At 43.3% G+C, this 71,375-nt stretch overlaps 4 protein-coding genes and 1 pseudogene across 9 annotated transcripts in view; 2 read left to right on the top strand and 3 right to left on the bottom strand.

The window, feature by feature from the left end:
- Positions 1-8,395: 8,395 nt before the first annotated feature.
- LOC110490769 lies at positions 8,396-12,515 on the bottom strand (annotated as a pseudogene).
- A 6,372-nt stretch (positions 12,516-18,887) lies between these two features.
- On the top strand, positions 18,888-40,226 carry LOC110490768 (protein mono-ADP-ribosyltransferase PARP12). 3 transcript variants are annotated; one of them, XM_036944823.1, is made up of 12 exons: positions 18,888-19,333; positions 19,800-19,935; positions 29,479-29,782; positions 33,837-33,887; positions 34,174-34,300; positions 34,603-34,768; positions 34,868-34,988; positions 36,789-36,885; positions 37,001-37,088; positions 37,196-37,326; positions 38,066-38,217; positions 38,328-40,226. In XM_036944823.1, exons 1-12 carry the CDS (start codon positions 19,059-19,061, stop codon positions 39,896-39,898), a joined length of 3,219 nt encoding a protein of 1,072 aa, XP_036800718.1. In that variant the 5' UTR covers positions 18,888-19,058; the 3' UTR covers positions 39,899-40,226. The 3 variants fall into 3 exon arrangements, with proteins under 3 accessions (XP_036800718.1, XP_036800719.1, XP_036800720.1); XM_036944824.1 differs by lacking the exons at positions 18,888-19,333; positions 19,800-19,935 and adding exons at positions 21,401-21,839; positions 22,306-22,441; XM_036944825.1 differs by lacking the exons at positions 18,888-19,333; positions 19,800-19,935 and having other exon boundaries at positions 25,147-29,782.
- Positions 40,227-40,529: 303 nt separating this feature from the next.
- LOC110490445 (protein mono-ADP-ribosyltransferase PARP12) lies at positions 40,530-44,211 on the top strand. Its single transcript, XM_021563839.2, has 7 exons — positions 40,530-40,947; positions 41,208-41,343; positions 41,953-42,221; positions 42,380-42,467; positions 42,580-42,710; positions 42,928-43,076; positions 43,278-44,211. Exons 1-7 carry the CDS (start codon positions 40,676-40,678, stop codon positions 43,916-43,918), a joined length of 1,686 nt encoding a protein of 561 aa, XP_021419514.2. The 5' UTR covers positions 40,530-40,675; the 3' UTR covers positions 43,919-44,211.
- LOC110490444 (protein mono-ADP-ribosyltransferase PARP12) lies at positions 44,169-53,280 on the bottom strand. Of its 3 annotated transcripts, none has more exons than XM_021563837.2 (9): positions 52,447-53,278; positions 48,320-48,445; positions 48,023-48,190; positions 47,792-47,912; positions 47,630-47,711; positions 47,360-47,447; positions 47,127-47,257; positions 46,509-46,660; positions 44,169-46,398 (listed from the first exon to the last, which is right to left on the bottom strand). In XM_021563837.2, the coding sequence occupies exons 3-9, from the start codon at positions 48,155-48,157 to the stop codon at positions 44,708-44,710; spliced, it is 2,400 nt and encodes a 799-aa protein (XP_021419512.2). In that variant the 5' UTR covers positions 48,158-48,190; positions 48,320-48,445; positions 52,447-53,278; the 3' UTR covers positions 44,169-44,707. The 3 variants fall into 3 exon arrangements, with proteins under 3 accessions (XP_021419512.2, XP_036800721.1, XP_036800722.1); XM_036944827.1 differs by having other exon boundaries at positions 46,283-46,398; positions 46,520-46,660; XM_036944826.1 differs by lacking the exons at positions 48,023-48,190; positions 48,320-48,445 and having other exon boundaries at positions 52,447-53,280.
- A 5,964-nt stretch (positions 53,281-59,244) lies between these two features.
- Positions 59,245-71,375, bottom strand: part of LOC110490442 (transmembrane and coiled-coil domain protein 3) — a 36,021-nt gene continuing 23,890 nt past the window's right edge. For both annotated transcript variants that reach the window (XM_021563835.2, XM_021563834.2), the window contains exons 2-6: positions 62,068-62,217; positions 61,863-61,970; positions 61,022-61,704; positions 60,409-60,544; positions 59,245-60,283 (exon numbers count right to left, since the gene is read on the bottom strand). In XM_021563835.2, coding sequence (XP_021419510.1) covers positions 59,981-60,283; positions 60,409-60,544; positions 61,022-61,704; positions 61,863-61,970; positions 62,068-62,217 — 1,380 coding nt within the window. In that variant the 3' untranslated portion in view covers positions 59,245-59,980. The remainder of the gene's footprint in view (positions 60,284-60,408; positions 60,545-61,021; positions 61,705-61,862; positions 61,971-62,067; positions 62,218-71,375) is intronic.

Raw genomic sequence — 71,375 nt, 5'->3', positions numbered from 1 at the left:
TTTGTCTATCTTTTGTATGTCTTTGTCTACATGTTTGTCTATGTTTACAACAAGCAAGGGGAAGATATCAGAACAGGGACGTTGTGGAATAATAACATAAAATCAAATCAAATTTTATTTGTCACATACACATGGTTAGCAGATGTTAATGCGAGTGTAGCGAAATGCTTGTGTTTCTAGTTCCAACAATGCAGTAATAACCAAAAAGTAATCTAACAATTCCAAAACTACTGTCTTACACACAGTGTAAGGGGATAAAGAATATGTACATAAGGATATATGAATGAGTGATGGTACAGAGCGGCATAGGCAAGTAGATGGTAGATGGTATCGAGTACAGTTTATACATATGAGATGAGTATGTAAACAAAGTGGCATAGTTAAAGTGGCTAGTGATACATGTATTACATAAAGATGCAGTAGATGATATAGAGTACAGTATATACGTATACATATGAGATGAATAATGTAGGGTATGTAAACATTATATTAGGTAGCATTGTTTAAAGTGGCTAGTGATATATTTTACATAATTTCCCATCAATTCCCATTATTAAAGTGGCTGGAGTCGAGTCAGTGTGTTGGCAGCAGCCACTCAATGTTAGTGGTGGCTGTTTAACAGTCTGATGGCCTTGAGATAGAAGCTGTTTTTCAGTCTCTCGGTCCCAGCTTTGATGCACCTGTACTGACCTCGCCTTCTGGATGATAGCGGGGTGAACAGGCAGTGGCTCGGGTGGTTGATGTCCTTGATGATCTTTATGGCCTTCCTGTAACATCGGGTGGTGTAGGTGTCCTGGAGGGCAGGTAGTTTGCCCCCGCTGATGCGTTGTGCAGACCTCACTACCCTCTGGAGAGCCTTACGGTTGTGGGCGGAGCAGTTGCCGTACCAGGCGGTGATACAGCCTGCCAGGATGCTCTCGATTGTGCATCTGTAGAAGTTTGTGAGTGCTTTTGGTGACAAGCCGAATTTCTTCAGCCTCCTGAGGTTGAAGAGGCGCTGCTGCGCCTTCTTCACGATGCTGTCCGTGTGGGTGGACCAATTCAGTTTGTCTGTGATGTGTATGCCGAGGAACATAAAACTTGCTACCCTCTCCACTACTGTTCCATCGATGTGGATAGGGGGGTGTTCCCTCTGCTGTTTCCTGAAGTCCACAATCATCTCCTTAGTTTTGTTGATGTTGAGTGTGAGGTTATTTTCCTGACACCACACTCCGAGGGCCCTGACCTCCTCCCTCTAGGCCGTCTCGTCGTTGTTGGTAATCAAGCCTACCACTGTTGTGTCGTCCGCAAACTTGATGATTGAGTTGGAGGCGTGCGTGGCCACGCAGTCGTGGGTGAACAGGGAGTACAGGAGAGTGCTCAGAACGCACCCTTGTGGGGCCCCAGTGTTGAGGATCAGCGGGGTGGAGATGTTGTTGCCTACCCTCACCACCTGGGGGTGGCCCGTCAGGAAGTCCAGTACCCAGTTGCACAGGGCGGGGTCGAGACCCCGAGCTTACTATGGTGTTAAATGCCGAGCTGTAGTCGATGAACAGCATTCTCACATAGGTATTCCTCTTGTCCAGGTGGGTTAGGGCAGTGTGCAGTGTGGTTGAGATTGCATCGTCTGTGGACCTATTTGGGCGGTAAGCAAATTGGAGTGGGTCTAGGGTGTCGGGTAGGGTGGAGGTGATGTGGTCCTTGACTAGTCTCTCAAAGCACTTCATGATGACGGAAGTGAGTGCTACGGGGCGGTAGTCGTTTAGCTCAGTTACCTACTTTTGGTTGTAGGCCGTGTCAGTGGCACTGTATTGTCCTCAAAGCGGGCAAAAAAGTTATTTAGTCTGCCTGGGAGCAGGACATCCTGGTCCGTGATGGGGCTGGTTTTCTTTTTGTAATCCGTGATTGACTGTAGACCCTGCCACATACCTCTTGTGTCTGAGCCGTTAAATTGAGATTCTACTTTGTCTCTATACTGAAGCTTAGCTTGTTTGATTGCCTTGCGGAGGGAATAGCTACACTGTTTGTATTCGGTCATATTTCCGGTCACCTTGCCCTGATTAAAAGCAGTGGTTCGCGCTTTCAGTTTCACGCGAATGCTGCCATCAATCCACGGTTTCTGGTTTGGGAATGTTTTAATCGTTGCTATGGGAACGACATCTTCAACGCACGTTCTAATGAACTCGCACACCGAATCAGCGTATTCGTCAATGTTGTTGTCTGACGCAATACGAAACATATCCCAGTCCACGTGATGGAAGCAGTCTTGGAGCGTGGAATCAGATTGGTCGGACCAGCGTTGAACAGACCTCAGCATGGGAGCTTCTTGTTTTGTACGGGATGAATTTGTACTGTAGTAAAACCGTCTCTATAGTAATGCAAAGTCTCTTTCGTGATCATATGAAACGTCAATTGCTATGGAAATGCTGGGATGTGGGATGTGTTTTTCTATTAAAATTATGTTACATTTAGTTATGATGCAGCTATGATGTTGATACGATATGGATTACAATTATCATCCTGAATATTAAGGCTATACTCATTTCACTGAGGGGCAGTGTTGTTACAGCTAATGCCTGTTTGCCTAAGGCTGATGTCACACAGGTGTTTGTATGCGTGCATACATGCATATACACACACTCTCACACACTCTCATTACACACACGTGCACATACACGGACACATACACACACATACACACATGTAAATAGTGCTGTACAGTTGAAGTCGGAAGTTTACTTACACCTTAGCCAAATACATTTAAACTCAGTTTTTCACAATTACTGACATTTAACCCTAGAAAAATTCCCTGTCTTAGGTCTGTTGGGATCACAACTTTGTTTTAATTAAGAATGTGAAATGTCAGAATAATATTAGAGAGAATGATTTATTTCAGCTTTTATTTCTTTCATCACATTCCCAGTGGGTCAGAAGTTTACATACACTCAATTAGTACTTGGTAGCATTGCCTTTAAGTTGTTTAACTTAGGTCAAACGTTTCGGGTAGCCTTCCACAAGCTTCCCACAATAAGTTGGGTGAGTCTTGACCCATTCCTCCTGACAGAGCTGGTGTTACTGAGTCAGGTTTGTAGGCCTTCTTGCTCGCACAAGCTTTTTCAGTTCTGCCCACACATTTTCTATGGGATTGAGGTCAGGGCTTTGTGATGGCCACTCTAATACCTTGACTTTGCTGTCCTTAAGCCATTTTGCTACAACTTTGGAAGTAAGCTTGGGGTCATTGTCCATTTGGAAGACCCATTTGCAACCAAGCTTTAACTTCCTGACAGATGTCTTGAGATGTTGCTTCAATATATCCACAGAATTTTCATACCTCATGATGCCATCTATTTTATGAAGTACACCAGTCTCTCCTGCAACAAGGCACCCCCACAACATGATGCTGCCACCCCTGTGCTTCACGGTTGGGATGGTGTTCTTTGGCTTGCAAGCTTCCCCCTTTTTCCTCCAAACATAACGATGGTCATTATGGCCAAACAGTTATATTTTTGTTTCTCCAAAAAGTAAGATCTTTGTCCCCATGTGCAGTTGCAAACCGTAGTCTGGCTTTTTATGGCGGTTTTGGCCGCCGAGCGGCCTTTCAGGTTATGTCGATATAGGACTTGTTTTACTGTGGATATAGATACTTTTATACCTATTTCCTCCAGCATGTTCACAAGGTCCTTTGCTGTTGTTCTGGGATTGATTTGCACTCTTCGCACCAAAGTACGTTCATCTTTTGTTACATCTTTTGTTTGTTATATCTGGAGTACTTCTCCTGTCCTATTCGGTGTCCTGTGTGAATCTAAGTGTGCGTTCTCTAATTCTCTCCTTCTCTCTTTCTCTCTCTCGGAGGACCTGAGCCCTAGGACCATGCCCCAGGACTACCTGACATGATGACTCCTTGCTGTCCCCAGTCCACCTGGCTGTGCTGCTGCTCCAGTTTCAACTGTTCTGCCTTATTATTATTCGACCATGCTGATCATTTATGAACATTTGAACATCTTGGCCATGTTCTGTTATAATCTCCACCCGGCACAGCCAGAAGAGGACTGGCCATCCCACATATGCTCTCTCTAATTCTCTCTTTCTTTCTCTCTCTCGGAGGACCTGAGCCCTAGGACCATGCCCCAGGAATACCTGACATGATGACTCCTTGCTGTCCCCAGTCCACCTGACTGTGCTGCTGCTCCAGTTTCAACTATTCTGCCTTATTATTATTCGACCATGCTGGTCATTTATGAACATTTGAACATCTTGACCATGTTTTGTTATAATCTCCACCCGGCACAGCCAGAAGAGGACTGGCCACCCCACATAGCCTGGTTCCTCTCTAGGTTTCTTCCTAGGTTTTGGCCTTTCTAGGGAGTTTTTCCTAGCCACCGTGCTTCTTCACCTGCATTGCTTGCTGTTTGGGGTTTTAGGCTGGGTTTCTGTACAGCACTTTGAGATATCAGCTGATGTACGAAGGGCTATATAAAATAAATTTGATTGATTGATTTGATCTCTAGGAGACAGAACGCATCTCCTTCCTGAGCGGTATAATGGCTGCGTGGACCCATGGTGTTTATACTTGCATTTTTTTTTTTGAGGTCTTGGCTGATTTCTTTTCATTTTCTCATGATGTCAAACAAAGAGGCACTGAGTTTGAAGGTAGGCCTTGAAATATATCCACAGGTACACCTCCAATTGACTCAAATTATGTCAATTAGCCTATCAGAATCTTCTAAAGCCATGACATTATTTTCTGGTATTAACCAAGCTGTTTAAAGGCACAGTCAACTTTGTGTATGTAAACTGCTGACCCACTGGAATTGTGATACAGTGAATTATATATGAAATAATCTGTCTGTTATCAATTGTTGGAAAAATGACTTGTGTCATGTACAAAGTAGATGTCCTAACCGACTTGCCAAAACTATAGTTTGTTAACAAGAAATTTGTGGAGTGGTTGAAAAACAAGTTTTATTGACTCCAACCTAAGTGTATGTAAACTTCCCACTTCAACTGTAGGTTCATACATTGTGAAATAGCACAGTTCCAAATAGAATCAAACTGGATGGACATCAGAAATAGAGGAAGGACTAAAAACAAACAAAATATAACTATTGTAAAATAGATTGTGTCTGTAAAGCGTGTTTAATATGTATAAACTGAAGGTAGAAGCCTAAGTGTTATTGTTTATTAGTTTACTCCAATTGGGGGAAGGATGGTAGTGTTTGCTGGGAATTATAAAGGTATATTCTAAAATGTATGTATGTATATATGTATGTGTATGTATGTATGTGTATATGGACGAATGTTTATGTATATATTGTATATATATATATATATATATATATAGATATATATGGATATATATATATATATATATTTACCCCAAAAGTATATGGGAGATTGGAAATAATGCAGACAATTACATTGATGGAAGCAACAATCTATCCGCAATATTAAAGCTGATCCACCCCTTAAAACAATATGATCTTGTTATACTGTAGCAACAACACCAGTGAGAATAATTAGTGATATTTGATAATTAACCTTTAAGATCTGCTCTCAGAACTCACACTGCTCAACGGTTACTTTCCATAACAAATTCTGTGTATTTCAAACGTTTAATTCCTAATATGATTTTATTCAATTCTAAGTTTAGCAATGGTTTTCAACAGTGTGGGGTCTACACTTCTCCATTATATGTCCACATGTCTTCTTAACCTCCAACCCCCAGGGAACAGAGCAAACATCTGGTGACAGTGCTGCTCTATTATGGGACAAGCAGAACCACCCAGTCATGTCTATGTACATCTGTTTCACTCCCAGTTTCACTGCCTGGACTGGTGAGTGGGTGGACTATATTTACTGTGACCTCTATGGTGTATTCAAGGAGGGGGACTTTCTTACAATGACGAACACATCATGTAATAGATGACATATAAGATGGGTATTACTAAAGACAGACATTGACAGTTACTGACGTGTATAATGTCTGAGCCCCACATCTTTTTATTTTTATACGGGGGGGGGGGGGGGGGGGGGCTTCTGTAAATCAGTGGGGTAACTTTGTATAGGTGCACTTATGTGTTAGGACAAATAGTGATGATGATGATGTCAGATAACATTTGATCTGAATTATCACTTTCTGATATTGTCACATGCCAGAGTTAATGTATTCTGCTGACTAGTGTTCCATGTCACTGTTTCTTCCCTCTCAGCACCTGCAGTAGGTCCCAACTGTAGCAATGCAGTCACTGTGAAGTCTGACTGAGAGAGGTTTTTGTACAGCTCTGTATCACTGTGTTAACGCTCTACCACTGTGGTAACTCTGACAGTAGTAATCTCCTGCATCTTCAGCCTGGACTCCACTGATGGTCAGAGTGAAGTCACTCCCAGATCCACTGCCACTGAATCTAGATGGAATCCCAGACTGAAGGGTTCTAGCCCAGTATATCAGGAGTTTAGGAGCTCCTCCAGGTTTATGTTGGTACCAGGCTAGATGGTTATTGTTATACACATTACTGCTGGTTTTACAGTTCAGAGAGACTGACTGTCCTGGGAGAACAGCTTCCACTGCAGGAGTCTGAGTTACAATGTACTGTCCTCTGGATTCTGAAAAATGTATTAAAAACACAATTAAATATTAAATACATATTGTAATAAGTAGTTCTGAATATACATATTAAAGCCATATATATTACTCCTTTGTGTTTCTTTAATGATTTTTTCGACAATATGAAAAACAAATCTTAACACTGTAACCTTGAAAGCAGAGGGCCAGTGTCTAGATGAAGATGGTGATAAAAGTCATGGTTGTTGTGGGTTCTGTTGTCATGAAGGACAGCTCTCAGTCAGGAAGTGTTACACTCACAGGGCTATAAACACTCCCAGACCACTGAAGTATGCACTGCCAATGCAAAGTGTCCTCTCTATGCAAATGGTAATCCGAGGAACAACCAAAACCATCAATGCTGAGAACAGGATTTGTTTCAACGGCTATCTCACCGTGGTATCTAAAAAATGACATATGATTAAGCAAAAAGTAGGTGCTTGTGCTTCCAGAATTCTAGTGGCTACTTACTATGGGGCTCCGGACAATCTGTTGAGGATAAAATAGGATTTTGTTTGTCTCCCCCCAGTGGTTAGAGCTGGTAACAACGGAAACCTCAGCGTTTCGGTGAACGTAGATAGAGATAAAAACTCAGAGAAAGATATCCCACAGTGACAGAGATTATACAGTAGCATAACAGTCAGGCAATCAAACCCCACTCAAAGGAATTTAAATCTAAATGAGTTCACTTGAAACTAGGCCTAAAAGCACAAAGATTGCTTAAACACCAATGTGCATAAAATACACAAATATATGCATAATAGCAAGCCTATTGTTTTGCAAATCTTAATGCAAAATCAAGATGTCCAGACTGTCATGTGGTTTTGACCAATTCTCGTTAAAGGATTCACTCAAGCCAATCCCATTGAACGGTTTTGTTAAGTTCTATACATGACAGAAATGAATTCAGATAGTCCATTACACTTAGATTTAAGCACCTTTACAAAAGGTTAAATAAGTGTCTGATTTCAGACAAAAAAAAGTGGGATGGATGTTGAGTTTCTTAACAAAGCAACACTGCCTCTTTGATAGATTACAGAACCTCTCCGAAAACAACGCAGGTGACAAGAGAGACACAGGTCATTGTTTAAACACCTCTTTTCCAGAAGTCATTGTTGAGTTATTGCAGCTTTTCTGTGGTGCTACAAAACTGTCTTGAGATGATCCCTAATGCTTCCTCTGTCAGATTGAAATAATACTCAGGTTCAGTCGCGTCGCCCTCGTCTGGCACTGCTCTGCTGTTTTCATGAAGCCCTGGTCAGTCATTTGAGAGATCTCTGTATAAATGTGTTGAAGTTCAGTGTTTCCCCTCAGGTCCTATTGGATTCTGTCACTGCCCCACATGTCGAGGAGGGCTTCAGTCTCCTCAATGCTCCAGGGGAGATCTAGTTCCCATGGTGATGGACAGCTGCCTGATTCTGGAGAGCCTAAAAAGAGATTAGGAGATTGTTTGCTTACCTGTTCCTTGGACTTGTCCACCTGGGACCTCTCGCATGTCTGTGGCGCCGTTCGATTCCTCAGCCAGAGAATCACAGGATAGACACTTGTTCCCAAATATTTGCACAAACTGATCATAGAATTTGCACTCCACTTCTTCCCCTCCAACCCTGGGAAAATAGAACGTAACATTTGGTTGTTGACTCAATGCTTATTCCTCATATCTGGTTAGTTAATGAGCTTTGCTTATCTAACATGAGCTTGGCAAACCTCTGACCATGAATACACAACTGTTCCATCAGTATGGCGTCTTCATAATCAATTCACAATTATATATAGTGGTTATCAATTTCATATCCATATCTTTTCCCCCATGGCTTACTGATTGCTCTCACAGAACTGGCGGAAGTTGGCCTTTAGCAGCTTCACTCTAGACTGGCACTGTTGGGCTGTACTCAGATAGCCCTCGTTGGCCATGGCCTGAGAGATCTCGGTGACAATGTGTCTGTTTTTGGTGCAGTCCTTCAGATCCTCCTGGACCTCGTCACTCCCCCAGATACTGAGGAGGACCTGGGTCTCACTGGCGCTCCAGGGGAACTTGGAGCCGTCAGTTAAAGTAGGGCTAGCTGAAGAGAGACACCCAATGAACACATTGTTTACAATGGGAAGGGAATTGTGATGAAATTAAGTAAAGCATTGATTTGATGAATTAAATATATTCCATCTCAATTTATATCCGATGTTGAGGTGTAATTTATAAAGCAAAGAACTAGACATAAAACAGTAGTTATAAATATTTTGCATTCACTTGTCACGGTGGAAGCTGGCCTTGAGTCATTTGATGAGGGTGTGGCACTGCTCAGCCGTCCTTATGAATCCTTGGGCCGTCATTCTCTGTGAGATGTACTCAAACACATGTCTGTTCTTCAAGCACCCGCGGAGGGAGAGCTGCACGTGGTCCTCACCCCAGACCTCCAGCAGAGCCTAGGTCTCCCGATCGGACCAGGGCATCTTTCTGCTGGACTCTGTCACAGCGTAACTGACTGAGCCCTGGCCTTCAAAAAACAAAAATGAGACATGCATATGGAAGGTATGAGCGGCAGGGATTAATCTGCGCAGGATGTTTTTGGGAGGTTTTAGGTGGCTACTAAAATATATTTTTAAAGATTGATTATGACTAGGGTCCTGATTTGACCTGACCGGGACAACTGCTGGCACGGACACAGGAAAAACACAGGACCCTAATTACATTAGACTTAAAGGTTTAGGATGATGAAGGGGCACCATACATGTTTCCTGATCTGGTTCCTCAGTGGGATGTGGACTGAAGTCATCACACAAATCAACAATCTCTGCATCGAGTGAGAGAGTGTCGTTGCCTAACACCGGCTCCAGGAACCTGTAGTATCTGAAGAGTAAGGGCTCCCCTCTGTTTCTGTAGGTATGACCAGAGGTAGAGGGAGGTGGAGAACAGTGGGAGGTGAAGGGTTAATTTGTAACAGGTCCCAATTTAGGCACCATGACTCGCCTTACCCACAAATAATCTGTGCTTTGCACTTACGTCCTGCTGTGGAGACACCGTCGGTAAGTTTTCCTCAGCCGCTTAACCCTCGAGTGGCACTGCTCAGCCGTTTTGAAGTGCCCAATGGTGGCCAGCTTCTCCGCGATGTCGGCGAAAATGTGCCCTTTGCCAACGCAACCTCGGAGGCTCTTCTGGACCTCCTCGTTCCCCCACAGCTCAATGAGGCCCAGCGTCTCTGACTCTGACCACAGGGTATATCTCATCCCTTCAGCACCTGCTCCGGGAGACATATACATTGGCAACCTCCAGATCATAGGTACGGCTCTGCTGATTTGATTGACTGAGTCTTCAATGTAAACAGATAAACCGTCTGTACTGCCAATGTACCTGTGTCCTGGTCTACTGTTTGATCATCTCTTTCATCATACTCATCAATGGAGACCACTTCATGACCAAGTATTCGCTCCAACTGATTGTAGAACTTGTGTTCTGCTCCCTTTCTTCCACATCTGAGAATAGCAGACAGAAAAGGAAGCCATTTAAAAAACTTGAGATGGAGTATTCTGGCTATGGGTTAGACTAGAGTAAACTTATTTGTATGTTTCTGCAAAATCATATCAACATAAAAACATCAGAAAGTGTCCAATTTAAATCTGTGGGGTACAAACATACTTTTTCCTGTCGTAGCACTGACGGAAGTTGTTCCTCATAGACTTGACTTTCCAGCGACACTGCTCTGGAGTCTTGGAGTACCCCTGGTCATGAATCTTTTCTGATATGTCCATGTAGATGGGGCCGTTGTGGACCAAGTCTCTCAGCACCCTCTGAACCTCGTCCTCCCCCCAGATGTCAATGAAGGCCAGGGTCTCAGGATCTGACCATGAGCCTGGTGTGGTCCTCTCAGAACTGGTGTAGTTGTCCTCTTCTGGACACTCTAAACACAAAACAGCCCAATAACATGAACGTTTCCCTGTTTAGACTTGGAAAAGGTACTTGTGTTGAGGGGACGGCACCTACAGTAGAGCCAGTAGCTAAATATGATGTAACAAACAGGGTTCAATCTGACATACCCATGCAAGGTGTCATCATAAAGATGGCATAGTTTGATGTGAGCTGAACTTTTACCTTGAAGTAAGTCACTGTTTGATTCCTCTAATTGGTCAAGTCTGTCACCACTGTGCTGGAGGAGGGAGGCTGCATCTCAAGTATTAGCTTCAAAATATCATAGAACTTCAAATCAACCTGCTCAGATCCAGATGAACTAGAAAGTGCACAGTTAGAGAGATTGCAAAATTAGAATCAATCTTTAATTCAATTTACATTAGCAAAATGACAAATGTATCAATAATAGAAGCTGAAATTCAATGATTACCAGATGGTTTCCTGGCACTGCCGATAGCCGGCTTTCAATCGCTTTATCCTGGTGTGGCACTGATCTGCAGTTCTGTAATAACCACGGAAGTTGAGCTTTCCCGAAATCTCTGAGTATATGTGACTGTTGTGCGGGCAGCGCTTCAGGTTCTGCTGCACAGTATTGCCTCCCCAGAGCTCCAGCAGGATCACCGTCTCGCCGTCCGCCCAGGGGATCTTCTTCCTGTCCTCTGGCATGCCCACCATAGCCCCTGGATGGATCAGTCAATGGGAAAAAGTGTGTGAGAAAGATTGGCACAATCCATCCACTCATCCACTCATCCATCCAATCCCTAAACTCTTCTTGACTCCTCCTCACAGATATCAAAGAATGAGTCAGATATGCTAGGTTGAGTTTCTTCCCAGTCCTTCCATACCCATACAGAGGTCTTCATGTTGATCTTATTATAGTTTACTAGTGAAAGAGGAACTGGTTAACCAGTAGAGAGAATGTGACCTTACCCCTCTCCTGGGAAGAGTAAACAGAGCGCTCGTTGTCTGCTGATGATGATTCTCTAGACTCCATGTCAAGACAGTTTTCTGACATCTCCACATGTGAGGGAAGCTCATTCCCCAGTATTATCTCCAGCAGGTCATATAATTTGCATTCTACTTGCTCTCTGCCTTTCATGCTGCATTTGGGGAAAGAAAACAAAGCACATTTTCAAAGCAAAGCATTTTTCTGTCTCAAATAGACAAAATGTAAGCCATGGCAGGATATCAAACAAGAATGCAAAGGCCCGAGCATAGATCTCTGTGGGACTCCCAATGCACAAAGAAAATGATTGTTAAACTATAACTGACATACTTGTTCTCGTAGCACTGTCGGAAACTCCGTTTCAGTCTTTTAACCCTTGTCTGGCACTGCTCTGCAGTCCGGATAAAGCCCTGGGCAGACATCCTTTGGGATATCACAGCAAAAAGGTGCCCATTTCTATGCATACCCCTCAATTCCCTCTACATTTTGTCATCTCCCCAATATGTTGACTAGGGTGAAGGTTTCCAAGTCTGTCCAGGGAACACTTCTGGTTCCTTCAGTGGAAATAGAGACAAACATAACAGCAGTGATCACTGATTATTAATAATTTGATTGATTTAGATCAGGGCTGCCCAACCCTCTTCCTGGAGATCTACCTTCCTGTGGGTTTTCAGTCCGACCCTAATTTAACACACCTGATTCTACTTATTAGCTGTTCAACAAGACCTTAACTATCTGAATCAGATACGCAAAATTAGGGTTGGACTGAATACAGGACAGTAGATCTCCAGGAAGAGGGTTGGGCAGCCCTGATTTAGATTAATCACATTGCACATTCCAAATGTAAAATCAGCTGTATTAACATTCAAGCAGTTTGACCTCTTTGTAAGGTTGTGGGCAACATGCTGCATGCTAACACACATTAGTCACTTTCCCAAGAGCCAATGTTATGTGATTTACCAAGAAAGGCACAATCGGACCATACCCATCTCTTGTAGACCAGAGTGGCCAGGGAACTCCCAATCATCAGTGTCTTTTATCTGGTCATCTCTCACCTCTTTAACATCATAGGTGACCTCAGGAACCATTAAGGGGAACATGTTCCCAAGTATTCACTCGAGCAGGTCAAAATATTTACACTCCACTCTGTACATAGGGAATGGTTTCAGTGTGAGAATATAGACAAGCCCATTTCAGGGATATTTCAGGGATACTGTGCATATGTACAGTCGTGGCCAAAAGTTCTGAGAATGACACAAATATTAATTTCCACAAAGTTTGCTGCTTCAGTGACTTTAGATATTTTTGTCAGATGTTACTATAGAATAATGAAGTATAATTACAAGCATTTCATGTGTCAAAGACTTTTATTGACAATTACATGAAGTTGATGCAAAGAGTCAATATTTGCAGTGTTGACCCTTCTTTTTCAAGACCTCTGCAATTCGCCCTGGCATGCTGTCAATTAACTTCTGGGCCACATCCTGACTGATGGCAGCCCATTCTTGCATAATCAATGCTTGGAGTTTGTCAGAATTTGTGGGTTTTTGTTTGTCCACCCGCCTTGAGGTTTGACAACAAATTCTCAATGGGATTAAGGTCTGGGGAGTTTCCTGGCCATGGACCCAAAATATTGATGTTTTGTTCCCCGAGCCACTTAGTTATCACTTTTTCCTTATGGCAAGGTGCTCCATCATGCTGGAAAAGGCATTGTTCGTCACCAAACTGTTCCTGGATGGTTGGGAGAAGTTGCTCTCAGAGGATGTGTTGGTACCATTCTTTATTCATGGCTGTGTTCTAAGGCAAAATTGTGAGTGAGCCCACTCCCTTGGCTGAGAAGCAACCCCACACATGAATGGTATCAGGATGCTTTACTGTTGGCATGACACAGGACTGATGTTTTATTATTTTTAGTTTTTTAATCCATTATTTTACCAGGTACATTGACTGAGAACACGTTCTCATTTGCAGCAACGACCTGGGGAATAGTTACAGGGGAGAGGAGGGGGATGAATGAGCCAATTGTAAACTGGGGATTATTAGGTGACCGTGATGGTTTGAGGGCCAGATTGGGAATTTAGCCAGGACACCGGGGTTAACACCCCTACTCTTACGATAAGTGCCATGGGATCTTTAACCCACAGGTGGCTGTTGGCACCTTAATTGGGGAGAACAGGCTCATAGTAATGTCAGCAACGGCATAAACTGAATGGCATCAAACACATGATTTCCATTGATACCGTTCCATTCACTCCATTCCAGCCATTATTATGAGCTGTTCTCCCCTGAGCGTCTCCTGTGCAAAAAAATACATTTAATCAATAGGGAGAAATACACATATAGTTTGGGTAATTCATCTTCCGGGGTGTGTGTGCATGTTACAGGTGACTGATACACAAGTAGAAGATTCCGGGGCCAATTTCTTGGAGCTGGTCCAAACCCTGCTACAAGACCCAGGTGTGAAAGAGAACTTCTTCCTGGTGAGATGACACTCTCCCTAATTTTCTCTCCCTCTCTCTCTCCCTCCCCCCTCTCACTCACGGTTAAACATTTTCTATATATTCTAACCCCTCAGGAGGTGTTCCCAGTACAGTACGGGCAGAAGTATGACACAGCACTGGAGATTCTCCTGTGGGAGTTCCTCTCCAGACTGGAGGAGCTGCTGCCTGTACCAGACTTTGCACAGGTGCTACCACTCAACATTGTATTTCACAACACATACACACCTTGACTATTGCCTTCAGTTAGCCTTCAGAATACAGCATGTATTGTATTAAACTTGAACCTACCACTGCTAATGCACACCCGTGATGACTAAGGGCACTTTCTCAGGTGGTGTCATGGCTTGATGGGGCCTCCTCAGTTCTGGATGAGTGTTTGCAATCTGCGACTCCGCCAGAGGAGATGAAGGCTTTAATTGAACATCACAGAAATCTTGGACACATTGATGTAAAAGGTAAGGCTGGCTCAGTGGATAATTATGACTGATGTGTCATGATCTTTGCTTTGATTGTTAGAATTATACATGTATTATTTGACTAGCAAACGGGTGAGAAGTCGCAGTGATTTACTAAGCCTCTCATTCTCTATTTCTCTCAGACACTTGGTCTTTACCTATGGACGACTGCATCCTCCCCTCTGTCCCTCCTTCCATTCATGAAACTGAGGACTACTGCTGACAAACATACTCAAATACACTCTGATCGCCTGCAAGAGGCCACACCAATCTCAAACCATCCAAATAAAGAAGAGATTATTGAGATTCCCATTGACCAGCCAAATCTGGGGACTGGTAAGAGGAGGATATCTGAGAGAACAAGACAGAAGTGAAATGAACAGAGGGACAGAATTGAAACGGATGAAATTGTGGAGGAGGGAACGTCATTTTCAGCCAATGAGAGTAGGAGAGGGCAGACTCTGCCCTCGAAGAGGAAAATGAGCGACAGTTCGGAGGTTCGCCAGAAACAGCAAGTAGATTCACCTCTGTTTCAGTAAGAACCGATATTGAAGTAGCTCATTTTGGCGTGTCTCCCAGCATGCCTTTGATGACATTGTGTTTTTTTTGTGGGGGATTTTAAATCTGCTTTATGTGAATTTCTGTGTTCCTCTTTTACAGGGATTCTCCAGTGAACATCGAATCTTCTAGTGAATCTCCTCTCATCTCGATATGGGGAGAATACACAGATGTGAAATCTCTGTATATTATGAATAAATTTGAAATACAGTACATGGTAAAAGAAAATGCATGACAGTTTTACTTACCCTTTTGTGTCAAGAACCCCAAGATGCTGCCTATCCCATGACGACTGACACCAAAGTCTTGGTCGGATGATGAGACTCTAAACCTTATAGACATTTGGGGAAAAGACTCTGTGCAGCGAGTTCTGAAAGGCTGAGTCAAAAATCGCCGCGTATTCACTCTCATTTCCAAAAATATGTCTGAGAGAGGCTACATGAGAACTGTAGAGCAGTGTCAGACCAGGATCAAACGATTGAAGAACAGCTTTCGTCAGTCTCTCCAGCAGAAGTGAGTACACTACAGAAGAACATTTGCTATATATATATACAGTGCCTTGCGAAAGTATTCGGCCCCCTTGAACTTTGCGACCTTTTGCCACATTTCAGGCTTCAAACATAAAGATATAAAACTGTATTTTTTTGTGAAGAATCAACAACAAGTGGGACACAATCATGAAGTGGAACGACATTTATTGGATATTTCAAACTTTTTTAACAAATCAAAAACTGAAAAATTGGGCGTGCAAAATTATTCAGCCCCCTTAAGTTAATACTTTGTAGCGCCACCTTTTGCTGCGATTACAGCTGTAAGTCGCTTGGGGTATGTCTCTATCAGTTTTGCACATCGAGAGACTGACATTTTTTCCCATTCCTCCTTGCAAAACAGCTCGAGCTCAGTGAGGTTGGATGGAGAGCATTTGTGAACAGCAGTTTTCAGTTCTTTCCACAGATTCTCGATTGGATTCAGGTCTGGACTTTGACTTGGCCATTCTAACACCTGGATATGTTTATTTTTGAACCATTCCATTGTAGATTTTGCTTTATGTTTTGGATCATTGTCTTGTTGGAAGACAAATCTCCGTCCCAGTCTCAGGTCTTTTGCAGACTCCATCAGGTTTTCTTCCAGAATGGTCCTGTATTTGGCTCCATCCATCTTCCCATCAATTTTAACCATCTTCCCTGTCCCTGCTGAAGAAAAGCAGGCCCAAACCATGATGCTGCCACCACCATGTTTGACAGTGGGGATGGTGTGTTCAGCTGTGTTGCTTTTACGCCAAACATAACGTTTTGCATTGTTGCCAAAAAGTTCAATTTTGGTTTCATCTGACCAGAGCACCTTCTTCCACATGTTTGGTGTGTCTCCCAGGTGGCCCGTGGCAAACTTTAAACAACACTTTTTATGGATATCTTTAAGAAATGGCTTTCTTCTTGCCACTCTTCCATAAAGGCCAGATTTGTGCAATATACGACTGATTGTTGTCCTATGGACAGAGTCTCCCACCTCAGCTGTAGATCTCTGCAGTTCATCCTGAGTGATCATGGGCCTCTTGGCTGCATCTCTGATCAGTCTTCTCCTTGTATGAGCTGAAAGTTTAGAGGGACGGCCAGGTCTTGGTAGATTTGCAGTGGTCTGATACTCCTTCCATTTCAATATTATCGCTTGCACAGTGCTCCTTGGGATGTTTAAAGCTTGGGAAATCTTTTTGTATCCAAATCCGGCTTTAAACTTCTTCACAGCAGTATCTCGGACCTGCCTGGTGTGTTCCTTGTTCTTCATGATGCTCTCTGCGCTTTTAACGGACCTCTGAGACTATCACAGTGCAGGTGCATTTATACGGAGACTTGATTACACACAGGTGGATTGTATTTATCATCATTAGTCATTTAGGTCAACATTGGATCATTCAGAGATCCTCACTGAACTTCTGGAGAGAGTTTGCTGCACTGAAAGTAAAGGGGCTGAATAATTTTGCACGCCCAATTTTTCAGTTTTTGATTTGTTAAAAAAGTTTGACATATCCAATAAATGTCGTTCCACTTCATGATTGTGTCCCACTTGTTGTTGATTCTTCACAAAAAAATACAGTTTTATATCTTTATGTTTGAAGCCTGAAATGTGGCAAAAGGTCGCAAAGTTCAAGGGGGCCGAATACTTTCGCAAGGCACTGTATATATATATATATATATGAAATATTCTTATTAAATACTTCTTTCTCTACATAGTTGAATGTGCTGACAACAAAATCACACAAAAATGATCAATGGAAATCAAATTTATCAACCCATGGAGGTCTGAATTTGGAGTCACACTCCAGTGGAAAACCACACTACAGGCTGATCCAACTTTGATGTAATGTCCTTAAAACAAGTCAAAATAAGGCTCAGTAGTGTGTGTGGCCTCCACGTGCCTGTATGACCTCCCTACAACGCCTGGGCATGCTCCTGATGAGGTAGCGGATGGTCTCCTGAGGGATCTCCTCCCAGACCTGGACTAAAGCATCCGCCAACTCCTGAACAGTCTGTGGTGCAACGTGGCGTTGGTGGATGGAGAGAGACATGATGTCTCAGATGTGCTCAATTGGATTCAGGTCTGGGGAACGGGCAGGCCAGTCCATAGCATCAATGCCTTCCTCTTGCAGGAACTGCTGACACACTCCAGCCACATGAGGTCTAGCATTGTCTTGCATTAGGAGGAACCCAGGGCCAACCACACCAGCATATGGTCTCACAAGGGGTCTGAGGATCTCAGCTCGGTACCTAATGGCAGTCAGGCTACCAGTTAGACCCACCCCCAAACCTGTCATGCTGGAGGATGTTGCAGGCAGCAGAACGTTCTCCACGGCGTCTCCAGACTGTCACGTCTGTCACATGTGCTCAGTGTGAACCTGCTTTCATCTGTGAAGAGCACAGGGCGCCAGTGGCGAATTTGCCAATCTTGGTGTTCTCTGGCAAATGCCAAACGTCCTGCACGGTGTTGGGCTGTAAGCACAACCCCCACCTGTGGACGTTGGGCCCTCATACCACCCTCATGGAGTCTGTTTCTGACCGTTTGAGCAGACACATGCACATTTGTGGCCTGCTGGAGGTCATTTTGCAGGGCTCTGGCAGTGCTCCTCCTCCTCCTCCTTGCACAAAGGCGGAGGTAGCGGTCCTGCTGCTGGGTTGTTGCCCTCCTACGGCCTCCTCCACGTCTCCTCATGTACTGGCCTGTCTCCTGGTAGCGCCTCCATGCTCTGGACACTACGCTGACAGACACAGCAAACCTTCTTGTCACATCTCGCATTGATGTGCCATCCTGGATGAGCTGCACTACCTGAGCCACTTGTGTGGGTTGTAGACTCCGTCTCATGCTACCACTAGAGTGAAAGCACCGCCAGCATTCAAAAGTGAACAAAACATCAGCCAGGAAGCATAGGAACTGAGAAGTGGTCTGTGGTCCCCACCTGCAGAACCACTCCTTTATTGGGGGTGTCTTGCTAATTGCCTATAATTTCCACCTGTTGTCTATTCCATTTGCACAACAGCATGTGTGGGGGGTTCTCCATTTATAAACTGTGATACTGTATTTACTGTCGTTGCTTTGGTCTTTTTCACTAAATTTCGTTTTTCTTTCATCACAACTGATGAGGAAGAGTGTAGCCACATCAACATTGCCAGACTTCCAGGAACGCTTGCGAAACAGACCACGCGTGGTTTGGGATTTGAGAATTTAATGAGAGAAAGGTTGGACTAAATTCCTGAGTTGTTCATTTTCTCGAAATCTAAAGACACAACCTAGATTCCATACAATGTCTCAAGTATTTTAACATGTTTTTACTCCGACCTCCTGAAATCGACAAATTGACACCTTTTCATTTTCGTCAAAACTACTTTATTTGGAAGGAATGCCTTTGATTTGCCCGCACATGCGCAGTTTGTCGTGAGACGCAACGACGTACTTCTACGTATGCGCTTTGCTAGACAAAGTCGTCATGACATCGCCCAGTGTGATCCGGGATTTCTATTGGAGGGGCAGTTTTAGCCTATCTTCATACTGTACTGTCTTTGATGTAGTGGTATCCTGTGGTTCGCTGTCCTAAACCAGGAAAAACAGTCGCGTAAGTCATTGTGAGATGGCTCAACAATTGTTATTAAAAGTAATTTGCAATCATCAGGGAACATTGAACTATGCAGATCTGGCAGATATTGGGTGTGGGGCAGATATGATCTGCGCTCTTGATAAACTTGTTGAAAACGATTTATGTTCTATAGCAGTGTGTAATGGAAATGAACGCATTTTTGCGAAAACGAAAGTTAGACGCTGCAAGGCTCAGCAATGTGATGGCTGCAATGATTTACATCTATGTAAATTGTATCTATTTGGGGACTGCAAGAATAGTATCGGAAGGTAAGCATAAAATGTGTTTTATACGATATGGGCTAAATAAACTGCGTTTAGACAGGCAATCCAATTCTGAACTTGTTTCCATAATCTGATCTTTTTTAGAGCTGATGTGATTGGACAGAGGACCAATTATTGAAAAAATATCAGAATTGGGCTGCCTGTCTAAACGCAACGATAAGACCAGAGAAGTCTTAAAGTAGGACAGTTTGTTTTGCATGGCCTGGTTAAACTCATCCGGGGCACCAGGCCATGCAAAACGAACTCGCCCAATGTTAGAATGCGTGCATACACATTAAATGTATCATTGCAACTGGTTATTACTATTATTACATTTGAGGTATTTCAGACCAAAACTTGAAAAGTCAACAGTGTTGAAAGATTCAATGGGGTTTAGATGTTGAATTAATTCAGCAAACTGAATTGTGCCTTGCATGTTTATTGACCTGTTTATTAACACTTTGACTCCCAGACGGACATGCCGCTTTGGCCATGACCTGCACTCTGAACACAACTCCATAGTTTTGAGAGAGCATAAACTTGAGACGCTGAGTAGACAGGAACTCCGGCAGCTATTATTACAGAATGACAACTCCCTCCTTCCACCGGTAAGAGCCAACCGTTTACCTCTAAGTGCTGATGTGGATCAGTGGAATATGTGTGTGTGTGTGTGTGTGCGTGTGCGTGCGTGCAGGGCCAGCTCCAGGCATAAGCGACATAAGCAAGGGGGTGGGGGAATCTATTGGATCTCAATTTATTGTTGGGAGTTAGAATAGTGTAATACACAAGGTGCAATTTCAAAATGTGTTTGTGTATCAGCAATTTTTCTCTTATTAGGTCAGTCATTGACAGTCACTCAATTAGTCATGTCAGCTAACCATTCTGAGATTGGTACGTTAGTTTATCCAGCTATCTAAACTTGTAGTAGTCATTGCTTAAAACCAACTTGGTATGCAGTACACATGCCCAGGGCCGCTGACCTCCGGAGGGCCCCCATTGATTTTGTTAGTTACTCTCACTCAGATATCATTAACAAGGCATAAATTATGGCAAAATGTGTGAGGGGGCAACCAAATCTCTCTTAGAGGCCCCAAAAGGATATAACCTGCCGTGTGTGTGTGTGTGTGACTGATGAAGAGGTGCTGTCTGCGCATATTAAAATCCATTTGAATTCAATCACTCTTTGACAGAATCCCATTTTATGTAAATCAAACTTTCCATATGTTTGCCCATGGAAGAAGTGGTCAGAAAGTGATCTTCTGGACTTGAACAGTAGGCTGTGCATGTTCGTCCACTCCGAAATAATTCCGGCATCCAAACTTCATGTACACTCGTGCCATTTGATGAATGGAAATAGACATCTGTTACAAAACACCAAAAAGTGCACCTAATTACCATTCATTAGCCTACGTTAACTGACAAATGTACCTTTTTTGTAGCCTGAAAAGTTAGAACACCTGAAATGGGGCTGAAACTGTCCTGGGAAAACTGGGATGGTCAGCCTAACACACACGGTCAACTTTACTAGACTAGGCTACAATGTGTTTTACCATGAACTTCAAATATGCCTACCGGTAGCCAATGGTGAAGTGGTAAAATCAATAGGTGGGTGAACTCTGATTGCCGGTCAATGCATTTTTCTGAAAAAGGTGGGTAAATGGCGTTTACTTGCGTTTACCCTCCAGTAGGCCCACAGCACTGCCGGTAGCCTACCCTGTCAACCGAGACAATTTTACACACGTGAACACACGCAGAACAGGTAGCCTACATTCAATATAATAGGCCTATGATTTGAATCAAAACATATTTACACCCAACAGTGCATACGGAAAGTATCCAGACCCCTTGACTTTTTTCACATTTTGCTACATTACAGCCTTATTCCAAAATTGATTTTTTTAAATAGCCCATTGTGACAAAGTAAAAACAGGTTTTTAGAAAATGTTGCAAATAAAAAAATATAAAAAACGGAAATAGCACATTTACATAAGTGTTCAGACCCTTTACTCAATACTTTGTTGAAGCACCTTTGGCAGTGATTACAGCCTTGAGTCTTCTTGGGTATGACGCTACAAGCTTTGCTAGACAAAGTCGTCATGACATCGCCCAGTGTGATCCGGGATTTCTATTGGAGGGGCAGTTTTAGCCTATCTTCATACTGTACTGTCTTTGATGTAGTGGTATCCTGTGGTTCGCTGTCCTAAACCAGGAAAAACAGTCGCGTAAGTCATTGTGAGATGGCTCAACAATTGTTATTAAAAGTAATTTGCAATCATCAGGGAACATTGAACTATGCAGATCTGGCAGATATTGGGTGTGGGGCAGATATGATCTGCGCTCTTGATAAACTTGTTGAAAACGATTTATGTTCTATAGCAGTGTGTAATGGAAATGAACGCATTTTTGCGAAAACGAAAGTTAGACGCTGCAAGGCTCAGCAATGTGATGGCTGCAATGATTTACATCTATGTAAATTGTATCTATTTGGGGACTGCAAGAATAGTATCGGAAGGTAAGCATAAAATGTGTTTTATACGATATGGGCTAAATAAACTGCGTTTAGACAGGCAATCCAATTCTGAACTTGTTTCCATAATCTGATTTTTTTTAGAGCTGATGTGATTGGACAGAGGACCAATTATTGAAAAAATATCAGAATTGGGCTGCCTGTCTAAACGCAACGATAAGACCAGAGAAGTCTTAAAGTAGGACAGTTTGTTTTGCATGGCCTGGTTAAACTCATCCGGGGCACCAGGCCATGCAAAACGAACTCGCCCAATGTTAGAATGCGTGCATACACATTAAATGTATCATTGCAACTGGTTATTACTATTATTACATTTGAGGTATTTCAGACCAAAACTTGAAAAGTCAACAGTGTTGAAAGATTCAATGGGGTTTAGATGTTGAATTAATTCAGCAAACTGAATTGTGCCTTGCATGTTTATTGACCTGTTTATTAACACTTTGACTCCCAGACGGACATGCCGCTTTGGCCATGACCTGCACTCTGAACACAACTCCATAGTTTTGAGAGAACATAAACTTGAGACGCTGAGTAGACAGGAACTCCGGCAGCTATTATTACAGAATGACAACTCCCTCCTTCCACCGGTAAGAGCCAACCGTTTACCTCTAAGTGCTGATGTGGATCAGTGGAATATGTGTGTGTGTGTGTGCGTGCGTGCAGGGCCAGCTCCAGGCATAAGCGACATAAGCAAGGGGGTGGGGGAATCTATCGGATCTCAATTTATTGTTGGGAATTAGAATAGTGTAATACACAAGGTGCAATTTCAAAATTTGTTTGTGTATCAGCAATTTTTCTCTTATTAGGTCAGTCATTGACAGTCACTCAATTAGTCATGTCAGCTAACCATTCTGAGATTGGTACGCTACGCTACAAGCTTGGCCCACCTGTACTTCTTCCATTGGCGCCTTATCTCAGCTCACTGGTCACGATGGCAACACCCATCCGTAGCACGCGCTCCAGCAGGTGTATCTCACTGATCATCCCTAAAGCCAACACCTCATTTGGCCGCCTCTCGTTCCAGTACTCTGCTGCCTGTGACTGGAACGAATTGCAAAAATCGCTGAAGTTGGAGACTTTTATCTCCCTCACCAACTTCAAACATCAGCTATCTGAGCAGCTAACCGATCGCTGCAGCTGTACATAGTCTATTGGTAAATAGCCCACCCATTTTCACCTACCACATCCCCATACTGTTTTTATTTATTTACTTTTCTGCTCTTTTGCACACCAATATCTCTACCTGTACATGACCATCTGATCATTTATCACTCCAGTGTTAATCTGCAAAATTGTAATTATTCGCCTACCTCATGCCTTTTGCACACATTGTATATAGACTCCCCCTTTGTTTTCTACTGTGTTATTGACTTGTTAATTGTTTACTCCATGTGTAACTCTGTGTTGTCTGCTCATACTGCTATGCTTTATCTTGGCCAGGTCGCAGTTGCAAATGAGAACTTGTTCTCAACTAGCCTACCTGGTTAAATAAAGGTGAAATAAAAAAATAAAATAAAAAATGTTTTTGGGGTGTTTCTCCCATTCTTCTCTGCAGATCCTCTCAAGCTCTGTCAGGTTGGATGGGGAGCGTCGCTGCACAGCTATTTTCAGGTCTCCAGAGATGTTCGATTGGGTTCAAGTCCGGGCTTTTGCTGGGCCACTCAAGGACATTCAGAGACTTATCCTGAAGCCACTCCAGCGTTGTCTTGGCTGTGTGCTTAGAGTTGTTTTCCTGTTGGAAGGTGAACCTTTGCTCCAGTCCGAGGTCATGAGCAGGCTATCATCAAGGATCTCTCTGTACTTTGCTCCATTCATATTTTCCTTGATCCCGACTAGTCTCCCAGTCCCTGCCGCTGAAAAACATCCCCACAGCATGGTGCTGCCACCACCGTGCTTCACCATAGGGATAGTGCCAGGTTTCCTCCAGGCGTGTCGCTTGTCATTCAAGAAAAACCTCAATGTAGCTTATAGATTTAAATTGCACAGGAATTATACATTTACAGTACATTCCGAAAGTATTCAGACCCATTCCCTCTTTCCACATTTTGTTACATTACAGCCTTATTCTAAGGATCCGCCCCTTTTTTTCAATTTTCGCCTAAAATGACATACCCAAATCTAACTGCCTGTAGCTCAGGCCCTGAAGCAAGGATATGCATATTGTTGATACCATTTGAATGGAAACACTTTGAAGTTTGTGGAAATGTGAAAGGAATGTATGAGAATATAACACATTAGATCTGGTAAAAGATAATACAAAGGGAAAAAAAAACGTTTGTTTTGTATTTTTTTATACCATCATCTTTGAAATGCAAGAGAAAGGGCATAATGAATTATTCTAGCCCAGGTGCAATTTAGACTTTGGCCACTAGATGGCAGCACTGTATGTGCAAAGTTTTAGAGCGATCCAATGGACTTTTGCATATCTATTCAAAATGTTGTATCAAGACTGCCCAAATGTGCCTAATTGGTTTATTGATACATTTTCAAGTTCAGAATTGTGCACTCTCCTCAAACAATTGCATGCTATTCTTTCACTCTAATAGCTACTGTAAATTGGACAGTGCAGTTAGATTAACAAGAATTGAAGCTTTCTGCCCATATCAGATATGTCTTTGTCCTGGGATTTTTTGTTTGTTTCTTACAACCTCATGCTAATCGCATTAGCCTACGTTAGCTCAACCGTCCCTCGGACGGGACACCGATCCTGAAGAAGTTTTAAATGGATCAAATAGTTTTCCCTCCCTCATCAATCCACACACAATACCCCATAATGACAAAGCGAAAACAGTATTTTTTAGTTTTTTGCAAATCTATTTAAAAAAAACAACAGATACCTCATTTACATAAGTGTTCAGACCCTTTGCTTTGAGACTCGAAATTGAGCTCAGGTGCATCCTGTTTCCATTGATCATCCCTGAGATGTTTCTACAACTTCATTGGAGTCCGCCTGTGGTAAATTCAATTGATTGGACATTATTTGGAAAGGCACACACCTGACTATATAAGGTCCCATAGTTGAGAGTGCATGTCAGAGCAAAAACCAAGCCATGAGGTCGAAGGAATTGTCCATAGAGCTCCGAGACAGGATTTTGTGAATGCACAGATCTGGGGAAGGATACCAAAAAATGTCTGAAACATTGAAGGTCTCCAAGAACACAGTGGCTTCCATTATTCTTCAATGGAAGATGTAAAGGGTCTGAATACTTATGTAAATGTGATAGCTCAGGTTTTTCTTTTCATAAATTAGGAAAAATTTCTCAATCTGTTTTTGCTTTGGCGTTATGGGGGGGGAGAGAATAAGGCTGTAATGTAACAAAATGTGGAAAAAGTCAAGCGGTCTGAATACTTTGAATGCACTGTATGGATTTTTAATGGTATTGTTTTCTCTTTATTCAACCCACCCGCCACACACCCGCCATTCAGCCACACCATATTTAATGACCTTATACCTGCCCTCCCCGCGGATATAACCACGGGGACTGCAAGTTATAATTCAACCCGCATATTGCTACTTCACATTGCTACTTCACATTGCTACTTAAGAATAATTTAGCTAGTACACCATTGAAATGTAAATTGAAATTTTAACTTCTAATTTCCACCACAAAGATGTCACGTTCTTCAAAATGAGCGACCAAGGTGCATTGAGTTCCACGTCTTTTTAATACAAAGTGAAACTAGAACCAAAACTTACAAAGAACGTGAAGTTGAAGTGCCCTAACACAAACAATATCCCACAAATGCAGTTGGGTAAAAATCCTACCTAAATATGATCCCCAATTAGAGGCAACGATTACCAGCTGCCTCTAATTGGGAACCACACAAACCACCAATCTAGAAATCTAAAAACAAAATAACCCCCCCAGTCACGCTCTGACCTAAACAACATAGAGAACCGAGGGCTCTCTATGGTCAGGGCGTGACAAAAGATGACCACAGGTCCACACACCGTTGAATGTCAACTTAAAATGGTCATGTTGTCTATTCTATTGTCTATTTCTTATGATTTCAATAGGTTTCCTGTGGAGGATTGACAGTATAATTTAAAACCACAGATTTTCCATTTCAAGTCAACATTATCTGATATGTACACCTCCAATAATCTTTCTGGTAAGAAAGTAGACATTTCAATTGTATTCCCATTTTAGTACATTTATCAGCCAAAACATGACACCCACTCTGTATTCTAAAACATGTTGTGTCTCAACAGATAGCGGGCAACTTTATATGATCTAAAATCTAACATTTTTTATAATTGTCGTAAAAAATGTTAACCCTTTACACTCGTACCTGTATACATGTTAAAAATGGCAGATTTGGGCAAGCATAAATTGGAACGCAGTGGCTGTACAGTAAGATGCTGTACATGTTGTCAGACCTTAGGCTCTGTGCTTCACAGCGCTGTATGGGTTTTGACTGACAGACGTTCTCAACTTGAGCCCCGCGCGCGACACGAAGTTGCCCCCATCCTTCCCGCTAATTGGGCAACTTTTGTAAATGTTCTGTTGACTGAGTGAGAAAAATGCTGTTAAGTAAGAGGACTCAATGTACAATATCTTGAAATATGAGACGTTGAGGATTATAATAAATGCTGCTTTGATGTCATACAAGCAAGCCAAACACCTGTCCAAATGTGCACTTCACATTTTCTTATCATAAAACTCATATCATATACAGTGTCAACGTTTATGATCACTGTTTGTACAGTTACAATATGACATGGCATCCTACCCTGAACAGAATAAGCCTGTTTGTCCACTGTGAATTTATTTTGCTGTTGCACAGGCACGTGCATGTATTCATGAATCCTTTTCTATGTGCACCAAAATTACAATCGGTTTCCTGAACTGCAAAAAGTGAAAAGCCTGACACTGTAATATCATATTTTATAACTTAGCTAGTCTTGTTGGCAATAGAACAAGCTTTCAAATCATGCACACCTGGCTCAGATTGCAATTGATAAAAATCGCTACAGGTGGCTATATCGGTCAGGACTAGTAAAGGCCCAAATTGTGATTTTTCTTTTTTTTTAATTCAAAATGTCTTGATTTTTTATTATTATGATTTTTTATTTATTATGATACTTCAGGGGGTGCGCAGCACCCCTACTTCCCGCGGCTATGGGAAAAACCAATGGCGATGAGGCATTTATAGCACACTTCAGACAACCACGGCCAATATGACTGTACAGCAAATGTTGCAATGGTAAAATGTTTGATACAATTTTCGCCTGACATTTTCACTCTAATTCCTGCCTAATATGTTGTATTTTTATTACCAATTTAGATATTTTGAATAATGTGAAAGGCATTTTGCACTGATTCATACAGTATAATGGTTTAAAAACTGCATTTGTATAGTATTACCGTTATAGCCACATACTCTACACTCCCATTAAACAACTCTAAATCGCTTTGGCACAGTCATTACTTGCCAATAATGTTGCATAAACGTTTGAAAGGTCTATCATTTTTACTGAACACAATTAAATGCTTTCAATTGCCCACTTATAGGCATGACCCATTTTTAGGTAACTTTATTAACAATGTGACATTCTGCTTGAAATAACATGTAGGTTAATGAAATAATCTAAAGAAAAATGTGATAATTTATTAGCCTAGTGGTAGGCATATATCATGTGAATTAGGCCTCATGTAAAATCATTGTCAAAAGCGCAAGAGGTACTGTTGCATGTAGGTCTAGATTATTTATGGGTTGATCATATACAAATATCAAAACATTCTTTCAACTCCAAAGCAATTGCCTGTCTATGGTGCCGGATCCACTGACTCACTGCCCTTTTCTATATCAAGACACCCGCTGGTAACTCTTATCTGGTTGGGACAGTTCATGACGTGTCCTGAACATCTGTCGTCTAGGTGTGATCCTTGCGACTAAAGATGCTTCTTGCATAGCTTTTTTATTGTCTCTATGCTCAGCATTTATGGACAATTGTCTACCCTGAGATGCTTTGTGGATACGACCCCAACTCTCAGAATCTCGAAGAGGTCGTTGCCCTGATCAGTGAGATGCACGCCATCCCTAAGGTACTGCCCAGGGATACAGTACTTTATGGCAGAGTGGCAGATTGTGGGCATGCGCCTGTCACAGAGAAATGCAAACACCAGCTGGTTGACAGAGCGCTGTGCCATCTCTACGCGCTTGTTGATGTTCCCCATCCCACTGAAACATCCAACTCCTCCACTGTGGGATGTCAGAGTAGGTCACCGTTGTCAGATATCCAGATGACTACCTCCAAATCAGCTCACATCTGACGCAACAGGGCTGTCTCCTTTGTGTGTCCCACGTCGCTTCCACCGATGTGGATGACTATGATGCATTCACAGTCACACCTCGCCTTGGTGAGAGAGAATCATTCAGAACCCTTCCATTGCGGACAGCTCATCCATTTTTTGCTCTCCTGTAGTCATCTAGCCACATTGTGTAATCGCATAGTAAATATTTGCTTCAGTCTTTGTTTCCTTGCTCTCACCAATTTGCTTTGAGCAATGATCAGTAGGATAATGAGCTGGGATCTTATCAATAAATAAAATGCACAACATTGTGAGGGTTCACAAGGAGAGCATCTGTTAAGCTGTATGATAATGTTGAATAATCACTTTCTGGTGAAATTAAAAACAAAAAATGACGTTTTAAGTGAGAGTAGGCATTGGTCTGAAGCCGAAAAAGAAATGAAATTCACATGAGCACCACAATGCCTATTCCACCCATGCTCTACCAAGGTTTTCCAGCACACAGCTTTGACCTACTACAGTAGCTATGTTGGTATTGTACTTCAAACTGTGTAGGCAGGTTGCTTAGGATTCAAACCTTCTCAAACAGCCGAATTCATCCTCTTCAGGGTGATAATGGACTGTACAGTGTATTATCGTTGCATAACCATCTTTACTGCAAAAATAAATATAAGTACAAACAACCTTAAGCGACATCTTATTTTGACATTTTGACATCGGTAATGAACTGTCCATTGATCAGCACAGCAATTGATAAAACAGGACCCTGTTTGAAACACAAGTGGTTCTGAGTCAATATTACGTATTAAGCCAACAGTTACAGAAATGAAGAATGCAGACCACCACCTGTTGGGCACATACTGACTAAAAAAGGATGTTATTTTTTCAATGACATGTATTGCTAAAATAAAGGTTTAAGAAAATACAGGGAGGCACCACATTGCTGCAAGACAAAACAGTTCAATCAAGCCTGATGGTCAGGTAAGTATAAAAGCAGAGCTTGCTTAAATTTAAAAAAAAATGAAAGCATGAAAAGGTAGCGTAATGGTATAATGTCTTACTGTGGTGGGTGAATAATCCAATGCTTTACCTTGTATGCGGTACAAACCACATTATTGTGGAAGCACCTATTCTCACTTAAAACATATTTTTTTATTTTTAATCTCTTGAATGTTTTGGCATTAAGGTCCAAAAACTGTAGCACTTCTGCAATGGGTAAATATGTATGGAATGTTCTGTTCAAATTAATAGGGGTTCTGTCACAAAGTGATTGAATTTAAATGGATTTACCCAATAGCTCTGTGTGTTCATCTCATGCTTTCTTGCATAAGCAAGTATTTTAAAAGCCTTGTCACTCACTCTTTCAGGTGTGCAACTCTTATAACAAAGGCACTAGGCCATATGGCAACTGCCCGGATCAGGAGGGGTGCAGGAGACTTCACGTGTGTGACAGGTACATCAGAGGAACCTGTTCCTCGGGAGCCGACTGCAACAGGTGTCATGACTTCTTTGAGCCCCACCCACTGAGGACCCTGCAGCAGAGGGGAGTGCCAAACGATCTAATGGCGTCCATGTTGTCCACCTACCAGAACATCCAGGCCATGAAAAGTGAAGGTGCCGGCGGTGCTGCTTCTATCAACAGGCCCCAGAGCTGTCCTCAGAGAAACACAGGTAGACGGCTGCAGGAACAAACATCAGGGTTGTGTTCAGTGAGGAATAATGTTTCAGAACAGTCACTATACAGTGGGGCAAAAAGTATTTAGTCAGCCACCAATTGTGCAAGTTCTCCCACTTAAAAAGATGAGAGAGGTCTGTAATTTTCATCATAGGTACACTTCAACTATGACAGACAAAATAAGAAAAAAAATCTGGGAGGATTTTTTATGAATTTATTTGCAAATTATGGTGGAAAGTATTTGGTCACCTACAAACAAGCAAGATTTCTGGCTCTCACAGACCTGTAACTTCTTCTTTAATAGGCTCCTCTGTCCTCCACTCGTTACCTGTATTAATGGCACCTGTTTGAACTTGTTATCAGTATAAAAGACACCTGTCCACAACCTCAAACAGTCACACTCCAAACTCCACTATGGCCAAGACCAAAGAGCTGTCAAAGGACACCAGAAACAAAATTGTAGACCTGCACCAGGCTGGGAAGACTGAATCTGCAATAGGTAAGCTTGGTTTAAAGAAATCAACTGTGGGAGCAATTATTAGGAAATGGAAGACATACAAGACCACTGATAATCTCCCTCGACCTGGGGCTCCACGCAAGATCTCACCCCGTGGGGTCAAAATGATCACAAGAACGGTGATTAAAAATCCCAGAACCACACGGGGGGACCTAGTGAATGACCTGCAGAGAGCTTGGACCAAAGTAACAAAGCCTACCATCAGTAACACACTACGCCGCCAGGGACTCATATCCTGCAGTGCCAGACGTGTCTCCCTGCTTAAGCCAGTACATGTCCAGGCCCGTCTGAAGTTTGCTAGAGAGCATTTGGATGACCCAGAAGAAGATTGGGAGAATGTCATATGGTCAGATGAAACCAAAATATAACATTTGGTAAAAACTCAACTCGTCGTGTTTGGAGGACAAAGAATGCTGAGTTGCATCCAAAGAACACCATACCTACTGTGAAGCATGGGGGTGGAAACATCATGCTTTGGGGCTGTTTTTCTGCAAAGGGACCAGGACGACTGATCCGTGTAAAGGAAAGAATGAATGGGGCCATGTATCGTGAGATTTTGAGTGAAAACCTCCTTCCATCAGCAAGGGCATTGAAGATGAAACGTGGCTGTGTCTTTCAGCATGACAATGATCCCAAACACACTGCCCGGGTAATGAAGGAGTGGCTTCGTAAGAAGCATTTCAAGGTCCTAGAGTGGCCTAGCCAGTCTCCAGATCTCAACCCCATAGAAAATCTTTGCAGGGAGTTGAAAGTCTGTGTTGCCCAGCAACAGCCCCAAAACATCACTGCTCTAAAGGAGATCTGCATGGAGGAATGGGCCAAAATACCAGCAACAGTGTGTGAAAACCTTGTGAAGACTTACAGAAAATGTTTGACCTCTGTCATGGCCAACAAAGGGTATATAACAAAGTATTGAGATAAACTTTTGTTATTGACCAAATACTTATTTTCCACCATACTTTGCAAATAAATTCATTAAAAAATCCTACAATGTGATTTTCTGGATTTTTTTTCTCATTTTGTCTCTCATAGTTGAAGTGTACCTATGATGACTTAATCTTTTTAAGTGGGAGAACTTGCACAATTGGTGGCTGACTAAATACTTTTTTGCCCCACTGTAGTTGTCTGCATACCCTTACTTGGAAGTTATTTCTCTATGGACTTGCTTGCCAGCCAGGGTTGGGGCTCAATTCTATTTAAATTCCAGACCAGTCAATTAAATAAGTACAATGAAATTCCAATTCTCTGAAATGCTTTTCAATAACTAGGTTTCCATGAAACCTTTTTATGCAAGTAAAGTACAGTTGAATTCAGAAGTTTACATACACATACACACAAATTTCTTGTTAACAAACTATAGTTTTGACAAGTCAGTTAGGACATCTACAGTTTAGAAAATTCCAGAAAATGATGTCATGGCTTTAGAAGCTTCTAATAGGCTAATTGACATCATTTGAGTCAATTGGAGGTGTACCTGTGGATGTATTTCCAGGCCTACCTTCAAACTCAGTGCCTCTTTACTTGACATCATGGGAAAATCAAAAGATATCAGCCAAGACCTCAGAAAAAAATTGTAGACCTCTACAAGTCTGGTTCATCCTTGGGAGCAATTTCCAAATGCCTGAAGGTACCACATTCATCTGTACAAACAATAGTACGCAAGTATAAACACCATTGGACTATGCAGCCATCATACCGCTCAGGAAGGAGACGCGTTCTGTCTCCTAGAGATGAACGTACTTTGGTGTGAAAAGTGCAAATCAATCCCAAAACAACAGCAAAGGACCTTGTGAAGATTCTGGAGGAAACAGGTACAAAAGTATCTATATCCACAGTAAAACAAGTCCTATATCGACATAACCTGAAAGGCCGCTCAGCTAGGAAGAAACCACTGCTCCAAAACCGCCATAAAAAAGCCAGACTACGGTTTGCACATGGGGACAAAGATCATACTTTTTTGAAAAATTTCCTCTGGTCTGATGAAACAAAAATAGTACTGTTTGGTCATAATGACCATCGTTATGTTTGGAGGGAAAAGGGGGAAGCTTGCAAGCCGTAGAACACCTTCCCAACCGTGAAGCACGGTGGTGGCAGCATCATGTTGTGGGGTGCTTTGCTGCAGGAAGGACTGGTGCACTTCACAAAATAGATGGCATCATGAGGTATGAAAATTATGTGGGTGTATTGAAGCAACATCTCAAGGCATTTGTCAGGAAGTTAAAGCTTGGTCGCAAATGGGTCTTCCAAATGGACAACAACCCCAAGCATACTTCCAAAGTTGTGGAAAAATGGCTTAAGGACAACAAAGTCAAGGTATTGGAGTGGCCATCACAAAGGCCTGACCACAATCCTATAGACAATTTGTGGGCAGAACTGAAAAGGCGTGTGTGAGCAAGGAGGCCTACAAACCTGACTCAGTTACACCAGCTCTGCCAGGAGGAATGGGCCGAAATTCAGCCAACTTATTGTGGGAAGCTTGTGGAAGGCTACCCGAAACATTTGACCCAAGTTAAACAATTTAAAGGCAATGCTACCAAATACTAATTGAGTGTATGTAAACTTCTGACCCACTGGGAATGTGATGAAAGAAATAACAGCTGAAATAAATCATTCTCTCTACTATTATTCTGACATTTCACATTCTTAAAATAAAGTGGTGATCCTAACTGACCTAAGACCAGGAATCTTTTTAAATTAAATGTCAGGAATTGTGAAAAACTGAGTTTAAATGTATTTGGCTAAGGTGCACGTAAACTTCCGACTTCAACTGTACATGTTGGATGAAAAATGTCATGACAGGCCTGGGAAAAAAAATGTATTGGTAAACTTTCCAAATGTCGACATAAAAATACGCTGGACAACGTAAGTTATTATGCGAGAAAAGGCGGAAACGCTTTTAGTCCCAAATATTGAAGTAAACTTGGAGTCACGAGATGACATGTTGTGTGGTCCTCCCACTACGACTCAGCAAAGCATTCAGTTTATTAGGCCACAGACGAAACAAGTTATGATCAACTTCTCAGGGTGGTGAGAGTGCAAGGTGAGACGCTTGATGCTCCTTTCCAATAAACATTGAGGGTTTTATTCTGGTGACATGATCATCAATGCTTGGCTGCCATTTGACAAATAAAAATTATCTTGCTCTTTTGTCCATAATAATCTCATCATGTAGACTGTACCCACAACTGTATCTGCGAGCTGGTGGCTAGAGCGCACGTGCCAATACCTGAGTGGGCACATTCGCTATATAACGCAAAAACAATTATTCGGTACATGGGAATTTAACTGCAAAAGTAATGTTTCTGTGCACTATGTCATCATGCACAGCCTTTTATCCACAACAAGTCAATTTGATGGAAACACGTCTCTGGTGGGAAAATGCACAGATAGTTTGGATGGAAACCTAGCTAGTGAGGAAAATGTGGAATTGGAATTTGGTTTACTTCATGAGTGAACTGGAATTGACCTCAACCCTGTTGCCAACTTTGATTTCATGTAACTAAATGTTTGTTTGTTAATTTGTTTATTTACAGTGAGGAATGAGATCTGCCTGTTCTTTGTCAAGGAGGACTGCAAACAAGGAGGTACATTTGACGAGGGAGATATTGTGTGTGGAGGCAGAGTGACTAGAGAGGATAGCTTTCCTATGTTTCCTTTGGCAGCTGCAAGGGCTTTGCCCCATTTTTACTCAGAAAGAAGCTATGGCAGCCGGCCGGGTATATGAGTTTATCTATAACTTTCAAGGTTGTCAGTAGATACACAATACAAACCCTGTGAAACCATAATTCAGGGACAAATCTGGCTGTTACCCAGGTGCAACAATGATACTCAGAAACATATCACATCTCACTGCAAACGTATGACTTTCAGAGAAATGCTCGAGAGTCCACTTCAAAATGCCCTACAAGTGGGAAGTGAACAGTGGACAGACTTGGTCAGCTCTGCCAGAAAACGAAACAATCGAGAGAGACTTCTGTGACCCTTCTAAGATACACAGGTACAATATGTTGTTATGTCATACTTAAGGATAGACTCAGCAATTTCCGCAACAACTAAGAGCGTTGGAGCGCAAGCCTCAACTTCCCCGCTGTTTTGGTCCCGTGGCTACCACATTGTAACAGCGTGAAGCAAACCCGTGCACATATTACCGTGTGTGACTGTCCTGCATCTCGCTCATCTCCATATCTGCGGTGCTGCTTGTGGCAACGTCATTTCCCTGAGTCTATCTTTAACTAGCAAAAGTTTTTTTTTTAACCATGAACCATTTTTGAACCATTTACATTTGTTATGCCTTCACAGTGAGGGAGCTGAGCGTGTGCGTTTCGACTCCATGAGCCGCGGGTTGTGGGATGTTCGTCGTCTCTCCACAGTTTCCTCTGTGACCAAGCCCACATACGTACTCACCACAGAGTGGGTGTGGTTCTGGGAGGACGAGTACGGCAAATGGATCCAGTACGCATCCATCGTAAGTGGTGTGAAGCACTCAAACAGGCTGATGTGTTACTAGGACAATAATAGAGACGGTAAACTGTTGTTCCCCTTGAATTTGAGTTTTTTTTCACAGAAAGAGATGCACAGATTGTCGTCCATCACCAGTGAAGACCTTGAGAAAAGGTTCCAGGAGGATCAAAGTGCTGTGGTGAAGTTCACTGCAGGCCAGCAGTCTTATGAGCTGAGTTTCAGAGGTAACACACATCAACACTCTTGAAAAACAGCTCTCATGTGCATCCTTCTGTAATAATAGTAATAATAATAATAATATATTTGAGTTTACAGTTATATTTACAGTTAGAGTCTAAAAGGCTACTCTTATCTACTACCGGTCAAAAGTTTTAGAACACCTACTCAGTTAAGGTTTTTCTTTATTTTTACTATTTTCTACATTGTAGAATAGTAGTGATGACATTAAAACTATGAAATAACATATATGGAATCATGTACTAACCAAAAGAATTTTAAACAAATCAAAATATATTTTATTTTGTGATTCAAATAGCCACCCTTTGCCTTGACAGCTTTGCACACTCTTGGCATTCGCTCAACCAGCTTCACCTGGAATGCTTATCCAACAGTCTTGAAGCGGTTCCCACATTTGCTGAGCACCTGTTGGCTGCTTTTCCTTCACTCTGAGGTTCAACTCATTCCAAAACATCTCAATTTGGTTGAGGTCGGGGGATTGTGGAGGCGAGGTCATCTGATGCAGCACTCCATCACTCTCCTTCCTGATAAAATAGCCCTTACACATCCTGGAGGTGTGTTTTGGGTCACTGTCCTATTGAAAAACAAATGATAGTCCCACTAAGCCCAAACTAGATGGAATGGCGTATCGCTGCAGAATGCTGTGTTAGCCATGTTGGTTAACTGTGCCTTGAATTCTAAATAAATCACAGACAGTGTCACCAGCAAAGCACACCCACACCATAACACCTCCTCCTCCATGCTTTACAGTGGGAAATACACGTGCAGAAATCATCCGTTCTCACAAAGACACGCGGTTGGAACCAAACATCTCCAATTTGGACTCCAGACCAAAGAACAGATTTCTACTGGTCTAATGTCCATTGCTCTTGTTTCTTGGCCCAAGCAAGTCTCTTACTATTATTGGTGTCCTGTAGTAGGGATTTCTTTGAGGCAATTCGACCATGAAGGCCTGATTCACACAGTCTCCTCTGAACAGTTGATGCTGAGATGTGTCTGTTACTTGAACTCTGTGAAGCATTTATTTGGGCTGCAATTTCTGAGGCTGGTAACTCTAAGAACTTATGCTCTGCAACAGAGGTAACTCTGGGTCATCCATTTCTGTGGCGGTCCCCATGAGAGCCAGTTTCATCATAACGCTTGATGGTTTTTGCGGCTGCACTTGAATAAACTTTCAAAGTTCTTGACATTTTCTGGATTGACTGGCCTTCATGTCTTAAAGTAATGATGTACTGTTGTTTCTCTTAGCTAATTTGAGCTGCTCTTGCCATAATATGGACTTGGTCTTTTACCAAATAGGGCTATCTTCTGTATACCACTCATACCTCGTCACAACACAACTGATTGGCTCAAACGCATTAAGAAGGAAAGAAATTCCACAAATTAACTTTTAAGAAGGCACACATGTTAATTGAAATGCATTCCAGGTAATACCTCATGAAGCTGGTTGAGGGAATGCCAAGTGTGTGCAAAGCTTTCATCAAAGGCAAAGGATGGAATCTCAAATATAAAATATATTTTGATTTGTTTAACAATTTTGTGGTTACTACATGATTCCATATGTGTTATTTCATAGTTTTGATGTCTTCACTATTATTCTACAATGTAAAAAAAATAGTAAAAATAAAGAAAAACCCTTGAATGAGTAGGTGTTCTAAAACTTTGGACCGGTAGTGTACACCCCTCAAATTACAGTACTAAAATCGGCAGCAGGTCGCCTAGATGTTAGAGATGTCGAACGGTAACTGTAAGGATGCTGGTTCAAATAGTTATTATTATAATTACAGACATGACTCAATTTAACGAAAGATTTGGTACTATAAGGATGGTCAGACGGCGTCCAGTCTTTGTTTCAACTGTGGACGCACAAGCTGCAAGAAGCAGGTAATATATGAATGGGAATGGACTGAGAATGAGTATATGTTATGAATCCATTTGTATTTTTTATTACACCATTTCTATATTGACCTAATAGATTATTTTTCATATGTCATTTCAGGAGAAATGGAGCACGCAACCCCTCTCAGAATTTCAGAGCTGTTCCTGGATCTTGGGACAAGTCTGCGATACCTGACATTGGATACAAGGTCACATGTTTACATGGGATTCTACTGCTTTGACTTGCAGGGAAGTCTAACATTTCCTTTCATTTGGTTTCAGCTGTGACAACCATTTTGTTTTCCCCCTCCTGCAGACAGTCACTCTTCTGAGTTCTGACAGGGACTATCAGAAGGTCCAGAGACTTTTCAACAACACCATGAGGGGCTTCCAAATCACCAGCATCGAGAGGGTCCAAAACAGGGACCTCTGGGAAGTCTTCCAGTGGTATGTTTACATCAACTCTCACACACAATCCTAGCATGTTACTTCCAAAATACTATGTAAACTCTCACAATCCCAGCATGTTACTTCCAAAATACTATGTAAACTCTCACACACAATCCCAGCATGTTACTACCAAAATACTATGTAAACCCTGGCTTGAACAAGATTATGGAGAAGCAGGAATTGAAAACCAGGGTGTGTAGAAATGGGTGTGTAGAAATGGCCAGGGTGTGTAGAAATGGGTGTGTAGAAATGGTCAGGGTGTGTAGAAATGGGTGTGTAGAAATGGTCAGGGTGTGTAGAAATGGGTGTGTAGAAATGGTCAGGGTGTGTAGAAATGCTAGACACAAAATATGAGGTGAACTTCTCCTATATTTAAAGGTTTATTAGACAAGAGAGACATAGACATACATGTTCATGTAAGAGGTCTTCAACAAATCTCACCCGGGAGGGCTGACCTAAATACTCTTGCCTATCTTTTTTCACTGCCAAAGCATTAAATCAAGGCGGAGACCTTGGGGTCGAATAGACTATACATTTGAAACGTCTTAATCGCTTAAAGACAACCATAGAACATTTTATGTCTTAGGGGCCCAGATACCAGTTACTGAGAGCTGCTTTACGGTGACCTCTGGCTTTACATATGGTACCTGGATGCCAAATTCCAGGTACCATATGGGAATAACCATCCAAAAATAGTATTCTTAACAGCAGCTAATGGTCATTTCCTCTTTCTCAGGAAAAGAGATTTGATGAAGAAAAACAACGGGGGTAAAAACAGCAAGGAGCTACATCTCTTCCACGGAACGGACCCAAAACACGTAGACGCCATTTGCAGAGATAACTTCGACTGGAGGCTGTGTGGAACCAATGGAACTACGTATGGCGAAGGTACCTCATGTTAACTAACTGTCAGAAATGTAGTCAGATTTTAGAAGCAGTCATGATCTCATGATAGTCAGTCATTTTGTTTTACTGATGATCGTCTCTGTTTGTTTAAGGGAGTTACTTTGCCAGGGATGCCAAGTACTCACACTGCTTCACCAGCCACTCAGGAGTGAGGTCCATGTTTGTTTGTCAGGTGCTTGTTGGTGACTACACAAGGGGTAATTCGGCGCTCCGTCGTCCCCCTCCAAAAGGTGAGGGAAGCCCCACTCTCTATGACAGCTGTGTGGACAATGTCCTGAACCCATCCATATATGTGGTTTTTGAAAAGCACCAGGTGTACCCCGAGTTCCTCATCAGATATGATGATGGCGTCATGCACTGGTCCACATCGGCTCCAGCTCCACTCAAGACTGTCTCTATCCAATCCACTTCCTTAACCCCAAAATCCAACCGGATTCAAGCCACAGCCCCAGCCACTACCCCAGCCAGGACACCCTCTCGTACGCTCACTACCCCAGCCAGTACCCCGTCTCACACTCTCACTAGCCCAGCCAGTACACCCTCTCGTACACTCACTACCCCAGCCAGTTCCCCCTCTTGTACGCTCACTACCCCAGCCAGTACCCCCTTTCACACACTCACTACCCCAGCCAGTACCCCCTCTCACACACTCACTACCCCAGCCAGTACACCCTCTCGTACACTCACTACCCCAGCCAGTACCCCCTCTCACACACTCACTACCCCAGCCAGTACACCCTCTCGTACACTCACTACCCCAGCCAGTACCCCCTCTCACACACTCACTACCCCAGCCAATACACCCTCTCGTACACTCACTGCCCCAGCCAGTACCCCCTCTCGTAAGCTCACTACCCCAGCCAGCACCCCCTCTCGTACCCTCACTACCCCAGCCAGTACCCCCTCTCGTGCGCTCACTACCCCAGCCAGCACCCCCTCTTATACATTCACTACCCCAGCCAGCACCCCCTCTTATACATTCACTACCCCAGCCAGCACCCCCTCTTATACATTCACTACCCCAGCCAGTACCCCCTCGTATACATTCACTACCCCAGCCAGCACCCCCTCTTATACATTCACTACCCCAGCCAGCACCCCCTCTTATACATTCACTACTCCAGCCAGTACACCCTCTCCTACACTCACGACCCCAGCCAGCACAGCCTCTCGTAGACTCGCTCCCCCAGCCAGCACCACCTCTCGTAGACTGGCTCTCCAACCCCCCACCCCTTCTCCTACACTCACTCTCTCAGCCAGCACCCTGTCTCCTGCACTTTCCCCTTTAACTGGCCCCCTATCTCTGGCTCACACCCGCTCAACAACCACTACTCACACACTCCCTGCCAGCAGTACCTCTCACTCACTATCCCCTTCATCCTCATTGAGCACACCTTATCACACACTTTCTCACTCATCATACTCCCCAACTTACACACAAACTCTCTCACACACTTCCCCCTCCACGTCAAGCAATTCTCCAAGCACACTCTCCCCCTCAGCAAGCAACCTATCTCGGGTGTTCTCTCCCTCGACAGGTGCCTTCTATCGTCCACTATCTACCACAACAAGCACCACTAGATCTCCTCCTGAGTCACTGTACAGTGTTCCAACAGCTCAAAGGAGGGACAGCAAAGAAAAGAACAAATGCCTTCTGCAATAATTTGCCTTTGTCAGGATGGAGCAGTAAGTAGAATGTTTTGATGGCAAACATCTAAAAAAGAAAAGAAAATGAGAAAGAAAATGTATTAAAATGATGAATGATCACTTCATTTGCGTATCAAAAATGTAGTATAGCTGTGTATCTTTACCTGTAAGGGCTAAATAACAGTAAAGCTGTTAACAACAAACCAGACATTTGTAATTTTGCACAAATATGAATTTGGTGAGCATGTTTCCTTTACACAGGTCTGCTGACACAGTCCATACATTTTGTAAATGAAACCAGTTTGATGTCTGTGTTTTAAACTGAATAAACTCAGAAAATCATTGATTGTCGATGTTTTTTGGACAAGCCTACTCTTTTCTAAGAGATTTGGAAACACCCTCATGTCAGAAACTTAATTTTTTGGGCAACAAAAATCCTCTTTATTTTACATTAAACTGAATCAATAAATCACTACTGCTGCTACTGTGTGTCTAGCAGGCCTATTGTGATGTAAATGAAGGTTCCACATGCCACTCGGGCAGAGTTCAATGTGCCGTATTTAAAAGGGTGTGTACCGTCATTAGTGTGTTCCATTGCCTGTTTGTCATACTTGGCTACCTTCATAATAGGGGAGGGGTTACATATACTGTAAGTTTCATTTAGTCAGAAATGTTTTTGTCGCATGCTGGTCACCTGTTTTGTAGTTAACGGAGAGCAACGTTCTACTTCAGATTTGACAGTATATGTACAGTTTTGCGAGGGCCAACAGTCAGGCGTCCTACGGTGACGGACATGGATACAACAGCTCTGATCTACAAGGTCCTCTGTGCCCATAATGGGTCCTTTGAGCTGGGAGAATTGCGTGCCAACATTAGCACGATGGAAGATGACCTGGAAAGTGTTTTAGGGAATCAGGAGATGTTTACCACGGCTGTCTCGAAGGGAAACAAACTGATAGTTGCCAAGACGAAGATGAGGTTATGCAGAGCTAATAGATGTAGTGGCTGCAGCAATTTACACCTGTGTAAGCTTTATCTGTATGGAACATGTCCATCCAATGAGAGGTAAACTTTCTTGACTTTACGGTTTGTTTTTACTCCGGAAGCTATTTACCCGTCATATTACTTCTATTCATTCTACTATTATTTCTGAAACGTTCTAAATTCCTTGTGGTCTTACAGAATGTGACAGGTAATGCACTACAGTATACATGTCAATTGCTACAGGTTCATGGTAAGTTTGTAGATTTGACATTTAAGGAAAAACCTAATATATGTTTTAAAGAGCGTCATAAGAAATCGCCTCTCGTTCTTGCGATTTCCAGACAAGGATGCCGTCTCTGCCATGAGCTGACGTCAGAGCACAACATCAGAGTCCTGAGAGAGCATTACCTGGAGGAACTGGACAGGAAGGAGCTGTGTACATTACTGCTGCAGAATGACAACGCCCTTTTACCTCCAGTATGTGCGTCATAGGCATTCGGGAAGGATTCAGATCCCTTGACTTTTTCCACATTTTGTTGCGTCACAGCCTTATTCTAAAATATATATATATATTTTTCAATCCTCAATAATCTACACACAATACCCCATAATGACGAAGAAAAAAACGTTTAGACATTTTTACAAATGTATTAAAAAGAAAAAGCAGAAATACCTTTTTTACATACGTATTCAGACCCTTTGCTGTGAGACTCCTAATTAAGCTCACGTGCATCCTGTTTCCATTGATCATCCTTGAGATGTTTCTACAACTTGATTGGAGTCCACCTGTGGTAAATTCAATTGATTGGACATGATTTGGAAAGGCACACGTCTTATAGGCATTGTGTATTCAATGTTTATTTCCCCACGTCCAAAAGGACTACTGATGAATTCACAGACTTGAGGCTATCATCCAAATATGTGTACTAAACTGAGCGTGCAGATATATTTTAAAATTATTTATTTGAATTGGGATATCTGTAAAACTGATGTACTTGAATTGGGACTGATGCACTTAAACAGAGTTTGCACTTATCCAATGTCCTTATCAAGCCCTCATCAGGAGTGGTCTGTGTTTGTCTCCAGGTTTGCTTCACATACAACAAAGGTAGTGGAGAGTACGGTTACTGTCCTGACAAAGGGAGCTGCAGAAGACTCCACGTCTGTGAGCGCTACATTACAGGAACCTGTGCTGCAGACGTGGACTGTGGCAGGTCTCACGACTTCTACGAGCCCCACCCACTCAACACCCTGCAGCAGAGGGGAGTACCTAATGAACTGGTGGCATCCATGTTGTCCACCTACCGCAACATCCAGGCAATCGGGCATACTAATGATGCTAGTAACACACTTTGGTAAGAGACCTTGTAGAGTAGACTACACTAACCTCGGTCCTCGGGATCAATTTGCTATTTGATATAAATTAGGAGAGCGAGCTGCCAGGTAGATAAGATTAAACTGTACTGATTGTATTTAATTATAATGCTGTCTAACTTTCTCTACTCATCGTCAGCAAAAAAGACTCTGATGACTGCCTGCTGAAATCCAAAGCTTTACCCAGTCACTGGGATAAATCTTCAGTACCTGAAACTGGATTCAAGGTTCATAATCACTTTTTAACTCATAAGATCTTCCATCTGGTCAGAAGGCAGTGAAATATAAAGCTATTACATTGGTAAAAGTAGGTGTTCTTTTCAAACGCATTCTCTCTAGAGGGTTGCTCTGCAGAGTTCCTCAGCTGAGCACAAGAATATTCTGGATCTTTTCCACCAAACTATGACTGGCTTCAGTGTGAAGACTATTGAGAGGGTGCAAAATCGGATCCTGTGGGAGGTCTTTTCGTGGTAAGAATCACAAATCCTCATGCCAAAAGAAATGTAATCTACCCAAGAAATATGTTCATATTGTTTGCGTTAATCAAAGCAGTCATAACATATGCGAACAGATGTAACATGTTAATGGTAACTGGTACTTAGATTCTAGCAGCAAACACTTGCAAATGCTATGAGGTAGCCTGCCAATGACGATACTGACAAATGAATCTGTTCTTCCTCTCCCAAGGCAAGGAGATGTGATGAGAAAGGCAAATGCAGGGAAAGGGAATGAGAGGCAGCTCTTCCATGGAACAGACTCTAAACACGTGGATGCTATATGCCTGCAGAACATAGCCTGGAGGATGGGTGGAACACAAGGAACGCCCTATGGGCAAGGTGAGTTCTGTATTTCATGTGATATCTAATAGATTTTTAAGTTTATATAATAATTTATTATGTTACGTGGAAATGGCATATTTTTTTGCTATTCTCTTTCACATCACATTGTGGAAATACAGTGGAAAAGTTGACAAAACAAATGTATTTTTAATGTCACACTCACTGTGATTGTTCTAATTCTAACCCATCTCTTTCCAGGAAGCTACTTTTCTAAGGATGCCAAGTTCTCCCACAGCTACACCAGCCAGTCAGGAGTCAGGTCCATGTTTGTTTGTCGTGTGCTGGTGGGAAACTACACACAAGGACACTCCAGCTACCTCTGCCCCCCCTCAAAAGATGGAAGTCACACCATCTCCTATGACAGCTGTGTGGATGATATCTACAACCCCTCTGTATTTGTGGTGGTCGGGAAGCATCAGGTTTACCCAGAGTACCTTATTCAGTACAGGGAAGGGTCCAGGCCTGGGACCTATGTTCCACCACCTAACTTTGTTCAAAACCAGAGCCACCACAACATGCACTGGACATCTATTCCAGTCATGCTACGCTCACCAGCCACCCCTGTGCTGCCCAACAATGCAAGGTTCAGATCTCCTTGCCCAACAGGACAGAGAACCCCCAGACCTACCTTGACACATGCTTCTGCACAGTTTGGCTCCCTGAACTCCGTGACACATCCATTGTTTCAGTCAGGTCTGATGACTTATGTCTCTCCTCCACCACCCTGGGTCGGCTCTATGACCTCCATACCACACACACCTCCATCAAGGACAAGAAGATCACAGTTTACTAAAATGAAAGCAAAAAGTAAATCTATGGCATCACTAGATAATCTATAAGTCTTGGTAGTCAATTTTTTCTTTTGAAATTTAGGAGGAAATTACCTTTTTATGTATAAATAAATTGTATTTATGAAATGTGTCCTTTTTAGGTGTTGGTAGAGCATGGCGCATGTAATGCCAGGGTAGTGGTTTTTATTCCCTGGACCACCCATATGTAAAGTGAATGCACGCATGTCTGTAAATCACTCTGGATAAGAGTCTGATAAATGGCATATATCATGTGTTGACAAAATAATCAGAATTGGGCTGTCTGTGTTAATGCAGTCATGGTAGTTTCTGAATGCACAACTGCATAGAACATTTATTGTTTTTCTCATTTTTAAATGTGTTTTCTTCCCCCCCCTAGGGGTGATGTTGCTAAACTGCACCCTACTTATTCTGCATTACTCCACACCACTAGTCAAACAAACATCCAGTCAATTACTTTCTATTGGCCATTTAGTTGAATACACAGAAATCCAACTACTTTACAAAATGTGTCAGCAGAACAGAAGTCCCAGAGTAAAGGAAACACGCTCATCATATTCATTTTTACTAGTTGAACATCACAGGAGGCTGCTGAGGGGAGAATGGCTCATAATAATGGAATGGCATCAAACACCTGGAAACTGTGTTTGATACCATTCCACCTATTCTGCTCCAGTCATTAACACGAGACCGTTCTCCCCAATTAAGGTGCCACCAACCTGCTGTGTTGAACATCATTGTTTGTTGCAAGGGTTTAACACACCAACTATGCATATTTGACATGAAATGGAAATTATCATTCAGAAACACTACACATTTTCAACAGGTTGAACTTTGACCCCCAAATTGTTTAATTAACTCCTGCACTCTAGATGATGTGATAGTAGTAGAAGATGTGTCAGAAGTAGTGCTCGATGTGGAGTGGTGAAACCCTGAGAGTGTGGAGGAGTCTGTGTAAGTGTGGGTGTATGATGAGTGAGAAAGTGTGTGGTAAGGTGTGCTCAATGAGGATGAAGGGGATAGTGGGTGAGAGGTACTACTGGCAGAGAGGGTGCGAGTAGTAGTCGTTGAGCGGGTTTGAGCCTGAGAGGATGTGTCAGTTGAACGGGAAAGTGTGCGAGAAGGGGGGCTGGCAGGGGTAGTGAGTGTGCGAAAGGGGTTGCTTGAGCGAGTGAGTGTGCGAGTGTGGGCAGTGCCAGGGGTAATGAGTGTGCGAGAAGGGGCACTGGCTGAGGGAGTAAGTGTGCGAGAGGGGGCACTGGCTGAGGGAGTAAGTGTGTGAGAGGGGGCACTGGCTGAGGGAGTAAGTGTGCGAGAGGGGGCACTGGCTGAGGGAGTAAGTGTGCGAGAAGGGGCACTGGCTGAAGGAGTAAGTGTGCGAGAGGGGGCACTGGCTGAAGGAGTAAGTGTGCGATAGGGGGCACTGGCTGAAGGAGTAAGTGTGCGAGAGGGGGCACTGGCTGAAGGAGTAAGTGTGCGATAGGGGGCACTGGCTGAAGGAGTAAGTGTGCGAGAGGGGGCACTGGCTGAAGGAGTAAGTGTGCGAGAGGGGGCACTGGCTGAAGGAGTAAGTGTGCGAGAGGGGGCACTGGCTGAGGGAGTAAGTGTGCGAGAGGGGGCACTGGCTGAGGGAGTAAGTGTGCGAGAGGGGATGCTGGGTGGCCTAGTGGGTGCATAAAACAGGGTACTGGCTGGGGTTGTGGGTGTACGAGAGGGGGTACTGGGTGTACGAGAGGGGGTACTGGGTGTACGAGAGGGGGTACTGGCTGGGGTTGTGGGTGTACGAGAGGGGGTACTAGCTGGGGTTGTGGGTGTACGAGAGGGGTTATTGGGTGTACGAGAGGGGATACTGGCTGGGGTAGTGGGTGTACGAGAGGGGGCGCTGGCTTGGGTAATGAGTTTATGAGGGAGTTTGCTGAATGAGGGAGTGTAAGACCAATTAGCTTGGCCTAGGGTGGTATCCACCAATTGAGAACTTGGGGCTGGCTTCATGATGACTGCAGATTGACTGAATCCCAATGTGGTTTGGGCAGGTTTTGGGAGACGTGAAGGGGGAAAATAATTGGTTGGATTAGAGAAAGTGGTGGCTGCTTGAGATGGACTCAAAGTGGAAGTGGATGGAACTCGAGGGTTTTGCAGCGTAGCAGAAGCTGCTGCTTGAATCTGGTTGGATGCTGGGTATTGGACTATGTAAGTGGATTGGATAGAGACAGTTTTTGGTAGAGCTGGAGCCGAAGAGGACAAGTGCATGACGCCATCATCATATCTGATGAGGAACTCGGGGTACACCTGGTGCTTTTCAAACACCACATATATGGATGGGTTCAGGACATTGTCCACACAGCTGTCATAGAAAGTGGGATTTCCTTCGCCTTTTGAAGGGGGGCGACGGAGGTCCGACTTCCCTCGTGTGTAGTCACCAACAAGCACCCAACAAACAAACATGGACCTCACTCCTGAGTGGCTGGTGAAGCAGTGCGAGTACTTGGCATCCCTGGCAAAGTAACTCCCTTAAACAAACAGAGACGATCATCAGTAAAACAAAATGACTGACTATAATGAGATCATGACTGCTTCTAAAATCTGACTACATTTCTGACAGTTGGTTAACATGAGGTACCTTCGCCATACTTAGTTCCATTGGTTCCACACAGCCTCCAGTCGAAGTTATCTCTGCAAATGGCGTCTACGTGTTTTGGGTCCGTTCCGTGGAAGAGATGTAGCTCCTTGCTGTTTTTACCCCCATTGTTTTTCTTCATCAAATCTCTTTTCCTGAGAAAGAGGAAATGACCATTAGCTGCTGTTAAGAATACTATTTTTGGATGGTTATTCCCTATTGGAATTTGGCCTCCAGGTACCATATGTAAAGCCAGAGGTCACCGTAAAGCAGCTCTCAGTAACTGGTATCTGGGCCCCTAAGACATAAAATGTTCTATGGTTGTCTTTAAGCGATTAAGACGTTTCAAATGTATAGTCTATTCGACCCCAAGGTTACCCCCATTGTTTTTCTTCATCAAATCTATTTTCCTAAAAAAACAGGGGTAAAAACATTAGCTGCTTCCCCATAATCTTGTTCAAGCCAGGGTTTACATAGTATTTTGGAAGTAACATGCTGGGATTGTGTGTGAGAGTTTACATAGTATTTTGGAAGTAACATGCTAGGATTGTGTGAGAGAGTTTACATAGTATTTTGGAAGTAACATGCTAGGATTGTGTGTGAGAGTTGATGTAAACATACCACTGGAAGACTTCCCAGAGGTCCCTGTTTTGGACCATCTCGATGTTGGTGATCTGGAAGCCCCTCATGGTCTTGTTGAAAAGTCTCTGGACCTTCTGATAGACCCTGTCAGAACTCAGAAGAGTGACTGTCTGCAGGAGGGGAAAACAAAATAGTTGTCACTGCTAAAACAAAAAGTTGAACACTAACCTTCCTGTAAGCCTAAGCAGAATAACCACATGTAAACAAGTAACCTTATATCCAATGTCAGGTATGGCAGACATGTCCCAAAATCCAGGAACATCTCTGAAATTCTCAGAGGAATTGTATGTTCTATTTGTCCTGAGGATAAATATAAAAGAGAACATGACATTCAACACTAAGAAAATAAGTTGCTCAATTGAATACCTATATTTATTCCTCCACTTACTATCCAAATATTGATTATGAAATTGTGAGTGTTTATTAGGTTAAATACAGAACATGGTGACCATCCTCTTAGTTCATCCTCATCCGTACATTACCTGCTGTCTGCAGTTGAAACAAACACAGGACGACGCCTGACCATCCTTACAGTACCGTTATTTCTGTTTTTTTGCGTCATCTCTGTAATTATGAGAATAACTATTTGAACCATGTCTGTTGTAAATTAAATATGTTTTGTGCAAGAGTTTGAAATGTGTTACCTCTGAAACTCAGCTCATAAGACTGCTGGCCTGCAGTGAACCTCACCACAGCACTTTGATCCTCCTGGAACCTTTTCTCAAGGTCTTCACTGGTGATGGACGACAATCTGTGCATCTCTTTCTGTGATTTATAGAAAAAAAACTCAAATTCAAGGGGAACAACAGTTTACCGTCTCTATTATTGTCCTCGTAACACATCATCAGCCTGTTTGAGTGTTTCACACCACTTACGATGGATGCGTACTGGACCCATTTTCCGTACTCGTCCTCCCAGAACCACACCCACTCTGTGGTGAGTACGCACATGGGCTCGGTCACAGAGGACACTGTGGAGGGACGTTGAACTTCACTGAATCCGCGGCTCATGGCTTCAAAATGTACACAGTTTGGATCCCCTCGCTGTGAAGCCATAAGGAAATGCCAATGGTAAAGCAACCAATCCCCATTGCCAATTCCCATACCAAGAATGTACTTCATTCACACTGTGAAATATTTGTATCTAGTTTAATATGATATAACCTACTGCACCTTTGTATCTTAGAAGAGTCACAGAAGTCTCTCTAGATCGTTGTTTTTCTGGCAGAGCAAACGAAGTCTGACCATTCTTCACTTCCCAATTGTAGGGCCTTTTATAGTGGATGCTCCAGCATTAATCTGAACAGACGTTAGGTTTATATAACAGATGTTACAGTTATGTAACAGTGTGTCATGAGACTCTTGTTAGCCAGAAGGACAACAGAATATCTTGCCATGGCCTCCATTCACAAAATCGATGCTAGGCTTCTAGTGTTGCTTTGAAAGTTTTATCAAATAAAGTACAACATAGTCCATTATTGTGGATGTACAGTACATGGTTGTATGTTGTCCTATGAGGAGGATATGGTATTGTGTATCTACTGACAACCTTTAGATCTAGATAAACTCATACCCAGCCAGCTATCCTGGATTCTGCCTGAGTAAAAAAAGGGGCAAAAAGTTCCCCTGATCTCAGGTGTTCTGCCAAAGCAAATGTGGGAAAGTTAAACATCCCAGCAACGCTCTCCCTCTTTAACTTTACCTCCTTGTTTGCAGTACCCCTTGACAGAGAACAGACAGATCTCCTTCCTCACCGACAACAAACAACTTGAGGTGCCATAAAAGAAATGCACCCCTCCCCAATGTTAATATTTTCAAACGACCCCCCATTGTACTGCAGAAAAAGTGAATAGAATTAACTAAAAAATATATATGTCCACAAATAACAATAAATGTATAAATAATAATGTATAAATTTATATTTTCATATTTGCTCTTTGAATATAAAGTTTATAAATATGTTAAAAACTTCCAGTGAGAGTATCAGAACAACTCTGGCATTTATCTCAAGACGACATTCACAGCTAAACGACAACAGCATGTCTGACTCATTCTGCCAATCACTTGACAATTACTAGAAAGGAGGAAGTGTGTTTCACAATAATACAATTTCAGAGGAGAGAAATAAAGAAATGGTCAATTGTGAGGCAATTTGGGAACCTATTACTCACAGTGAGACACTTTCTGCAGAAGTGAGATTAGTAAAAAAATATATATTTTGAAATACCAGATTGAAACAAACCTTCCATAGTTGGCTGTAGAAAATAAAATTATAGATTGTGAAACTAATAATGATGAGGCAGTGTGAAAAGGCCTATCCCATAAGAGTGATTTCTGTCTCAAATGGTTGAGAATATGTGGGATTCATTCAACAATTCAGAATAACCTAGGTCACACTTTACATTATGTTGCACTGATATGTGAACAGGAATTTCTCAACTGAATTGCTCTGTAGATAAACCCATCTCTCATAGCAAAAGTTTGATTTAGTCCTATTCTTTAACTTAGATTTTTGGTTGAGATGGAGAAACGAATCCAACATATTAATTATAGATTTGTAGACAAACTGGAATTAAAGACACTAAGTCATTAGCACAGATAGAACTATCCAAGCAGAAGATACATCTCCTTCAAATGTCTGTATTTGGTTGTTTCTAATTTTGTCAGAAAGTTGTTTTCATTTCAAGATAAAGTGTACTGTTAGCTAACTAGCTAATGTTAGCTGGCTGGCTAGCTAGGTAACGTTACGTGTATGATCTGTGTAGTAATATTATTAGTATCTCTGAGCCATTTGCATTGCTAGTTATAGCCTAATGTTAGCCAGCTAACATTGAACCTGGTTGGTTAGCTACCTGCAGATTCATGCAGGGTAGTAACATTATGAGTTGAGATTGTGGTTCATTGTTTAGCTAGCTAGCTAGCTGCATGTCTAAACAAAAGACTCCACTATGCAAATAACTAACTATTTCAATAGAATGTTTATGATGTCACTGCGACAACTGTCGATAGGCGTAGCTGGTAAATTCGCTCTGGCTATCTACTCAGATTTTAGAGCACTCTCGTCTGAGTGTGTCAGAGTGCAGAATAATAACATGAATTTATGAACACTCAACACCCATTGAATATGGTGTCTATAAACGTTGTCAAAAAATATTAATTAAATTGTTGCCAGCAGCACAGCTGCAGTCACCAATGCTCTGGATAACAATAAAACAGCCTAACCAGCTCTGCTCGGGCGAGTAAAATGGTCAGTGAGCTGTTCTAGTAGTTAGCAAGATAGCCAAAATGTAGCCAAAATTAGCCAGTTAGCTTGGGTGCTTGACTGCTGCTGTTAGGTGAGAACGCTCGGATCAACCCTACTCCTCGGCCAGAGCGTTGAGTAAGCGCTCTGAACGCTCCGAGAGAGAAACGCTCTGAATTTTGGTAAGACAGTCTGACAACGCTCTGTGTTTACGAACACCCAGAGCACACTCTGGCAATCCAGATTAAATTTAAGAACACACCCATAGAATAAACAAACCTTTAGTCTTGAAATCTTCGGTTGTTAAGTGTATAGCCTCACATGTTAATCCTTAAAGTGATGATTGGGGCTAAATCTTAAGAAGGTGTGAACAATGCTGAATGGGTGTAGACAAAAAAGAGCTCTCTAGTAGGTACAAAAACATTCAGGGGCCATTTTCTCAAACGTGAGGTTACAAGTTTATCAACTTTCAAAGCATAATTACTTTCCCATTGTTCCTCAACTGTAGTGTATTATATACTATTTTCTATCTCCGAGTCTCTACTTTTATCCAATGTAAAAAATATATATATTTCAAATTTTGCTACATAAGACCCGAATCGAGCCGGTCATCAAATATAGTACATCTTGTAATTTGTTACGTATCATACGAAATGGGAGAAGGACATCCACAAATTAATACATACCATATGAAATGTAACATGCTGTATCACACAAAATAGAGTGTTTCGGATTTATGTTAAGAATAATACGAAATGCTCTGAGACCAGGTTGCCACTTCGGGTGCATCAACATCATGGTTTGCGTTTTCAACACCATAATCTGTACAGTTTGGATGCTGGAATTATACTTTGGGACACATGTGTGCAGGTAGCATACAGGATACTTTTGAAATAGCCTCGTCAGATTAAATTTAAAAAAGTTAAATTACAAATATTTAGGCTATAGGCTATTTAAGCATTATGGGATTTAGGTGCACGAGGAATAGCCACTCGGATCAGAGAGGTAGAGCACGTACTACGCTTTCCTGAATGACTGTGCTTGCTGGAAGGATGTGGTTACATTATTATAAAACGATTTGGGAGAATGATGATCCGCAACAGACAACGCATCAGAGTATCAAAACGTAAAATACAGCCTGACTGGCATGCTACTATGTTTTCTATACCTAATAAACTGTCGAGAGTATGTTTCATCCGACACATTGGTGCGGCTGGCTTCCGGGTTGGACGCGCGCTGTGTTAAGAAGCAGTGCAGCTTGGTTGGTTTGTGTTTCGGAGGACGCATGGCTTTCGACCTTCGTCTCACCCGAGCCCGTACGGGAGTTGTAGCGATGAGACAAGATAGTAATTACTAATAATTGGATACCACGAAATTGGGGAGAAAAGGGAGTAAAAAAAAAAAATATATATATTTTTTAAAGTTCTCATTTTTTAACTGTCGAGAGTAGACTCAAAGCATTTCGCTACACTCGCAATAACCATCTGCTAAACACTTGTACGTGACAAATAAATTAATACAATTGGATTTTAAATTATCTGAATGGAATTAAATATTACAAATCACAGGGCTTTTGCACCGTTATTCAAATAGGATTTTCCCAACAGTTTCAAATCACATTTTATTTGTCACATGCGCCGAATACAACAGGTATAGTTGACCTTAAAGTGAAATTATTACCTACAAGCCCTTAACCAACAATGCAGTTTAAAAAAAAACGTGTTAAGTAAAAAACAAAAAATATTTTTTTTAAACCAAAAACATTGATATATGGGAGGCGTATGTAAGCAGGCGAGGAAATGTTGCTAGGTTGCAAGAAAATACGAAGTAAAACCTTCAAACTGGCGAATGTAAACCCGGAGCAAAAAGCACTACCATCCCCTGTGCCCATCAAAAACCACAGAACCCTCCCCAAAGCAATAAAGATGTTAGACAACGCTGCCCGATTTTGGACCATTTCTAAAGTGATCATAGAGGGCATGAACAAAATGTTAGAATAACAATTAATGTACATTAATTTGGACATAAAACTTCCTGTACAATATATATGTATGCTTACCTTTCACTACTATTATTGCAGTCCTCTAATAGATCAAATGTACACAGGTAAAAATCATTTCAACCATCATTAAATCATTGAGGTTTGTATCATCTAACTTTCGTTTTACCAATATTACGTTTGTTTCCGTTGTACACCGAGATATAAAATAAATCGTTTAGGGCAACAAAAAAATGTATACATTTCGTCAATGAAATCGGACTCTATCTACAAACTCAGAATATTTCAAAGCTCCCTGATAAATGCAAATTACTTGTACTACTTTTGAGCTCAGGAATTTTCAGCATGTGCAAATGTTTAATGTCCACGGTTTATAGTGCTTTCAAGACAACTGGGAACTTCAAAAACCACGAGGTTAGTGATCTTCAAATCGGAACTCGAGGAAAAGGTCCGAGTTTCCGACCTCGAATTCCGAGTTGGGTGAGCTTTCAAAACGATTTTTCCTAGTCTGAGCTCGTTTTTTTCTGAGTTCCAAATTGTCTTGGAAGCACTGAAGTCAGAGATTCCCGAGTTCCCAATTGTTTTGAACGCAGCGTGGTTACATGTGGTCTGTAGTTGTCAGGGACGTACTGCCAAATTCTCTAAAACGACGTTGGAGGCAGTTTATGGTAGCGAAATTAACATTAAATTATCTGGAAACAACTCTGGTGGCCATTCATTCAGTCAGCATTCCAATTGTACGTTACTTTAAAACTTGAGACATCTGTGGCATTGTGTTGTGTGACAAAATTGCATAATTTAGAGTGGCCTTTTATTTTTTCCCTTGTCGGAGCTCGTTTTTTTCTGAGTTCCAAGTTCTCTTGAAAGCACTGAAGTCAGAGATTCCATAGTTCCCAGTTGTTTTGAACGCGGCATTTCTCTTTGACCAAGCCAATTATATCAACTCCTCCAGGGAGTTGAGTGCAGACTAGAGTTATTAAAATTAACCTCCGACTCCTTGGAGTCTCTGCAGTCCATGCTTAAAAAATGTACACTCTTAAACCCGATGTTTGTCCTCTGTTGTTGCATGCCTTTCTTTATTAGAAGAAATCCATACGTTTTAATAAAACGTTAATCAAATACAACCACCTACTGTTTCCTCATTGCAATTGCTCTAAAATGTCAACTCAGCATGTCCCTGTGCCAATTGAATCTCAATGAGGTTGCATTTGATTAACGTTGCATTAAAAAGTATGGATTTCAGCAAACAAAAAATAATGTACTTTATGTGCATAGCGACTGGAGGAGTCAGGGGTTCATTTGAAAAACTATAATCTGCGTCTGCGTCTACACCTGACACGTCTACACCTGACTATGCTCACTAACAGGGTCGTAAACAAATTTGTGCACAAAACTTGAGAAATAAGCTTTTGGTGCGGTAAATACCTGGGATATTTTATTTAAGCTCATTATACATGGTACCAACACTTTACATGTTGCCTTTATATTTTTGTTGAGTATAATTATGCAGGTCTGAGTTAAAGTGGGGAAAGGTACAGTTTGTGGATCCAGCGACGATCAAAGTGTTAACATCCCCCTAGGGTTGTGTTGTTGAATTGCACCATAATTCTGCTGCATTACTGTAGACTCACCACTAAGTGGTAGCACATACACACTGAGCCGCAGTGGCACAACGCAGATGGTTTAAAGGGCCAATGCAGCTATATTTATCTCAATATCAAATCGTTTGTGTAACAACTACCTCACTGATTTTTATTTAATTTAAAACAATGGTCAAAAAGAAAGCTTCTTGGTAAAGAGCCGTTTCTCAAGCAATCATTTTGCCAGGATTGTCTGGGAGTGGTCCGATTGGAGAGGTAAAAATGTCAAATTAGCTGTAATTGGCAGTGAGGTTTGGAACTATTGCTCTATTAACCAATTGCCAAAACTCCATCCCACCAAAACAGGCAGAAATTTCAGGCAGTCTTTTCAAACAGCTCTTACACCAAATGTGCATTATCATTGCAGTTATATCCCAATCTCAGTGTAGAAATATTTAAAACACAGAAAAATCTCATTTGTGGCTGCACTGGGCCTTTAATGAAGCTCCCAGTTCCCAGACCTTGGGAGCTGCTGCCAGCTAGTTGATGGGAGTTGGCAGAAACAGGGTACTTCAAAATGCACTGGAGTACAAGCTAAATAATGAAGTTTGCCCAGGGGGAATTGGATAAAACATGAATGATGCCCAAGATCGTTTGAACACCCTCACTGTATGCAAAACATGTTCACATTATTAATGTCACTAGATTTAAGCTAAACAAATGCCACTGGTCACTGCTTCTTCACAATAACATTCAGACTAGTGGTTTGTTGCAAAATGGTGTACAGTGCTATTTGGTTCATAAGATAGAGAGGAGTGCTGAGGGTAAGTATTCAGACCCCTTGACTTTCCACATTGTTACATTACTGCCTTATTCTAAAATTGATTAAATTGCCCCCCCCCCCCCCCCCCCCCAATCCACACACACACTACCCAATAATGACAAAGCAAAAACAGGTTTTTAGAAATGTTAGCAAATTTATAAAAAATAAACACTGAAATATCACATTTATGTAAGTAGTCAGACCCTTTAAGTACTTTGCTTAAGGACCTTTGGCAGATTACAGCCATGTCTTATTGGGTATGACGCTACAAGCTTGGCACACCTCTATTTGGGGAGTTTCTTCCATTCTACTCTGCAGATCCTCTCAAGCTCGGTCAGGTTGGATAGGGAGCGTTGCTGCACAGCCATTGTAAGGTCTCTCCAGAGATGTTCGATCGGGTTCAAGTCCAGGCCACTCAAGGACATTCAGAGACTTATCCTGAAGCCACACCTGCATTGTCTTGGCTGTGTGCTTAGGGGCGTTGTCCTGTTGGAAGGTGAACCGTCACCCCAGTCTGAGATCCTAAGCAGGTTTTCATGAAGGATCTCTGTACTTTGCTCTGTTCATCTTTACCCTCAATCCTGACTAGTCTCCCAGTCCCTGCCTCTGAAAAACATCCCTACAGCATGATGCTGCCCCCCCTCCAAGCTCGTCATCAAGCTCGAGACCCTGGGTCTCGACCCCGCCCTGTGCAACTGGGTACTGGACTTCCTGACGGGCCGCCCCCAGGTGGTGAGGGTAGGCAACAACATCTCCTCCCCGCTGATCCTCAACACTGGGGCCCCACAAGGGTGCGTTCTGAGCCCTCTCCTGTACTCCCTGTTCACCCACGGCTGCGTGGCCACGCACGCCTCCAACTCAATCATCAAGTTTGCGGACGACACAACAGTGGTAGGCTTGATTACCAACAACGACGAGACGGCCTACAGGGAGGAGGTGAGGGCCCTCGGAGTGTGGTGTCAGGAAAATAACCTCACACTCAACGTCAACAAAACTAAGGAGATGATTGTGGACTTCAGGAAACAGCAGAGGGAACACCCCCCTATCCACATCGATGGAACAGTAGTGGAGAGGGTAGCAAGTTTTAAGTTCCTCGGCATACACATCACAGACAAACTGAATTGGTCCACTCACACAGACAGCATCGTGAAGAAGGCGCAGCAGCGCCTCTTCAACCTCAGGAGGCTGAAGAAATTTGGCTTGTCACGAAAAGCACTCACAAACTTCTACAGATGCACAATCGAGAGCATCCTGGCGGGCTGTATCACCGCCTGGTACGGCAACTGCTCCGCCCTCAACCGTAAGGCTCTCCAGAGGGTAGTGAGGTCTGCACAACGCATCAGCGGGGGCAAACTACCTGCCCTCCAGGACACCTACACCACCCGATGTTACAGGAAGGCCATAAAGATCATCAAGGACATCAACCACCCGAGCCACTGCCTGTTCACCCCGCTATCATCCAGAAGGCGAGGTCAGTACAGGTGCATCAAAGCTGGGACCGAGAGACTGAAAAACAGCTTCTATCTCAAGGCCATCAGACTGTTAAACAGCCACCACTAACATTGAGTGGCTGCTGCCAACACATTGACACTGACTCAACTCCAGCCACTTTAATAATGGGAATTGATGGGAAATTATGTAAATATATCACTAGCCACTTTAAACAATGCTACCTTATATAATGTTTCTTACCCTGCATTATTCATCTCATATGCATACGTATATACTGTACTCTATATCATCGACTGCATCCTTATGTAATACATGTATCACTAGCCACTTTAACTATGCCACTTTGTTTACATACTCATCTCATATGTATATACTGTACTCAATACCATCTACTGTATCTTGCCTATGCTGCCCTGTACCATCACTCATTCATATATCCTTATGTACATATTCTTTATCCCCTTACACTGTGTATAAGACAGTAGTTTTGGAATTGTTAGTTAGATTACTTGTTGGTTATTACTGCATTGTCGGAACTAGAAGCACAAGCATTTCGCGACACTCGCATTAACATCTGCTAACCATGTGTATGTGACAAATACAATTTGATTTGATTTGCCACCACCATGCTTCACCGTAGGGATGGCGCCAGGTTTCCTCCAGACGTGACGCTTGGTATTCAGGCCAGAGTTCAATCTTGGTTTCATCAGACCAGATAATCTTGTTTCTCATGGTCTGAGTCTTTAGGTGCTTTTTGGCAAACTCCAAGTGGGCTGTCATGTGCCGTTTACTGAGGAGTGGCTTCCATCTGGTCACTCTACCACAAAGTCCTGATTGGTGGAGTGCTGCAGAGATGGGAGAACCTTCCAGAAGGACAACCATCTTCACAGAGGAACTCTGGAGCTCTGTCAGAGTGACCATCAGGTTCTTGGTCACTTCCAAGACCAAGACACTTCTCCCCCGATTGCGCAGTTTGGCCGAGCGGCCAGTTCTAGAAAGTGTCTTGGTTGTTCCAAACTTTTTCCAATTAAGAACGATGGAGGCCACTGTCTTGTTGGGGACCTTCAATGCTGCAGACATTTTTTGATACCCTTCCCCAGATCTGTGTCTCGCCACAATTCTGTCTCGGCGCTCTACGCACAATTCCTTCGACCTTATGGCTTGATTCTTTTTTTTTTGTTCTCAACTTGCCTACCTGGTTAAATAAAGGTGAAATATATATTTTTTGATCTGACATGCACTGTCAACTGTGGGACCTTATATAGACAGGTGTGTGCCTTTCCAAATCATGTCCAATCAATTGAATTTACCACAGGTGGACTCCAATTAAGTTGTAGAAACATCTCAAGGATGATCAATGGAAACAGGATGCACCCGAGCTCAATTTCTAGTCTCATAGGAAAGGGTCTGTATACTTAAGTAAATAAGATTTTTTTAAATTTATTTTGAATACATTTGAAAACCTATTTTGTCTTTGTCATTATGGGTTATTGTGTGTAGCTTGAGACAAATTTGACAATTTAATCTATTTTAAAAAAAAAGGCTGTAACGTAACAAAATGTGGGACAAGTCAAAGGGTCTGAATACTTTGAATGCACTGTGTGTGTGTGTGTGTAATCTAAAATGTGTCATTTATTACTCCTGTCGACAGCACTGTACGAGCACAGAAAAATACTTCCCCACCCCTGTCGACAGCATCCCCAACCTAAAACATCTCCCCACAGCCATGAATCTACACAGAACATATTGACAAACAGATTAAAAGGTTAATAACGTCACCTTCTGTGCAGAGCCCTCACTCCTTGCATCATCATCTCTGGTAGATAAAGTATAATTGATGACCGGATCAAGAGATCAGTTCAGGGCAGAAATACTCTGATGAATCTTCAGAGGATACGATGAGAAGAGCTCTATGATAAAATACTCAATGTTTCTAGAAAAAGAGGATTTATTTTTGTTCTCATTTTTAAAAGTGTTTTGGAAAACCATAACTGGATTAAACCTAACAGCGTGCAATGCTACTGCGAGGGGATAACATAACGGAATCTAGACACTGGAATCATAGGCCCTGGGCTGTGAATCTGGGATATGGCTCTCTCTCCAGACACAGGGAATAGATTCAGGAATTGGGATAGAGCCAGAACTATTGAGTAACCAATGGACAGTGTAAATATCAATGGCTCAGGACATGACATATTACACAAGGTGCCAGCCAGCCACATAGACCCAAATTTGGCTTTTTAAAGAGACAGAGACCAAAGCACAGAAAATATCAGGTTTAACACAGAAGCTGCATTGAAAAGGCATCAGGCCTGGCCACTATCATCATCATAATCATCACAGTGATAAGTAGCTTACAGAGTGGGTGGGGCCAGAGCTGCATCGCTCACTTCCCACCTACCCCTCCCATCTCTGTCCAATCAGACAATAGCATCAAAGGCATTTAGAATGTTCATTTTGTTCGGTTCTCATTGTAAAAAGGCAAAAAATATTAAACATTTCAGAGAAAACGCATAAAACGTTGTGTTCAAATCTTTCTGAAACATTTGGTATAAGTCCATTCCTTTGTTCAGACCATTCTGAACAGTGCTTAATTCCTATTTCACAAAAATGACATTATCATCAATATTAAAGGATGAATCACAAATGAGGTTTGTGTGTATCACGTCTGATTCCCCCCAGGTCCATCAGACTGCCAGATGAGATCACTCGCAATTAGCATGTTAGCGGCTAAAGGGTCAGTCTATGTATTTCCTATGGGAGAGAGAACACGTAACTCTTGGGGTGAATTCACCCCTTATAGACTAGACCCGTGGCAGTTCCACTGCCTCTGTTAATAGACTATATAAAGTACATAAGACACCATTTATCCACAAACCCGTATACCAGTACACATTCCTTTGTAAAAAAAATGAAACACCCTTCACAGGCACACACAGGCACACACACACACGAGAGAACAATTAATAAAATATTACACTTAAAAAATAAAATTGTCCTGTCTTTTTTTCCCAATTATAAAACATTTCATCACTTGACAGTACAGGTACACACAGACAAAGCGCTCTCACATGGAGAACACCCCCACCCCCTGTACATACACAGACACACAAGTCACATTCCTCTCAGTGTGTGTGTGGATGAATGTGTATCATGGGGGGTGGGAGTGAGAGTGTGTGTGGATCAGAACCAGAGGTCTTCTGGGAGAATTAGTTTTTAATACTGTCAGTGTGTTAGTGTAATAAAGGTGACGCAAGTACGACTTCGCAAAAGACGAGGAACTAATCGGCGGACCCCTTGTTTTTCTTAAAGGTTATACAAAAGCGAGACCTGCATAGTCCAGTTCAATGTCCTATTGAGATTGACAACCACACAAAGATCAGTGTCCACAATAATACTGTATGTGCCTGGTCCTGCTTCCTCTGTAGCCACCATCTGATTGGTCAGTCCCAGATGTCTTGCTTTCCTGTAATTTGTACTGTAGTGGCACACTGGCATCGTTTGGAAACAATTTCCCTCAAGGAGTTCTGTCCAAACTCCAAAAGACAGAGAGGAGGAGAGACACGAGGGTGTTGGGGTGTAAGGCTACATTGTAAACACCGCCCCATTTAATCTATCTCTATGACAACATCACAGAGTTCCAAAGTTCCAAACTCAGTGTGGGAGGCGCCAAACCCACATTGTGAGGGGGACAAACTCAGACTGGGTGGAGCCTAGCTTAACGTGGGAGGAGTCTAGCTCAGTGTGGGAGGAGCATGCGTTCCAGGGCACACTGCAGGTGCTCCCAGTTCTTCCAGATGACCACCAGTAGGGACAAACCCATGCAGGTGAAAGCCAGGTGCACGCGGCTCCGCAGGAGGGGCGCGGTGAACTTGGCCGCAGTGGAAACGCACACCAGGATCACCGTGACGATGGCCAGCATGATGTTGATGCATTTCCCCAGCAGCACCTTGGCGTCTGTGTTCTCCACCTGTACCGTCTGCTGCTGCTGCTGCTGGAGCTCCAGCTTAGAGACACGCGTCTGACACGACTCCAGAGCCTCCTGTAAACACAGAAAAACACACGCATTCAGTTAACATTTGACACTCAGGCTTAAAGTTACTGATCATATCCAGCTTAGATAGATGTGTAAGGGGCATGTTTGTAGATGTGTGTGTGTGTACATACCTGGATGTCCCTAGCTCTCTCGTAGGCCTGGTAAGCCACCTTCTCCTCGATGCTGGCCAGCTCCTGCTTCAGGTTACTGGTCTCATGCTGGTGCAACTCTGTCAGGTCATTTAACTGGTCCTCTAACCGCTCAAACCTATTAGGTAGAGAGAGAGAAGGGGAGAGAGAATGACAAGTCTTAATATTGAATGCACAGCTTCAATTCCAAAGCAAACCTGTGTGTCCATCTCTTCCTTCACCAATGTGTGTGTGTGTTCTCTGTTTGTGGTGTGTGAAGCATTTTCTACATAGGCGTGTTGATACATCAGCCCTAAGTTGACAGTATCAACAGCCAACAATATTAAAAACAAGATTATGGTTCAAGGTGGGAAATAGTGAAGCAGGTCTAGATTATCATAAAGTGAAACCGCTAGAACGATGGTGGAGGATGTTGTTGGTGCGTCTGCATGGAGGATGTTGTTGGTGCGTCTGCATGGAGGAAGACTCATGGGGAGAAGTGTCTGAAAGATTAGGTTCTTTTATACCCAGAAATTAGGGTCTGTTTTTGCTTGCTGTATTGATTTGTGCGTGTGTGTGTGTGCGTGTGTGTGTATGCCATTGTGTCTGCACCAACCTATATCTCTCCTCCTGCAGTGTCTGTGTGATGAAGCTGTAGTCGCTCTTGAACTGTCTTTTCAGTGACTCCATGTCCTCGGCCAGCTGTGCCTGGGCCTCCCTAATCTCCCTGACCTCCTCCAGCACCTCCCCCAGCCTCCCCTGAGAGTCCGACCTCCCCGGCCCACCCCCCGACCCCAACCCCAACCCCGACCCCCCCGCCGGGTTCCCGTTGGAGTCTGCCGACACAGAGGTCCCTATGGAACATTCGTCGTCGCTGGGGTACTTGGCCTTGGCAATTGTGGTGGCACTGCCGCTCAGCGCCCGGGCCCCGCCTTCCGCCTGGAGCCCCGCCCCCGTCTCCATGGAGCTCTTCATGTGGGCGATGTTGTCGGCGCTGCCGAACTTGTTGCGGATGAGGTTGGCGAACTCCCGTGACTTGTTGAAGAAGAAGGGGGGCGAGAGGGAGACCCCGGGTCCGATGGTCTTGACCTTGTCCATTGCCGGGTTGCGCGCGCTGGCCGAGCTGACATCCCGCAGGCTGCCGTCCTTTTGGACCTCCTTGCCCCCCTCCCCCCGGGCATCCCTGGGCGGGTGCTTGGCCCCGTTGGCCTCCTCCTTCATACGACGGTGGTACTGCTCCAGCTTCCTCTGCAGCTGGGCGATGCTGTGGGCAGACTTCTGGTTCTTCTTCTCAAACACCTGGCAGACCCACAGGAGAGGCAAAGGGTCAAATTAAAGATCCTGCTATAATTGCTGCATTTTCGTTAAAAAGAGGCTTGTAAACATTCAGCGCACTTGGCAGATGCAGTTATGTAGCATCATAAAAGGAGAAATCAGTGGGATGTAACTGGACTGACCTGGCGTATGCGTGCCACCTGCTGCTTGTCAGCGTTGTTGACCAGTTTGAGGTACTCTGCCACGTTCTGGTCCCTGGCTGTCTGTTCCACCTTGATCTGCTCTGTCACCTTGGGGGAGGTCAACGAGTCAACACAGTGACTAACACACAGATGGGCCAATGCTCTCGCTCTCTCTCTCACACACGCGCAACACACACACACTCACCTTGAGTATCTTCTGCTGCAGGCTGTCGATGGCCAGACGGCCCTTAGTGAAGTCCAGGCCCACGCCAGACACCAGGTTGGACTCTGAGCCCCCCCGCCGCATCGGTACCGGGAGGCTGAGGATGTTGTTCCCATCGCTGCCGCGCTCCGCCTGGACACACACACACACACACACACACACACACACACACACACACACACACACACACACACACACACACACACACACACACACACACACACACACACACACACACACACACACACACACAGAGAAACATGTAAGTAATTGAGAATGTCACTTCAAAGAGAATGTTGTCAATTCAATGTACACTACAGTAAATGACTCATGTACGTATGATAGGACAGTATGAGCTCAGCCAAGTTCATGGTGAATCTCATAGCAACGTATAGTTAGTAAGATAGATATTGATCATTGTATTGAGTGGTAATTGTTTTATCACACGGTAATACACTGTCATCATAATCTCATCCCTTGTAATGTAAACACAAGCTCCATTTCTAGGACTGTCTGTGTGTGTGTGTCTGCATGCGCACATTCTTGCGTAGCCGTGCGCCTGTGTGCACGTGTGAGTCTGTGTGCCCTCTAACCCATTCCGGCATTGAGAAAAATAACTGGATAGGAGGAGAGGACAAAAGACGCATGAAAGAGAGCTCCAAGTCTCCTCTCTCTGCAGACTTTAATGGCTCTACTGAGTGGCTAGGGCAGTTGGTAGCCTCTGGGTTTACAGGCGCAGCCTCTGATGCAGAAACGGCTTTGACTGTTAACTACAGGGACAGAGGATGATTACGTAATAAATCAACCTGAGATGCCTGCAGTACAACTGGACTGTATGTAACCTGACTATATAACTACACGGTTACCTTGGCAGCCAGCAAACACACACACATATATAAGGCATAGCCAGCTTGTCCTCATCTATAATTTACAGGGCAGAGTCAGGGCCCCTTCTCATGTCCGACAGTAACTGATGAAATTAATAAAGCAGGCAACAGCAGCTTTAGCCTACTGGTTCACACATCACACATGTCGCACCACTCTCTCTCACACACACACACACACACACACACACAGTCTCCCTCTCTCTCCTCTCCATCCTCAGATTCCCCACCCCTCTCTCCTCTTCATCCTCAGATTCCCCTCTCCTCTTCATCCTCAGATTCCCCTCTCCTCTTCATCCTCAGATTCCCCTCTCCTCTCCATCCTCAGATTCCCCTCTCCTCTCCATCCTCAGATTCCCCTCTCCTCTCCATCCTCAGATTCCCCTCTCCCTCTCTCTCCTCTCCATCCTCAGATTCCCCACTCCCTCTTCTCCATCCTCAGATTCCCCACCCCTTTCTCCTCTCCATCCTCAGATTCCCCACCCCTCTCTCCTCTCCATCCTCAGATTCCGCTCTCCTCTCCATCCTCAGATTCCGCTCTCCCTCTCTCCTCTCCATCCTCAGATTCCCCTCTCCCTCTCTCCTCTTCATCCTCAGATTCCTCACCCCTCCTCCTCTCTCCTCAGATTCCCCTCTCCCTCTCTCCTCTTCATCCTCATATTCCCCACCCCTCCTTCTCTCTCTCTCCTCAGATTCCCCACCCCTCTCTCCTCTCCATCCTCAGATTCCCCACCCCTCCTTCTCTCTCTCTCTCCTCAGATTCCCCACCCCTCTCTCCTCTCCATCCTCAGATTCCCCTCTCCCCTCTTCATCCTCAGATTCCCCTCTCCCTCTCTCCATCCTCAGATTCCCCTCTCCCTCTCTCCATCCTCAGATTCCCCACCCCTCTCTCCTCTCCATCCTCAGATTCCCCACCCCTCTCTATCTCGTGGTGTAAGCTCAGCTCATTTCCCACCACTCTCTCTCACACACACACACACACACACACACACACACACACACACACAGTCTCCCTCTCTCTCCTCTCCATCCTCAGATTCCCCACCCCTCTCTCCTCTTCATCCTCAGATTCCCCTCTCCTCTCCATCCTCAGATTCCCCTCTCCTCTCCATCCTCAGATTCCCCTCTCCCTCTCTCTCCTCTCCATCCTCAGATTCCCCACTCCCTCTTCTCCATCCTCAGATTCCCCACCCCTTTCTCCTCTCCATCCTCAGATTCCCCACCCCTCTCTCCTCTCCATCCTCAGATTCCGCTCTCCTCTCCATCCTCAGATTCCGCTCTCCCTCTCTCCTCTCCATCCTCAGATTCCCCTCTCCCTCTCTCCTCTTCATCCTCAGATTCCTCACCCCTCCTCCTCTCTCCTCAGATTCCCCTCTCCCTCTCTCCTCTTCATCCTCAGATTCCCCACCCCTCCTTCTCTCTCCTCAGATTCCCCTCTCCCTCGCTCCTCTCCATCCTCAGATTCCCCACCCCTCTCTCCTCTCCATCATCAGATTCCCCACCCCTCTCTCCTCTTCATCCTCAGATTCCCCACCCCTCTCTCCATCCTCAGATTCCCCTCTCCCTCTCTCCATCCTCAGATTCCGCTCTCCTCTCCATCCTCAGATTCCGCTCTCCCTCTCTCCTCTCCATCCTCAGATTCCCCTCTCCCTCTCTCCTCTCCATCCTCAGATTCCCCTCTCCCTCTCTCCTCTTCATCCTCAGATTCCTCACCCTTCCTCCTCTCTCCTCAGATTCCCCTCTCCCTCTCTCCTCTTCATCCTCAGATTCCCCACCCCTCCTCTCTCCTCAGATTCCCCTCTCCCTCTCCCTCGCTCCTCTCCATCCTCATATTCCCCACCCCTCCTTCTCTCTCTCTCCTCAGATTCCCCACCCCTCTCTCCTCTCCATCCTCAGATTCCCCACCCCTCCTTCTCTCTCTCTCTCCTCAGATTCCCCACCCCTCTCTCCTCTCCATCCTCAGATTCCCCTCTCCCCTCTTCATCCTCAGATTCCCCTCTCCCTCTCTCCATCCTCAGATTCCCCACCCCTCTCTATCCTCAGATTCCCCACCCCTCTCTATCTCGTGGTGTAAGCTCAGCTCATTTCCCACTCTCTCTGAGTGCCAGTTAACTAGGTCTCCAACCCCAGACAAACACTATCCTGGACCACTCAGGCCCAGCACACAGATGGCCCCACCAGTCAGTAAACAGGCTATTCTGCCTGGGTCAGAACCTACACGCACAAACACATTATCGAGTCAGCATGGCCAGAGAATTAGCTGACCCTTACATGACCCCCAACAAGCCCGAGGGATGAGGAACAGCAAGCACTGACATGTTGTCTGTCCCATCTATCACACACAGACACAGTACACACCACATCCTGCCCACCTCATCTAATCTGGAAGATGGGGGGATTCAAGTATGGTAACTAACATTTTTTTGGAGTCTCATAGTCAGTATTCCAAACACATACAGTCTGAGAAAGAGAACAGACACAGACACCACATAACACAACCATATGCCACAAATGTACATATGGGATGTGTTGACTGTCCCCGGGTCAATGCTAAACTAAGGTCAGTATTTATCCTCTAAACCGGGCTGGTATTAAAGCCAGTCAGACTACAATTTCACATGAGGCAGGCAGACACACTGCAACACAACAACCCATGATGAGGCAGACACACTGCAACACAACAACCCATGAGGCAGACACACAACAACCCATGATGAGGCAGACACACACACTGTAACACAACAACCCATGATGAGGCAGACACACTGCAACACAACAACCCATGATGAGGCAGACACACTGTAACAACAACCCATGATGAGGCAGACACACTGTAACAACAACCCATGATGAGGCAGACACACTGTAACAACAACCCATGATGAGGCAGACACACTGTAACAACAACCCATGATGAGGCAGACACACTGTAACAACAACCCATGATGAGGCAGACACACTGTAACAACAACCCATGATGAGGCAGACACACTGCCTGGGAGAGATATTTGTTAGTTGTAGTGTTGTGTGTTCTATGTAGGCTAGAGCTGCTCAGCTCAGCGTGTTTCCCCACAGTCACACACACACACACAGTCACACACACACACCTGAACAACGTCTCAGTACAGGAAATCACAGTATGACCTCAGCTGAGCATCAATGTACTGGATTTTGTCATAAAAACGTACAAATCAGAACAGAAGAAAAGCCAGAAACAAAGCAATTGTCTGGAGATAAACCGTTCTAAAAGAGGCTTCAGTTGGTGTGAAATTCATGACCAAGAGGTGGTAATAGGACGTAGGCTGTCAAACCCATTTAATAAGCCCTAGCTAGCATGGATCTGTCCTATCAGTAGAAGGGCGATTCCACGCCAGCAATTTTGTGTAGGTCGTTGACAAAAAAAATGACAATTAAATCTATTGTTATCTCAACTTGTAACACAACAAAATGTGTGTCTGAATGAGCTGATGATTGAATAAAAGTAGAGATGGATGGAGAGTTGCAAAGAAAGACAGGGTGAGAGTCAGTGGATGAGAGGAGGGGCCGTCTTGACCTGTTTGTATTATGTGGGTTACAGCCTATAGCCTGTCTGATCTAACCCAGATAGGACTTTCAACATCAAATCATACATCAACCATTCTGCATTCAAATCTATTTTGTTCCCATAGAAATGAATATTCACACACCACTCTAAGATGAATAGGCTATCCATTCTGACCCACATCAGACTGGGCTACCCTACGTGTGTGTGTGTGTGTGTGTGTGTGTGTGAGAGAGTGTGAGAGAGAGAAAGTCACAATGAGATTGGTGGGATTCAAATAAACAGATTTAGTAAAGAGATGAGATGTTAAAAACTACCCCCGAGCCGTCGCTCACAGGAACTGACCTCACAGTGGACCCGTCATGACCCCGCCAGCCATTCTACTACAGCATTACCCGACAGCCTAATCACTACGATCTACGACATCACAGGTACTCTGAGTTAAGTAACTGTCACGACTTCCGCCGGAGTCGGTCCCTCTCCTTGTTCGAGCGCCGTTCGGCGTCATCGGCCTTCTAGCCATCACCGATCCACTTTTCATTTTCCATTTGTTTTGTCTTTGTTTTTTTTTACAAACCTGGTTTCAATTCCCCCATTAAATGCTTATTATTCAACCCTCTGGTTTCCCCCCATGTTTGTGTTTGTTTTATTGTAAGGCTGTATCTGACGGCTGGGATTATTACTGCCGGGTTTTGTTATTAAGCCCGTTTATTTCATGGTACCAGTATTTTTCCAGCACCATAGTATTGTGTTTATACTGGTGTTTTCTTGAATTAAATACCTTGTCCACGCATCTCAGCTCTCCTGCACCTGCCTCCTTTCACCAGTTACCCACAGCCTTGACAGTAACACTGTTGCGGTACCACACCTCTGGTTCATACACAACCAGCCCACCAGCCACCTACAGTATCCATACTTGAATCTGACACTGAGAATTCCACATAGCAGATCAGAGGGCACGGTGGAGATATTACCATATTGCTTACTGTAGTGTATAGCAGAACTTCCCAACTCTTTCCAATCTACATGAAGTGCTAATGGACTGCTATGGGTATAGGGGTTGTCTGTGGACTGCAGGGCCAGACAGGGTTTATACACTCCACAGTGTTCAGCGTTTATAGCACAGCCTCCTCAAACACTGGAGAGGCCAGGCTCACTGCATCATTCTGTCAACCCATGGCCTTGCAAATCAAAGCACAGAATAAATGTGTTGCATACCTACTCACCCTGTATAACAATATATCAACCATTCAGCAGTTAAGTTCAGAACACTGCTCCCTCCATCTGCTACAGCGCTACCACAAAGACCTGAAAAATAGGACTTTTAAATGTTTTGATGTCCGAGACTGTCTGTCTGGTGATTGTTCTGGTTGGGTGTATATATAAATCATTGATTCCTGTCGTGTATTTATCCCCCTCTGGGCTACTAGTCTTCCTCTCCTCTGCTCCCACTTCCCACCCACGCCTGTTCTAACTCCACTGTCTACTAGCCTACTGTTTGTCTGGTGATTGTTTTGAACGGTTCTGCCTGCTGTGCTGCCTCTTAGCCTGGCTAGCATTGTGAATGAAAAGAGGTCCCCAGACCGATGCTCGACTTGGACAGGAGCTCAGCGGAGCTAAGTACCGCTACTTTAAAATGTTTTACTGCTTGAGCTCGTGTTCCTCTTATAGAATATTAGTGAAAAAGTACTATGGAGCTCCTGCGCCTAAATATAAACAGTACCGGCACACAAAATTAGCATCGGAACCTATTTCAGTCCAAGTCAAGCAATGCCACAGACTCGCCTGGTATGATTAAATAACAATTTAGGGACAGGGAAATATTCAGTTGGTTGCTGGCCTGAGTTTGTAACCACGCCCCCAAGCGTATATCTGAATAGAATAATCCAGTTTAGTATGAAGTTGATGAGTTGATTTGAGCAGAACCGGTTTTGACCAGATCCCAGACCCAACCAAACTGATTCGCTCTGCGGTCTGCAAATCAGCACACACTTCAGGGAGAACCCCCCCCCCACACACACACACTTCAGGGAGAAACACTCTCTCTCTCTCACTCTATGTGTGTGTGTGTGTGTGTGTGTCCTGCACGGCACCATAGAAAACGCCCAGAGTCCTGCTCTTATCAGACTTTAGGCAAATGTCAAAGACAAAGGAATTCTAATTACATTTATGGTCCTGCAGCAACTTTACCTTTGGTTTTACACTCAACGAGCACTCACTCACACGTACTAGTAAATCAGGTCAACCCCTGGGCTGGGCTCCAGTAGTTAAACATACCTGGGTTACTGCTACATGCCCTGACCTGCAGTGCATACACTAAACACACATAGTGAATGCAGGTAACACAGGACAGGATATCCACAGACTGTACCATATGATGGAAGAGTGTTTATGGTATTTATGCTACACTGAGCTGCTCTTCTCTTGCCCACTTCCCTGTGTATGAGTGGAGAGAATCACCACTTGTATTTCCATATAACCGGCTAAACACTGACGTGACAGAGGGTTAGGACGTGTGTGTGTGACCGTGTGTCAGGGAGTCATCCCTCCTGGGAAGCACACTTTCTTTGACAATGTTCCAGCAGAAAGAATGAGGAAGAAAACAAGAAACAAAACAAAAAAGAGAACCAGAAAGAAAACAAGAAAAGAAACAAGAAAACATGAAAAAAACTAAACATGAAAGAGAACGAGAGAGACCGTGAGAAATAGAGATCAAAGTATGAAAGCCAATTTCTAAGCTAGAGATAACAAACTCCTCCAGTTTCTCTGTCTTGTTAAGTGTACAGATAAATGATGAGCCTTTAGCGGGCCTGCAGTGGAGCACATCAGCCCCAGAGGTCTCAATAGCACCAACTTGGACACATCCCGGAGAGGAGTGTGTGTCTCTAATTAATTTAGGGTGGTTTACCAGGCCCCAAGCAAGTAGAGCACAGCCCTCAATATCTCACTGCTAAGGGCCAAGTACATTAACACACACTCGTATAGAGACGTAAAGAGGGTAGAGTCCCCAAAGCCATGCCAAGGACTGTGTCAGCACTCAGATGGAGGGAGATGGAGAGAATGTCATGTAACAGAGAGAGAGAGAGAGTACGCGAGAGAGGAGGTGAAAAAAAGAGAGAGATCCATCCTAGAAAAATCAATAGACTGTTAAGGGCCCAGTGCGGTCAAAAACTAGATTTTCCTATTTTATATTTATCTCCAAACTATGAGGTTGGAATAATACTGTGAAAATTATGTTAATGTCCTTTTAGTGTAAGAGCTGTTTAAAAATATATATTTCAACCTGTTTTGGTGGGATGGAGTTTTGGCCTTAGTTAATAAACTAATAAGAAAGAGAATTCCAAACCTTTCTGCCAATAAAAGCTAGTTTTCCCCTCCCCACAAATTATTTGGGGGCAATTTTAATTGAAAACAATCACAGTAAGGTATTTAATTGTTACCCAGAAATGAGTTGATTGATATTGAGAAGGACCTTTAACATCAATTTACAAAATGGAGAGCTCTACTATGACTAGACAGTCACCCAGAGAACAATATACACACGCACTAATTAAAACTCTGGCGGATAAATAAGGCTACACAGTCCACAGACATCGGGGAGGGAGGGGTGGCAGGAACTCTTCACCAGAAAAGCCTGAAAAGATGTAATCCTCTCCTTTCTGTCATCTGACATTTAATCTATTTTTTTCCAGAACCAAGATTACCCAGCAGCCACCACCCTCAACAAAACACACTCTTTTAGATGGAGAGAGAAGAGGATAGAAAGAAAAAGATGAGCACATAGAGATGGAGAGGGAGGTGGGTGAGGATAAAGAGATGGAGAGAGGTGAGAGAGGGATGGCTATAAAAAGAGAAAGAAGAAGGGTGGATAGAGTAGGAGAAGAGTTGAACAAGTGTAACCATGTAATCGTATTGATTTAGGCCTAAAGAAAGAGAGAAGAGGGATAGATAGAAAGAGAGTAGGAGAAGAGTTGAAGTGTAACAGTGAATCCTGTTGTAATGTAGCTTCCTTAAATAGTACCCGCAAAACACCAGTCTCAACGTCAACAGTGAAGAGGCGACTCCAGGATGCTGGCCTTCTAGGCAGAGTTCCTCTGTCCAGTGTCTGTGTTCTTTTGCCCATCTAATCTTTTCTTTTTATTGCCCAGTCTGAGATATGTATTTTTTCTTTGCAGCTCTGCCTAGAAGGCCAGCATCTTTCTTGACAATTTCTCACCTTCATTTCTCAGAACAAGAATAGAATGACGAGTTTCAGAAGAAAGGTCTTTGTTTTCGGCCACTTTGAGACTGCAATCGAACCCACAAATGTAATCGAACCAACAAGTGCTGATGCTCCAGATACTCAACTAGTCTAAAGAAGGCCAGTGTTTTTGCTTCTTTAATCAAAACAACAGTTTCAGCTGTGCTAACATAATTGCAAAAGGGTTTTCTAATGATCAATTAGCCTTTTAAAATGATAAACTTGGATTAGCTAACACAACGTGCCATTGGAACACAGGAGTGATGGTTGCTGATAATGGGCCTCTGTACGCCTGAAAGATTAGTGGAATCTGTGTGAGTAGCTGGACAGGTAGGATGACTGGCAGTGAAGGTGAACGGGTGGTCACGGGTCAGGTGACAGAGGAATGGACTGAGGCAGGAAATCCTTTAACCATAAAGTGGTATATTTACTGGGTAGTCTGTGGTGCATCACAAAGGAAATAAATAACATGTATCCAATCAAATTCATAATCAAATCATAACAATCATTCATTCATTATTAACATAATTAGGTGATTCAGCAATTCAGTTCATTAAGAGGTCAATAGGAATCATCCTTGAGTCATAATATTCATGAGAAGACTAATACAAATAATTAAATCAGT

The sequence above is a fragment of the Oncorhynchus mykiss genome, chromosome 15, assembly GCF_013265735.2.
Source record: "Oncorhynchus mykiss isolate Arlee chromosome 15, USDA_OmykA_1.1, whole genome shotgun sequence".
In the NCBI taxonomy this organism is placed as follows: domain Eukaryota; kingdom Metazoa; phylum Chordata; class Actinopteri; order Salmoniformes; family Salmonidae; genus Oncorhynchus; species Oncorhynchus mykiss.
The sequence above is the reverse complement of the archived record's forward strand: the minus strand, read 5'-3'. Positions and strand labels throughout refer to the sequence as shown.

Excerpts from the sequence above, each read along its gene's own strand:
- LOC110490768 (XM_036944823.1), top strand. The coding sequence starts at position 19,059 with ATGGCTCAACAATTGTTATTAAAAGTAATTTGCAATCATCAGGGAACA. Across the intron at positions 19,334-19,799 it reads TGCAAGAATAGTATCGGAAG|ACGGACATGCCGCTTTGGCC; the intron begins GTAAGCATAAAA and ends TTTGACTCCCAG. Across the intron at positions 34,301-34,602 it reads GACCCTTCTAAGATACACAG|TGAGGGAGCTGAGCGTGTGC; the intron begins GTACAATATGTT and ends ATGCCTTCACAG.
- LOC110490445 (XM_021563839.2), top strand. The coding sequence starts at position 40,676 with ATGGATACAACAGCTCTGATCTACAAGGTCCTCTGTGCCCATAATGGG. Across the intron at positions 41,344-41,952 it reads ACAACGCCCTTTTACCTCCA|GTTTGCTTCACATACAACAA; the intron begins GTATGTGCGTCA and ends GTTTGTCTCCAG. Across the intron at positions 43,077-43,277 it reads AGGAACGCCCTATGGGCAAG|GAAGCTACTTTTCTAAGGAT; the intron begins GTGAGTTCTGTA and ends ATCTCTTTCCAG.
- LOC110490444 (XM_021563837.2), bottom strand. The coding sequence starts at position 48,157 with ATGAGCCGCGGATTCAGTGAAGTTCAACGTCCCTCCACAGTGTCCTCT. Across the intron at positions 47,712-47,791 it reads TTATGAGCTGAGTTTCAGAG|AGATGACGCAAAAAAACAGA; the intron begins GTAACACATTTC and ends TCATAATTACAG. Across the intron at positions 47,448-47,629 it reads GTTTCAACTGCAGACAGCAG|GACAAATAGAACATACAATT; the intron begins GTAATGTACGGA and ends ATTTATCCTCAG.